Source organism: Miscanthus floridulus, chromosome 18 (assembly GCF_019320115.1).
Source record: "Miscanthus floridulus cultivar M001 chromosome 18, ASM1932011v1, whole genome shotgun sequence".
Classification (NCBI taxonomy): domain Eukaryota; kingdom Viridiplantae; phylum Streptophyta; class Magnoliopsida; order Poales; family Poaceae; genus Miscanthus; species Miscanthus floridulus.
Genome location: NC_089597.1, coordinates 133,936,539 through 134,007,932, shown reverse-complemented (window position 1 = coordinate 134,007,932; position 71,394 = coordinate 133,936,539). Strand labels below are relative to the sequence as shown.

Genomic DNA, 71,394 nt, shown 5'->3' with positions numbered 1-71,394 from the left:
TTATATAACTAAAATAATTGTTGGGAAATAGTGTCTTATCCGACAACATGGATACGTAGACCAGCGTTAGAGCTATCCCGTTAGCTTGAGAGGCGTACGTCGTATTTTACGAGTCATGATTGCAGTTGATTAATTACATCTTTGCATTGCATCGCATGCATATCATATAGGTACGATGATGGATTAACGGATCGATCGAAGGATGATTGGGAGTCCGAAGATGGTGTAATAGTATTCTCTCCAGGAGATGATGCAATGGGCTTGCTATTCAGTTGATGGTGGATGATCTGAAGATGCAGATACTAACTTTTTAATATATCTTACCCAGGCAAGCCCTGGTGCATAACCCCTACTTTTCTGCAGTTTAAATTATATTTGTGCATTAAGTTTTAAGGAGTTGAATGAAACCCACTCGCATATATATCTTTATCCTATGAGTCTTACTAGTATGACAGGATCGGGTAGATTGCTATGCTACAGGACTCCGGTGGAAGTCGAGTGATTGCCTGTCACTCGCGAGATATAGGGAATATATTATTGGATTATCATCACTTGGAAAATATAAATGGTGGAAAGGAAATTGGTGACCGGGCAGGGATGTGGTTTGGGTATTGGTGGGTGTAAGAGGTTGTGTCGCCGTGGACGAGGGGCATAGCTTGGTTACACTGCATTTCCCTGTCTGGTCGGTTAAGGACCGATCGTTGCATATGACTCTAGGCAGGTCACAGACTTATTATCCCGAGCACATACTTGTGTATGGGCGCTTGGAAGACTTGTTGTTCTCTTGTCGCGGATCCGGCTCTTTTCTGGATCGACTGTTAGGGTTTTAATTTGGTGGAGGAGGTCATTGCACCGCACTGAGTCCGGGACTCAGGGGCGGGGGCTTGAAGTCCCAGTTTGGACAGGGACCTGGACACCTAGGATAGGAGAGTGATGGGTTGGTCCTGCTTGTGCCCGGGGTACAAGCGGGGCGTGTGTTTTTGGGGTACCCAGCTGGGGGCATTGATTTACGAATCGCCGGGCTATCCGGTATGGCTTGTCTACGGTTTAGCATCGTAGTAAGAACTGAAAGCTGAAAGATGGAAGATGGACAAAGGTAATCTGATTGCTTACCACCTGCTTGAAAGTAGCACAGGTGCTTACAAAGAATGGTTAGTTCATGAAACAATGCGGCTATTAATAAAAATCGAATATAAGGACGCACGTTTAGTAATGCTTCCTGCAAATGCAATCAACCCACAAACCAAATAGCCTTGCATATCCTTGGAGTCTTTTCTTTTCTCCTGTCGGGTAAGTCTTGCTGAGTACAATTGAGTACTCAGGGTTTTATTCCCCCTGTTGCAGGTGACAGGTGGATGCTAGAGCTGACTCTTCTGTGTGGATACCTCCTGGTGGGCTCAGCGAGGATTCCATTACGCTGTGATCGTTGTCTTTATTTATAACTCTCACTAAAGGCTTTTATAAGCAAAAGTTTCATAATATGTTGTCGTAGTTTATATTTCAATACTTTCTCATGTCATGTTTAGATATTTATTTCCGCTGTAACTCTATTCACATGTTTATATTCCATTGTTTAATTGATTGATTCATAACTCTGATAATATGATTACATTCTGCTGTTGTATTAATAGATATTATACTCTGATGTTGTATTAAAAGTGATGTAAGAAATGGTTACGAATGATGTAAGCTTTATTCTCTCATTTGTGATCCTGATAGCAAAAATGTGGATTTTTGGGTTCTCCCCTGGGGCGTGCCTGACGGAATCGAGTAATTTAGTGTTCTCCCTCGAGTGCTTAGTGTTTAATGGAAGACAAGCACTCCTGTGAGGCATTAAATTAGGCGGTTCTGCCATAGGTGGTATCAGAGCGCAAATGAGGAAATAAGGCTTCGAAAACCTTTTCTAAACTAAAATTTGACAACCCATTGTTGCAAAAAGTTAGGACGTTTATATGCGAAGTTATATAAGTAGCCCTATTACTATGGTTATGTATCCAGGATAGATGGCACTTTGCTGACTTAGATAGGATTAATCAAGTTTTCTGCAGGTACACTGACTCGAGCATAGTTCGATAGTATCGACTAGTTACAGGGAGAGAACGATGTGCCATAAATCTGAGAACGGTTGCCCTACATGTTGGCAACAGTGGAAGGACGTATAGGACGTGCATTCATGCATATCCTGTTTATGCATTTTAGTGCCGTATTGCTATTAGATACGCCATCCATAGATGTCACGCGTGTCGTATTGTGCACGACTGCCTCGTTCCTGTTCCCGAAGTAGGTCTGCACTTTGGCTTCGTGCTTTGCGTTCGCCCGTGGTTCACGCCAGTCATGACCCGAGTCTCCCCTTACCCCTTTCTGCGCTCTTGTTGGACCCTTGCCCTGCAGTCGTACTAGTTAGTAATGGCATCGCACGTCGCTCGCCTCGAACGCGTGGAATTTGGTCGATCCGCCATAGTGATCTCGCGTGGGAACCCTGGTGAACCGCGCCAGGACTACTGAACTCTCCGCCTTTATAAGTAGAGCCTGGCTTAGCCATTGGTACCACCACTCGGCGCACTTTAGCTTGCTTAGCTTTTCCTTTGAGCTAGCTTTTCACTTAGCCTTCCTTGCAACCACCGCCAGAGATGGCAGGAGCCTGGGTTAGTACCTACTACCTGAACGTTGAGGGTTTTCCTAGAATCCTACATACCACCCTGCAAAAGCTCGGAGTCAATGATCGCCCCAAGTATGAGGGCCGTGAGTATGAGGAGCATGGCACTGAGCGGTGTGAGGTTACCGTCTACATCGGGAAGAGTGAGGAGTTCCCCGACCTCACTGAAGCCTGGAGTGTGACCGCAACCGGGTTTCGCTTCGTCGACACCTACCAGGTTGTGGCCCGCAAAGCCTTGCGGTACCTCTGCCAGATCTATGAGGAGCCCATTGCCCGTACCCCCATGCGGTTCTTTCCTCCTTTGGACAAGAATCGACGGGCATGGAGGGCCCGCATGGAGGCTTTGTAAGGACGAGATGCGCATGAAGACAGTCCCACTATGGGCACTTGACCACGTACCTGCTCGCTCTGGATGAGCAGTACGACCGTCAAGCCTTGGAACTAGGGGCATGCCTTCGGCGCACCGAGGAAGCTGAGGTCTTCAACCAGATGCTCCAGGTGCAGCTCGCCGAAGCGCATGCCAGCGCTGCAGCTGCTGAGAGCCAAGAGGCTGCCATGGAGGAAGCTCTAAAGGAGGCCAAAGATCAGCATGTTCATCAGTTGCGGGTGGCCTATCTTGTCACCAGGACCGAGCGGAGGACGTTGGCTGCTGAAAGGCAGGATGCCCCGATCTTGGAAGGGATCCCTATCCACCCGCCCGAGAGAAGAAGAACCGGTGTTGCAGCACCGCCAGCACCTCCACCCTCGGAAGTGTCAGAAGTCGAGCCCTTGATTCCTCTCACTCAGCCTTCGCCACGTGAAGATGTAGATTAGTTGTCTTGGGATGTTGTACCCATAATAGTAGTGTTTTTCGTCACTATCCTCTGGTATTGTATTCTTGCCGTGTTGTTTGTCCGTAGTTGTTGAGATCGTCCGCCAGTAGGGAAGGTGAATGCTGTATCGTGCATAGGAGCCTGAATGCCTGTGCGATGTACCCGTATAAGACCATTGGAACATGTATTTTATTTATTTCACTGTGTTTATTGCGTTCATCTACCCTTAGTTCGTTAGACGTGCTTAAAGTTTTCTAGGGTGATATTAAGCGGGAAGTTGACATTTAGATGCCAGTAGATCAGCCATGGTTGGATGTTTGGACACTGTATCGACTAATTGTGGATGTCCTAGCAGAACACTTGAATCTCTTTAAAAACAAATCCACCGTTGGATTTGAATTCCTTGTCCCTTGTTGTGAAGGGAAACCTTTGTTGTTTGAATTTTTCCCTTGCAATACTCCCCTTATTCTATGGTCTATGACCCCACCGCTTTCATGGCGTGTAAGTTGGTAGTAGTTGCCTGGTTAATAGCTTATGGTGCCGCGACGAAACCGAGGGCTCCTGGTGGAATAGCTGCCACATGGTGACGCTGCTTGGCACGCATTGGTATCGAGCTTTTTGACCAAGTACCTTTACCAAGTTACACCGCCGTACCGTTTTGTTTTAAAATTTTCTCCTTGGAAATGTTTAGGTGTTCAAACGGGAATTCCACAACGGGTTGATGCAGAGGTGTTCTCTCTAGTAACCAAGAGGAGATGGTTTTGGAGGAAGAAAGTATGACATGGCCCCAGTCTACTTGAAAGACGGATGTGGTCGAGTAAAGGAAAGAAAAAGAAGAGTAGTAAGGAAGGTTAACAGTGGATAGCCGGGAGTAATAGAAAAGTCAGAGTGGACATCATGTCCCAACCCTATTTTTAGTTGACCGTGTTTCGCATGCTGGGTCATTTCGCTACGTGCCCTACGAACGTTGTCTGTATCGGGTCTTTAGCTCCCCGTTTTCGCGTGGCCATGGCATCATGCAATGCTCGCCGTCTTTGTGCACTGTGCGTTGCTCTTTTTCCCCAGTATCCGGTCGGCTCTCGAATCTCACGCCTCGTCCTTCGTATCGGACCCCCCCTTTCTCTCTCCTTTCTTTCTTCTTTTGGGGACATGACCGCCCGCATGCCTGCCTCGTCGAGCGGACCCCTCCCCCTCTCCTCTCCTTTATTTCCCCCTCCACCGCTCGTGCAGGAAGCACACCATGTTTCTGACCTTATCTCCACAGCATGCACCGTCTATGTATCCCATCTCCGCCGCATCCACCTCTGGTGTGTTGCTTCCCACCTCTGTTCGCCTATATAAGATACCCTTGGTCCTTGCTCTTCTTCTTCATCCCCATTCCTCTCGCTTTCACAACAGAGCTACGAAGTTCGTCTGTCTGAGGTGATGGTGTGATCTGAGAAGAAGAAAGGATCTGGTTCGTCGAAGAAGATCAAGTTCCCTTGGTTAGTTGGCCTTAGGATTCACGATGTTCTACTTCTCAGTCGACTGTTTTTGGATCTGTTGGTGCTACACCATGATTTGGATAATCATTATCTTGTTGTTTCTCCATTGTCCTTGTCTATCTTGACTTCTAGATTAGATCTCGGTTGTATCAAGTTGCTCCTAACCATCTATCCCTAGATCCCCGTGTGGTTTAATATTCGAAGTCGTGTAATCTTTCGTGTAATCCCTGATCCACGGAATGTAATCGTGTTTCCCCTTTTTTGGTTCCAGTTTCAAATCTCGGGACGAGATTCTTTTTAAGGAGGGTTGGTTGTAACACCCCGGTGTTACGAGCTCATTTAGCACAGCGATTAGGCCTAAAAGAATTTATTAACCAAGCTCTCATGTTTTAAAATTTTAAACTCACATGAGATGATAAACCAATTTTATGCGATTCATTTGTGGTTGAAGGAATCAAATAAATATCGTAAGTTAGTCACTTAGTTCGTGAACATGTTAAGCGAAATCCAAATGAGGAAAATAGAATAGGTAGTTTTAATCGTTTAACATGAAGAACAATTTATATGAACAGAAATAAAATACAATGGGTATATAGTACTTAAATAAAATTTGAAGTGTAAGTCGAGTAGATGGAAATGCAACTTTTGTTTCGGTAAACAAATGTTCTTAGTATATTTGATAGCTCAAGATTTGAATTTGGGCTGGTTCTGGTCACAGTTCATGACCAGGCGCACTGCTTGACGAACCCATTTTGGCGTGTCCCTATCTTTCTTGGTAAATTGTCTAAGTTTGCGTTTGATACTCCTCGTGATAGCCCTTAGTACCCATTTGAGCCCTGTCGTATTGGGTTGGCCTCAACCGAGCTGGGTTTGCGTATTCGCTCACTTCAAAAGGCGTGCAAGTACTACGTTTGGCCGTTTGGCTCCGTGTTCACGGTCACCACACGTGCTGGCGCTGCTGGCGCCAGCCGCAGGCCATGGCCGCGCTGTGCTGTGGGCCATCTCATGTGTCGGTCGGGGCCGCGCAGTGCCTTAGCCTCGCATCGTCCTGGCCTCCGCGTTGTCCTAACCTCCGCTGTTGCATGCGCGCCGCTGACCGCTGGTGCCAGGCTCGGCCATGGCCGGTCATGGCCCCTCCTTGCGGGCCAGCGCGCGCACGTCCCACCGGTCGGGCTGACGTCGTTGCGTGCCTCTCATCTCGCCTTGTCCTCTTGTGAACCTGGCCACGCCGTGCCGCTGTGCTGCATGCAGGGCCGAGGCAAGTTTATAGTTATCGCTACGTGGCCATCGTGGCGCTCGCTCCACCACTCGATTCACTACCACGTAGCGGCTTTGGATGCTTGACACTGCTGATGTGCTTGGTCTTTGACCTGATCACAGGGGTGATGGGACACCGCCCTGCCTCGCCCTGTCCCCGATGCAGATGTCGGTGAGCCCCGCTCGGGCCTGGCCACGCCAAGCCGAGCACTTTCCGCCAAGTGCCCTCCTGTGTCCGGTCAGCAGTGAGCATGTGCTCGGGTTGCCACACGATCGGTACCGCCCTGCCTTTATCCGTGCGGCTCGCTCGTGTGCACTTCCCCGTCTGCGCCGTGCGCAGCGCTGCCACCCCTTTCCTCCCTCGTACTCGCCAGGCCGAGCTTCGTAACGCAATTCCCTACTCTAGGTGATAGTTTAGGAAGTCGCCTTGCTAGGCAGGCTCTAGCGAGGTCATGCGATGCCTTGGCATGGACGAATTTGGTGTGATACTTGCCGCCGGCCATTTACGCCGCCGCATCGGTGAATCGGGGAGGTAAGGCCGTAGAATGGGTGGCGGTTCAATTACTCGTGCTCCTAAGCTCGCCTCGACCTTATTCTGCTGGCGCTCGCATCATTCTGGTCAGGGACCTCATCGGTGATGCGGTGGCACACCGATGCCGCGCTCGGAGCACCGCCGTATCGTGTGGGCGCACGTGGCCGGGATCCTCCGGACCTTCCCCATCTCAACCGGCTGCGCGGCTTGTTTCGAGGTAAGCTCTTGTTGCTCCCTCACCTCCCCGTTGCTCTCGTCACCGCGCTAGCTCGTCGGAACAGCCGTGCCATCACCGCAAACCACCGCCTGCTGCTGTAGAGGACCCTAGGGCGCCTCCCCGTGCTCCATCACTTCCAATCGTCATCGGCAGGGTCGTAGACGGTGGTCGACCCCGTAGTTGGGCCAGCGTGGGTCCCTGGTGTCCGACGCCGCAGCCGTGTGCCGGCTGGAGCCGCGCCGTCGCACGCAGGGCGGCAGGGACTGCTCCGTTGAGAAGGTGATTTGCTTCAGGGACCTTTTTGCAAAGCTTGGGTCTATGGGAATAGGGCGGGTTGCGGTTGCGCACTTATCTGAGTAACTGAGTCCTTTTCTGCAAAAAGGCCGCCGCTGCCCTGTTCTGGCTGCACGGGCCGGCGTTGCTGGGCCATCTGCGTCCGCGCGCCTGGGCCGGCCTGCTCGGCGCCCCACCTGGGCCGCGCCTTCCGCTGGACCGCTGCGCAGCGCCTGGGCCATCGCCTGCCCACCGCTGGGTCTGGCAGAGCGGGCCGCTGGGCCGGCTGATGGCCGTTGGCCTTTTTAATTCTAAAACAATTAGCTAAATCAGTTCGGGAATAAATTTGTAAAATTAATATAAAACTGTGTAGTTGTCCAAAAATGATGAAACTAGTTTTGTTAGTCTCCTAAAATCATGCTATATCTGTTAGCATATTTTGTTCACAAAGTTTGGCAATATTTTTGGGAGCTATATAATTATTTTAAAATGCTTAATATTGTTAAAAGATGAACTTGTAGGAATTTTCCGGATAAATCGGTAATAGTGTTGACTTTAAAATTTTGACAGTAAACTACTAATATTATTATCTACTCACTGTAATTTTCGTAGCTCCAGAATAATTAGTCTGCTAGATGTATAATGATGTCATATTTCGAATAATGATTAAATCGATTGGATAAAATGAAGAAACCACTTGGGTTTATATAACTAAAATAATTGTTGGGAAATAGTGTCTTATCCGACAACATGGATACGTAGACCAGCGTTAGAGCTACCCCGTTAGCTTGAGAGGCGTACGTCGTATTTTACGAGTCATGATTGCAGTTGATTAATTACATCTTTGCATTGCATCGCATGCATATCATATAGGTACGATGATGGATTAACGGATAGATCGAAGGATGATTGGGAGTCCGAAGATGGTGTAATAGTATTCTCTCCAGGAGATGATGCAATGGGCTTGCTATTCAGTTGCTGGTGGATGATCTGAAGATGCAGATACTAACTTTTTAATATATCTTACCCAGGCAAGCCTCGGTGCATAACCCCTACTTTTCTGCAGTTTAAATTATATTTGTGCATTAAGTTTTAAGGAGTTGAATGAAACCCACTCGCATATATATCTTTATCCTATGAGTCTTACTAGTATGACAGGATCGGGTAGATTACTATGCTACAGGACTCCGATGGAAGTCAAGTGATTGCCTATCACTCGCGAGATATAGGGAATATATTATTGGATTATCATCACTTGGAAAATATAAATGGTGGAAAGGAAATTGGTGACCGGGCAGGGATGTGGTTTGGGTATTGGTGGGTGTAAGAGGTTGTGTCGCCGTGGTCGAGGGGCATAGCTTGGTTACACTGCATTTCCCTGTCTGGTCGGTTAATGACCGATCATTGCATATGACTCTAGGCAGGTCACAGACTTATTATCCCGAGCACATACTTGTGTATGGGCGCTTGGAAGACTTGTTGCTCTCGGATCCGGCTCTTTCCGGACCGACTGTTAGGGTTTTATTTTGGTGGAGGAGGTTCTTGCACCGCACTGAGTCCAGGACTCAGGGGCGGGGGCTTGGAGTCCCAGTTTGGATGGGGACCTAGACACCCGGGACAGGAGAGTGATGGGTTGGTCCTGCTTATGCCTGGGGTACAAGCGGGGCATGTGTTTTTGGGGTACCCAGCTGGGGGCATTGATTCGCGAATCGCCGGGCTATCCGGTACGGCTTGTCTACGGTTTAGCATCGTAGTAAGAACTGAAAGCTGAAAGATGGAAGATGGACAAAGGTAATCTGATTGCTTACCACCTGCTTGAAAGTAGCACAGGTGCTTACAAAGAAGGGTTAGTTCATGAAACAATGCGGCTATTAATAAAAATCGAATATAAGGACGCACGTTTAGTAATGCTTCCTGCAAATGCAATCAACCCACGAACCAAATAGCATTGCATATCCTTGGAGTTTTTTCTTTTCTCCTGTCGGGTAAGTCTTGCTGAGTACAATTGAGTACTCAGGATTTTATTCCTCCTGTTGTAGGTGACAGGTGGATGCTAGATCTGACTCTTGTGTGTGGATACCTCCTGGTGGGCTCAGCGAGAATTCCTTTACGCTGCGATCGTAGTCTTTATTTATAACTCTCACTAAAGGCTTTTATAAGCAAAAGTTTCATAATATGTTGTCGTAGTTTATATTTCAATACTTTCTCATGTCATGTTTAGATATTTATTTTTGCTGTAACTCTATTCACATGTTTATATTCCGTTGTTTAATTGAATGATTCATAACTCTGATAATATGATTACATTCCACTGTTGTATTAATAGATATTATACTCTGATGTTGTACTAAAAGTGATGTAAGAAATTGTTACGAATGATGTAAGCTTTATTCTCTCATTTGTGATCCTGATGGCAAAAATATGGATTTTTGGGTTCTCCCCTGGGGTGTGCCCGACGGAATCGAGTAATTTAGTGTTCTCCCTCAAGTGCTTAGTGTCTAATGGAAGATAAGCACTCCTATGAGGCATTAAATTAGGCGGTTCTGCCACATAATGGTAGGGAATCCAAGAACCACATGTAATGAAGTGTGATTTTGCGAAGTTTACGACGACAATGCTAAATTTGTGAAGCCCATCGATAGTGGTGGCCATTCCAATTTTCTCATATTCCTCCTCTCTCGTCTGCACTCTTCCTTCTCGCGGGAGATCTTCTTGCGACGACGGCGGTGATGCGGCCACGACATCGACAGATTCAGGCCACATAGGCCCTGATCCGATCATCCTACCCAGATCTGCATGCATCCTGCCGGGCGGAGTCATCAGTATCGGTGATGGGCGCAACATTGTCTTCTCCCAGTCGGGCCTTCGTGCTCATGCCGGCCACGCCGCACCATGTCGCCACCGTGAGCTGCGCGCATGACGGCGCCATGGCGCTCTCCTTGTGCACCGGCTACCAGGGCCTGTGCCGCCGTGCACTATCGCCAACGCCCAACGGTGTGCGAGTGGTCAGGTCGAGGCCTGCTGGGCGATGCTATGCGGGCACATGGTCGATCGGGCCAAGGCTCTAGGAGCGCGGCCGGCTTGATGCGTCACGTGCATGGGCAGAGCTACGTACAATGATTCCTGGGTATTCCCAGGGATACTAACTCTTTTGGTAGACCTTTCAGTGTTTATGTATATACACAGTTATACATATAGAATGCTTATTTGTTTAGCGATAGTATCCCCACTATAATTGAAAACTTGTCTCTATCAAAATCAAAGGGTTCATAATAGATCTACGTCAAATCCAAAGGCCCAGAAACGATAATTGATGGAGGCTTCTCACACCCACGTTTTCTACGGATGGCCTGTGCGCTCGAAACAGGTGGTGTCATGATGACATCACAATGACATATTTTCCGGAATCAATCAAAATAAATGGTGACATATATACCGTTATACGTTTCCTGTATATAAAAATATAAGAAAACAAATAACATATATGAGGGCGTGTGCATGCACAGGCTATCTGGAGTTTCTATTTTTATAGACAACAAAAAAAACTAGCAATGTGACCTTGCAAATCAATCATGCCTAAAAACTAGCCCATGTTCGAACGCATGCATTGAAATGCAAATCAGTCATCTTGACGTGATGCTTGATTTGCGCCAAAAAATGCATGCAAGATATATCTATCAATTCCTTTTCTTATTCTTTCTTTCTATAAATATCTATTTCTTGCCATTTCTTTTTTGCTTTCTTGTTTTGAACACCGTTAGCGCGCCCAAATCACGTCCTCGCCCGCCTGTGATAAAAGGAGTTCGTCGAAGACGGCCACCGGGAAGAGACACATCGACGCCTACGGAGGTCATCTGCATCAACGTGACGAACACGCGCCGCAGCAGCCCTACTCCCAGCGGACGAGGTCTTCGTTGCACACTACGACGAGCATCTGCCACGCCTGGTATGCTCGCTCTTGCCTTGCCTCCATGCTCTGCAAAACGGAGATCCGGAACCCTGATTTAAGCTATTTTGGCATTATAGAAAAGGGTACCTTACACCAATGGCGAGTGGCGACCAGCCGCCAACAACGTCAATGGAGCCAGAGCGATGTGAACTGGATCCCAATGACGGTTCGTACTTGTACTTTGGTTGCTCCCTATCAATCTTTAGTTGAATGAAGTGTCAACAACGTGCAACTCGCCACAATTGGGCAGTGGGAATAGAGACCTCGACATCTCTTACTCTATTGTTGGCAATGATGCTGTAACATTTTTTTTATTATTGGTTGTTACTTTTATCAATCAATTATAAGACACGTTTGATTATTCATAAAAATTTGATCTCCAATATTATTATGTTATTTATGCTATGCTCTCATGTGAACGCAGAAGAAATGAAAAAGGATGTAGAGAGTGAGGCATCAATGGAACCTATTGGGAATTCTCGGATAGATGCCGAGGACGGAGACAGTGTATGTATATATCTATATGGGTCAGTACATACGTAGATACTAATATTAAAAACAGCATTTATCATTTATTATAATATCCCATAGCAGATTAATACAGATATAGAAAAATTGCCGATCAAAGACGATGGCGAAATAATACTAAATCTAGAGCCACACGATGACGGGAAGCGGAAGCGTGCTGACAAGGATGAGGTACGCAAGGAACTCTCAAGCTACTCACATATCCTCACTCATGTTTATCTATATGGGTTGCATCACCCACTAATAATATAATATTGCATATGCAGATAAATAATAGGGATGTAGAAGAAGTGCGGATCAAAGAAGAAGAGCTACCTAAAGTTGTCTACAACTACCTAAAGTTGTGGAATGGCGAAAGATTATCGTCGTCTGTCAACATAGTAAGCGTAAAAAATTTCTATGTATATTTTATATGTTATCTACCAAATCAGTAAGTTAACTTATTATATATTATCTATATCATTCGCAGAGGTCAGATTCACTGAGAACGGAATTTTTAGTTGACATTTTGAAGAGCAGCGCAAATGAATGTACATATGACATCTCTGGGGAACTGCAAGATCTACTTAAACTCATAAATTAGTAGGATAGATATGTCAGACATGACTTTATTATGCCTTGTTATGCATGCGTATTTTCCAGATAAATACATCGTTATGTACCATTGCGTGTGACTTAAACTATCAAAAAATTTTGTTGTTTGGTTATTTTCATGTGATTCCCAGAATAAAGCCGTAGCGTTAGCACGGGCACTGTACTAGTATAATATAATGTATGTATTCCAACTCGAAATCAGCCCATAGCCGCCTTCTTAGGCCGGCCTACAAGGCCCATAATGCTCGTGCGCGCTGTATGTATAGCCGTATAGGTGCGCCACTGGCCGGCGGCCATGCGTCGGACTCCTGGTGCCACGACGCCTCCATGGCTCCACCTCCAATCCCCAGTTCTATTATTTTGCTTTTGTTTTGACACCTTTATATAGGTCGAAAGTACTTTAATAATAAAACTTGATAGAATTATGCTTTATTTCATATGCAGTCAAACTTTTACAAAGCCTACATATGCATTCAAGTATAAATCATATAATCTCTTGTCCGAAATTAAATTAATTTCAAAAATTGCCTTAAGTTAAACTATTCTAAGTTTGGCTAAATTTATAGAAAATTGCACTAATATTTATTACACTAGATTAATATCACTAGATACAACATGGAATATTTTCACAATGCACATAGATGTTATGTTTTTTTCTATAAAATTGGTAAATTTAAAATAGTTTGACTTAGGGTCATTCTATAAATTAATTTATTTTGCGACGGAGGAATCACAAAGTATCCATGTGTCCTTTGGTTGATTCTGCCTAAACTCGTGCAAAATACAAGTTCAAAATGCGTCAATAAAAAAGGAGACAACATTTTAAAATTATAAGCAGTTGTGCCAAAAGGATATTTTGTTACCTGATAAGCACGAAGTAACAAACTGAGCACAAAACAAATTTGTGTGAAAATGAATTATCAGCAATATATTACTAACTACTACGACCTATATTTTGGACCAACGGTGAATGTAGAAACATATGCTAGGAGGGAATCCTCTTTCTTATTTTCTACATTTAATTCATTCTTCTAAGCTTCAGTGACTATAAACTTAGTAGCGGGGGCTTAGGAGAGTCTCCATATATACATCCGGTGGCGGTAGCGGGGCTCGAGCCCCGGCGACCTGATGCTAGACCCGTCCTTATTTTAGACTTTCCAATTATACTTTTTTTTTGAGATAGGAATATTCAACTTCAAAATCCTAGCTCCGCCACTGACCTCGAACACATGGGACGACTACTATGGAGGAGCACCCGGCCGCAAAGCAGACCTCCTTGGCTTCGCGTGCACCACTCCGGACCTTGGGTCGTAACGCACCCTCTCGCCTATGGTAGGCGCGTTGCTGCACTGTGCACCCAGGCCGCTGCCGCAGAGGCTTCTTGGCACACAGACACGTACTGTCGGCCAGCTGAACGTGTCGCGGCTGATCAGGGCACTGCGCCCCGCGGGCAATGGCCCCTTGCATGCGCGAGCCGTCCAGGGGCACGGTGGTGTCGTCCAAGTCGCACGGAGTCACGGACGAAGGCGATGGCCACCGCCGTGGACCGTGGTGGTGCTGGAGGAAGACGATGCACATGCTCACCACATGTTCGAGCGAAAGCCTGAACCTGAACCATGGGCTGCCACCCACTCCATAATCTCTATTGTTTGCTAATACTAGGAGATGTCTGATGAGATTGTTCAGATTGTCCTGGGCACCAGGATGAGAAAAAATATATTATTTTTTTTAATATTAGTTTGGCTTATTATTATTTCTGTTGTCGTGGGTACCAGCTAGAACGAAAATATTGAAATATTGTCGTGGGGATATGGTTGCTGTTTAATATAAGAGTAGCGGGATTTTTAAATTTGCGATGTTTAAAACTAAAAATTGTTGCAAATAATTTGAATACTAATTAAATGAGTGTTGATCAAAAAATTATTCAATTTTGGCACCACGGCGTGGTACTAGAGCAAAGCCGAAAAAAATAGAACTCTAACGGACTTGGCACCAAAGGGAACAAGATTAGAATTCCAACTGACTTAAGGGTAAAATGGTCATTTCATCCACATGTTTAACACCGTTAAAGACAAAACTAGACGGAATGGCTTAGAAGGCAAAAGAGTTCTGGGCAGTGGTACCTAAGTGCACTCGAACTTTTTAGTGGCTCGTTGGTAATTATAAACTTTTATAATGGCACACCTATAACCCTCCGAACCTTTTCCCTGCGACCGTCAAGAAAAAAATCCCTGTTTCTCGCTCCCTCTGCCGCGCCGCCCCTCCAGAATTTTTAACACTTTTTGTAAACTAATTTTAAATCTAACACCGTTTTTTTCTTCAAAACTAACACCTTTGGCCGCGCCTATTGCCATGGCACGGCAAAACGTATGTGCCGCGCCATGCATGGTGGCACGGCAGGAGGATGACGTGGAGACGACGGGGGCTGCTGACCGGTGACGTAGCAGGGTCTGCCGCGCCACCGATCTTGGCGCGGCAGGACCTGGATGTAGACAGAAGATCGCCTGCTGTCGGTGAGGATCGGTAGCGACACGACCATGGACCCTGGCTTCGTGTCGTAGCTGAACGGCACCTGCAGCTCCTGCCCCAACGCCTTCGCCTTCCTCGACCCCTCGCCGGTGGGCTCCGACCAGGTGCTCTAGTCCGACATGAGGTCGCGCAGCACGGTCGACTACTGCGCGTCCAACCAGGGTGCCTTCTTCGACGATTTCGTGGCGGCGATGACCAAGATCGGGAGGATCGGGGTCAAGACGCCGGCCACCGGCGGCGAGATACGCCGGGACTGCCGGTTCCTGAACTAGTTGCTAGTTAATCTCGCCGGCAGTGCTGCCGCGACGCATTGAAACGAATATAAAGCAAATAAATGAAGTCCGTGCGCAAGTTGACAAGCTGCCACATAACATTTTCATTGGTTCGACATAAGTTCGACATAACATAACCAACTAAGTCGTAAGTTTCGGATGGCAATATTCGTTCGACCTAACAAACTAAGACCCACGGATTTATTGGTAACACATTGGGAGTGTAGCCAACGTCGGTGTGGTCGCGTTGCTGGTGCGTACAGCTCGTATCCTGCAAGTATATGATATGCACGATTACTTATAATCTTTATGATCGTTAGTTCATGAAGCCTACGTATTTAAAGAAACTACCTTTGTTACTACCTGTGAGGCTCCTTGGGTACCAAGCGGGGCACCACCTAGCTGAGACATGCCGATCTCGTCCTGCGGCCAATCGTCCCACTGGTGGTGCTGTCTGCGGAAGCCCGGGGAGTCGTCGTCGTCCTCGCCATCGTCGTCATCCTCGCTTGCAGGGTCCTTCCCAGCGCTATGATGTGGTGGTGTACGCACTGCAGAAGTGGCACCTGTCACTGCTGAGAAGAGCCGACTGGTGTCCTCAAAGAGCCAGAAGAGGTGCCACCCGACCGCATCGGGACTGCCGCCCATGTGTTGCTACTGCTGGTCGTTCCATTTTATTGGGCTAAGGGGCCATATTTGCAGCATCCAACATATACCAACATAGTGTGCCATTATATACAAGTATACTATATTTGTTTTGTTCCAAAATCATGGGTATTCCATGGCATACAGGGGCATACCTCTGGCGCCACCCATGTGTCGAGGTGGTGTGGCTGCGGGCTCGAATGCCGGCTTGACGAGGTCGCGGACGGCGGGGTCAGCTCCTGGCTTGGCGTGGCGACGAGGTTCAGCGGCGCAGGCCGTCGCAGCCAGCGGCGGCGCAGGCCGCTGTAGGGTAGGTTGCTCCTGATCGCGGTCCTAGGCGCGGCGATGCTCAGTGATGCAGTCCGTTGCGGGCAGCTGGAGTGGCGTCCGCTGCAGGCCGGGCTGCTCCTGACCACTGCCCTAGGCGCAGCGAGCAGTAGCAAGCCACGACGCGTGCCGCGACGGGGATGTTCGGGCAGCGCTGTGGTCACCAGAGAAGAGCGAGAGCGAGAAGGAGACGAAGGCGGCGGGGTGCGCTGGACTCCGAGTCGGAACACGCGGTGGAGGACAAAGGATAGGGTTGAGAGTGAGGGAACATTTTAGACAATTTCACTAGCCAGTCCCACATGTCAAAGCTCCCAAACGGTGAAAATCAAACAGAATGCCAACAAAATGGTGTGGAGATCAAAGAAGTTCCGACTAGTGGCACCTATGACCGTCCAAACTTTTTAATGACTTGTGGATAATTACAAACTTTTATAATGGCACACAAGTAAAAGACTCAAAGGTTCGGGGGGGGGGGGGGGGGAGGCGAGAAGGTTCTCGAGCTACGATAGCATCGGCTGAAAGTTGCGGTGCGCACGTGAGACGTTGATCTGCGAATCGGACAACAGGGTGAAATTGGAGTGACGTGGATGGCCTGGTTGGCGAGGAAGTTGCGCAGGGAGCGGCGCGGCAGGTACGGAGGCAGGGGCAATCCGGACGAGAACTCCAGGACGGGAGAGGCAACGCGTCTGTGGCCGCACAGCCCTGAGCGGAGACGCGGCGGGACGCTGGGGAACACCGGCCAAGAAGGCCCGGCCGGGCGGTGCGCTGCGCCTACGGCCGCACGGTGCTGGGGGGCGGCACGGCGGGACGCACGGCAGAGATAGGGGTAATTATTGGTTTACAAGATCATATCAAGGAAGCACTAATGTATCTGAATACTCTTCTGACAATGGTATAACTTAAAAATGTACAGCTGACTGCATTTTAGAAAACAATGAGATGCCAGGGCCTTGTTTAGATTGTAACTTTTTTCAACCCGATGAATAGTACCACTTTCGTCTTTTTTGACAAATATTGTCCAATCGTGGACCAACTAGGCTCAAAAGATTCATCTCGTGATTTCCAACTAAACTGTATAATTAGTTATTTTTTTACCTATATTTAATACTCCATGCAAGCAGCTAAAAATTGATGTAATGAAGAGAGAGTGAAAACTTGGAATTTAGATGGTATCTAAACAAGGCCCAGCATAGCAAAGGAACTGCTTCTTACAACGCTGAGCAGCGACACGGCAGGGCGGGACGCTGGAGAAGGCCAGCCGAGCACGTCCGACCGGGCGGCGCGCTGCCTCTGTGACCGGGCGATGCTGGTGGGAGGAACGCTGGTGTAGGGAGTGATTCTTGAGGGGCTGATACCACTGTACTCCAAGTATTTTTCAAAGCTTGAAATGACTTTGTCAATAACAGCCACCCGGAGCCTTCTCCTCAGCTTTGGGTCTGGGACCTTCCAGAACTTCTGGGCATTGTAGGTTTTCTGAAACTCAGACTCAAATTTAGCTGGAGAGGAGTACCTTCCCATGCAAAGCGGCGTAGAATTATACAGGCACGACAACACCGGTGCCCAAGACACCTGCAAATATGTTTCGATGTAGTTTTCGATCTTGCGAGCGAGGCCTGCCATGTGGGATTCCATCACCAAAGTTGGGGAAAGCTGCTCCCACATGAAGTATGAGTTGTTGGTCAAGAACAGGAACCTCAAGCTCTAATCAGCAAATGATCGTGATTCCTCAGCAAGTTTTTTTCTCTAGGCATAGCACCGTCTCCATCACAAGGCTGGTCAAAGGGCTCACCTTGTCAAAACTAGGCACATAACCACGGAGCTGAGCTGCTTCCTTGACGAGTTGATGCGCTGTTGCCCAATTGGTGGACAGCAAGACGATGTAGCTCACCATGGCACGGGTGAGCTCATGGATGTCCGGTGATGATCCTTGTGGAGTTTGAACACCCCGCCACGAGCCATCGTCGTCCTCGGTGAGACGAGTCCTGGAGGTCTCCTCCATCATGTTCCATATTGCCTCATCTAGCTCGCCTTGTTTGTATGACACGAGGCTGGCCATCTCATCCGTTGGTGTCGAGAGGGAGGTCGCGGTACCGGTGGTGGTGGTGGTGGTGGTGGTGGAGGTGGTGGTGGTGGTGCCGCCGCCGCTGCTGCTGGTACTGCTACTGTAATCTACCAGATCAGTTCGTAGCCAATTCGGCTTCCAAACAGGCTGCAGCGAACCATGGCCGCCGCCGGACATGTCCATCCTCTCTGCTGCCTGTTTAGGAATCTACCTGCATGAACTTGACTGGGTCTGGGTGTGTCGTGTGTGTGTGTGCCTTGAGCCTGTGTGGAGAAGCCTGCTACACGATGACACTGACGAGACCACTGAATTCGCGTGCCGTTACAAACACGCTGCTCAGTATTGGCTGTCACGGCTTCACTTTCACCTGCGTGGCTACGTCCTCTGGAAACCTTGCGATTTAAGCGCTGTCCGGCACTTGGCAGGCAGGTTAAGGCCCGTGAGACCTGATGGGTTTTCTGTCCTATACAACAGCATGGCGATCGGCCCACGACTGCGGCTTGAGGCCTTGATCACAAGGCCGTGATGGGATGGGCCCTCGGAGTCTTTCAACTTTATACCTTAGCAGTTTGATTCGTTATGAGATCCAGACTGCTTTTAATGAAAGAGGGATTAATGTTTGATCCCAAGTCAGTATCGGTGGATGTTCTTAATTTTATTAAAATTTATCAATCCAATCAAATAATTATTATTGGCATAACTACCTTGGCAAAAAGTTACTCCTATCCCCAAATGTAGATATATCATATATCAAAATGTGAAAAAAAAAACATGGAAAAACACTAGTTGACTACACAAGTTACATAGCCCTCGGGCAATTTTAGACACATTTCACAATTTATTTACGACATGGTTCAGCATCTAACCAGTCCATAAATTCAAACGGCTAGACAGCCATTCAGCTTTTTCATACAGCAGACTAGCAGAGCCGCCAACCATAAGTTACATACCCCCTCTGCATAAGTTTCAGCTGTGCCAAACAAGGGCCTAAGATCCCAAATCTAGCACAGCTTTAGTCTTCTTCTTCACTTGCAACTAAATACCACAGTGCATTACCAAAGGCTATGAAGTTGGCACTATTTTGGCCCAGTCCTTCCATGAGGATTGCAAATTATATTACTCCTGTCCAGGAAGTGCTTGGTCCACATTCAGCAAGAAAACATGAACATACACATTTTTTTTTGTGGAAACATGAACGTACACATTAGCAGCGGTAGTAGCGAGTACAGGGGTTAATTGCCAAAATAAGAATCCTACTCTTGTCTTACTGCAGTTTTTGCTTATAGAGAGCGAGATCTGCACTATATTGAACTGAATACCTCAACTACAAATTTGACGAAGTTACAGCAGCCAAAACCGACTTATTACTTGTAGTGCTTTCAACTTTTAGTCATTAGCTCCATCCATAAGTCAAGTCGTTTGAAGATCATTTCTCATTTAAAACCACAATGAAACGATGGACATAGATGGAAGCAATACTAACTGAATGTTGGTAACTTGTGGTGCACCGGTTATTTATCCTTCAAATAACTCTTCCAACATCTCCTGCAAGCTCTCAGGACTGACGATGACTCTTGAAGCGCTGACGCCACCATCCTCCAAGAACTTTGTGAAGACTGAAATGACTTTGTCAACGATGGTTGTCCGCAACACTTTCCTTAGCTCTGGGTCTGGAACCTTCCAGAGTTTCTGCGCAAGGTAGGTCTTCTCAAACTCTGCCAAGGATGTCAAGGGCGTCAAGCCCTTGGCTGGCCGGACCGCGGCTACGTAGTTCGTAGCCGTCGGCCGTCTTCTCCGGTGAGGTTACACCCCTCTACCGTAGGCTTAGTTGAGAGCAGTGGCGGATCCAAAGGGGGGGCTGGGGGGGCTCCAGCCCCCCCTAATTTCTTGATTTCAATGCTAATTACTGTAGCAAAAACTTGATTTCACCGTTAAATCTTCGTGCAAATCAACATCTCTGTTGTTTTAGCCCCCCCTTATCCCGCATCCCACATCCGCCACTGGTTGAGAGACAGAGAGGATTAAGGATAATGATCTTCTTCCCCTCATTGTCTTTCGGAATTACATATAAATAGCCAATCAGCCAACTAATCTTGGAAACAAACTAATCTTTGCAAACTAAGGAAACCAACTCCTAAAATCAAGGCCAGCCCTTAGCCACTCGATCTGGCCTGGCTGTTGGGCGCGCCTCCGCTCGCTGCTGCCGCGCGCTCTGCGGCTCGCCTGATGTCTCGGGCCCGCCGCTGACGTGTGTACGTGCGGCCCCACATGACATCTCTCCCCCCTCGAGGTCCAGCTCGTCCTCGAGCTGAAAGGTGGGGTACTGCTGGCGGAAGTCATCAAGGTCCTCCCAGGTCGCTGAGGACGCCGGTTCGCCTCGCCAATGCACCAGGAGCTGGTGGACCCCGCGGGCCAAGCGTGTCTGCTCCACGCGTTCTGGCACCGGGACGACGGAGCCGTGGTGGATGTCCGGCAGTGGGGGCGGCGCGTCGGGTGGTGTACCGACGAACTTCTTGAGGGTGCTGATGTGGAAGACGTCATGGATCCTGGCCTGCGACGGCAGCTCGAGTCGTACCGCAACGTCGTTGATGAGCTCGACGACCTTATAGGGCCCGAGGTAGCGCGCCTTGAGCTTGCCGGCGGTAGCTTGTGGCAGGGACGAGGCAGTCCGCTGGCGAAGACGAAGTAGCGCCCAGTCGCCCACTTGGTAGTGAACAGGGCGGTGGTGTTTGTCGTATTGGCGCTTCTGAACGGCTTGGGCCTGCTGCAGGTGGTACCGCACATCAGCGAGAAAAGCCTCGCGCTCCTCCATGTCGCGCGCGACTGCTGCAACCCGTGTCTCACCCGGCTCATAGGAGCGGATCGTTGGAGGATCACGCCCGTAGACCACGCGGAACGGCGTCTCCCGCAGTGATGACTGGTAGGCCATGTTGTACACGTACTCAGCCCATGGCAACCACCGCAGCCACTGCCGGGGGCGATCACCGGTGAAGCACCGCAGGTACATGACGATGACGCGGTTGGCGGCCTCCGTCTAGCCGTCCGACTGAGGGTGAAAAGCCGTTGTCATGTGCAGCTTCGTTCCCATGAGGCGCATCAATTCGCACCAGAACGCCGACGTGAACATCGGGTCGCGGTCGGATACTATCGACTGCGGCATGCCATGGAGGCGCACGATGTCGGCGAAGAAGGCTTGCGCCACTGTCTCGGCGGTGTACGGGTGCGCCAGTGCGATGAAGTGGCAGTACTTGCTGAAGCGGTCGACGACGGAGAGGATCACCGACTTGCCGTTGACCCGGGGAAGAGCTTCGATGAAGTCGAGGCTGATATCCGCCCAGACGATGGTGGGAACGGGCAGCGGCATGAGAAGCCCCGCCGGAAGCAGATGTTCGGACTTGTACCGCTGGCAAGTGATGCAGCTCCTCACGAAATCCTGCACAAGGCGCCTCATGTGGGGAAAGTGAAAGTCCCTGCGGAGGCGGTGCATCGTACGCTGGACCCCTTCGTGCCCATCATCATGGACAGCTGCGACGATCTCCTGCAAAAGGGGTTAGGCGGGCGGAATGTAGAGGCGGTCGTCGTAGAGGATCATGCCGTCCCGCACGGTCCAGGGCGCCGCACGCGTTCCAGCCTGGATGTCGCCGTGGATGGTGACCAGCGTGGGGTCAGTTGCCTGGGCCTGTCGGAGCCGCGCGATGAAGTCGAACCGCGGAGCCGACACCACGCGGAGCTCGCCCATGGTGTCCTCTTCGGTGTTGCGGTGAGATAGAGCATCGACGACTGTGTTGGAGACGCCCGACTTGTACTCGACGGCGAAGTCGAAGCCAAGGAGCTTTCCCACCCAGTGGTGCTGCGGGATGGTGGCGAGCCGCTGGTCGAGGAGATATTTGAGGCTGTAGTGATCGGTCTTGACGACGAATCTCCGCCCCTAGAGGTACGGCCTCCAATGCCGCACGGCGAGCACCAAGCCGATGAGCTCACGCTCGTATGCCGTGAGCGACCGATGCCGTGGTGCCACTGGTCTGCTGAAGAAGGCGATCGGGTGGCCCTCCTGGATAAGCACGGCCCCGAACCCGTAGGTGGATGCATCGCACTCGACGACGAACGGCTTGGTGAAGTCCGGCAACGTCAGCACCGGCGCAGACGTCACAGCGCCCTTGAGCGCGCTGAATGCCGCTGCTGCCTCGGCGTTCCACGCGAACCCCTCCTTCTTCAGGAGCATCATGAGAGGGGCTACGATGGCGCCGTAGTTGTGGACGAACTTCCTGTAGTAGCCTGCCAAGCCGAGGAAGCCCCGCACCACCCGTGCCGATCGGGGCACCGGCCAGTCGTGGGTGGCCTGGACCTTCGACGGGTCCATGGCGACGCCTGCCGCGGATATGACGTGTCCTAGGTACGCGACGGATGGCGTGCCGAAGGAGCACTTGGAACGCTTGACGAAGAGGCGGTGGCGCACTAACTCGGAGAGGACGACACGGAGGTGTCGCAGGTGATCCGCCCAGGTTTGACTGTAGATGAGAATGTCATCAAAAAAGACAAGTACAAATCGACGCAGGTACGGCCGGAGGACGTCGTTCATGAGGGACTGGAACGTCGCCGGCGCGTTGCAGAGGCCAAATGGCATGACGAGGAACTCGTAGAGGCCGTCATGCGTGCGGAACGCCGTCTTGTGTACATCCTCAGGCCGCATCCGGACCTGGTGGTACCCGAACCGCAGGTCCAGCTTGGTGAAGAAACGCGCGCCGTGGAGCTCGTCGAGCAGCTCGTCCATGACCGAGATGGGGAAGGCATCCTTGACTATGAGCGTGTTCAATGCCCTGTAGTCGACGCAGAACCGCCACGTGTCGTCCGGCTTCTTGACGAGGAGCACCGGCGATGAGAACTCCGAGTAGCTGCGGCGGACGATGCCCTGCGCCATCATGGCGGCGCATTATCGTTCGAGCTCATCTTTGTGAGCCGTCGGGTACTGATACGGCCGGACAGCCACCGGCTACGCGCCCGGTTTGAGCGTGATGCCATGGTCGCGGACTCAGGGCGGGGGCAGGCCGGTCGGCTCGGCGAAGGCGTCATCGAACCTTGCCAAGAGCTCCTCGAACAGGGAGGTGCTGGCCGAGGTGGTGTAGGGGCCGTGCGCGCCTGGGGCTAGAACGCCTGCCCAGCACACGGTGCGCCCTTCGTGCTGGAACGAGACGGTGCCCGCTACCAAGTCCCACACCAGCTTCCCCAAGGTGGCCATCCAGTGTGTCCCCAGGACGATGCCGTACCCTGCAAGAGGCATGACAAACAAATCGACGGCGAAGCCGAGGTCGTCGATAGTGAGTGGAGCGCGGCGAAGGACGCCTGGGCATGGTACTTTCTCGCCGTTGGCGACCATGGCCGTCAGGCGTGGCCGAGGTTGGACTGGCAGCCCGGTCCGGCGCGCTGCATCCTCCCCGATGAAGCTGTGGGTGGATCCGGTGTCCAGGAGGGCGATGAGGGACGTCGCGCCCACCGAGACGTGGACCTGCATGGTCGTGCCGACGGGCAAACCAGCGACCGCGTGGAGGGAGAAGACTGGGGCCTCCGTCTCCCCGATCGTGTCTGCTGCAGCAGCACCGTCGTCCGCGGCATCGTCGATCTCCATGCCCTCGAGGAAGAAGAGGCGCCGGTAGAACCTGTTGTGGCCACGGGTGTACTTTTCATTGCAATTGAAGCACAGACCTTGATGGCGCCGTTCCGCCATTTCATCCGGTGTTAGGCGCCGCTGGTTGCCCTCGCCGCGGCCCTGCTGGGTGGCCATCGGGGGAGCAGGGAGTGTCAGCTACTGCTGCGGAGGTGCGGGTAGTGCTGGTCGGACGGCTGGGGCGGCAAGAAGGCCGCGCGAGGGCGGCCGAGGGGGAGGCGGCCCCTGCCGGTCGATCTCCATCAACTCCACCTGGCGGGCGAGACTCATGGCGGCCGCCAGCGTCTCCGGGTTGTGGATGCGGACGGCGTGGCTGAGCGGCGGTAGGAGTCCGCCGGTGAAGATCTGGACACGTTGAATCTCATCAAGACGACCCGCGCAAGGCAGGAGGGCCTGGAAATGGTTGGAGTACTCCTCCACGGTCCCTGTACGCCGGCACTGGGTGAGCTCAAATAGCGGAGCCGAGCGAAGGCGCGGCCCAAAACGCAGGTTCAGGAGCTCCTTAAACTGCCCCCATGGCGGCGTGCCCTCGTCCTCCTAGAGCTAGTCGTACCAGAGCTCCTCCGCCATGGTACGTTGTTGGCGAAAATAGGATTCGCACTTGTTGACGAAGAGCATCGGATCAGTCTTGCCGTCGTAGCGGGGAAACTCCAATTTCTGGAATTTCGGCGGGCGATCAAGATCGCGCGGCCCGTCTTGGCGACCGCCGGTGCCGCTGCCCGACGACGACGCCGACTTCTACTTCATGGCGGCCATGTCGGCCTTCAGGTCCTTTAATTCCATGGTGACGGACTTCAGCATCTGGACCACATCAGCGAGGGACGGCTGGCTCATGGTTGCTGGCTGGGGCGCGGACCTGGGGAAGGGCGGCGGCGACGGTGGCGGGCTAGGATTTTGGGCGGCTATGGAAGACTGGGTGGAGCGGGTGGGAAAGGATCGGCGAGACCGTGATACCAGGTTGTCAAGGGCATCAAGCCCTTGGCTGGCCGGACCGCGTCTACGTAGTTCGTAGCCGTCGGCCGTCTTCTTCGGTGAGGTTACACCCCTCTACCATAGGCTTAGTTGAGAGACAGAGAGGATTAAGGATAATGATCTTCTTCCCCTCATTGTCTTTCGGAATTACATATAAATAGCCAATCAGCCAACTAATCTTGGAAACAAACTAATCTTTGCAAACTAAGGAAACCAACTCCTAAAATCAAGGCCAGCCCTTAGCCACTCGATCTGGCCTGGCTATTGGGCGCGCCTCCGCTCGCTGCTGCCGCGCGCTCTGCGGCTCGCCTAATGTCTCGGGCCCGCCACTGACGTGTGTATGTGCGGCCCCACATGACAAAGGACCTACGCTGTGCTGAGTATCTCATGAAGAAAAAGCAACAGGGTGAATGACTATGCAAGGGCTTTAACACCGGCGTCCAGGATACTTGCAGATAACTGTTTATGTAGTTGTCAAGCTTGCGAGCCAGGGCATCCGTTGGGACAACCAAAAGCAGATTTTGAGAAAGCAGTTTGTGCCACAGGAAGTAGAAATTGTTGGCCAGGAATAGGAACCTGAGGCTCTGAGCCGCCGGACATGTCCATTCTCTCTGCTGCCTGTTTAGGAATCTACCTGCATGAACTTGACTGGGTCTGGGTATGTCGTGTGTGTGTGCGCGCCTTGAGCCTATGTGGAGAATCCTGCTACACGATGACACTGACGAGATCACTGAAGAGGGCTGATGCTAGGACGAATCAATGTTGACAGGTATTAACTCCTTCTCTTTAGGTACCTTATTATTGGTCCCCGACAGTAGCCCCCGAGCCCCCGGGTGATTCGAGTAGAATCGTCTGTGGGATTTTTTGGCCCCCGAACTTGCGGAGAAGTAGAATACTCCTTTGGAGGTTTCTCCAATTTGCCAGCGGGTGCGCGCGAGAGCACCTGGTGGGTGTAGCCCCCGAGCCTGTGGAGGAGTAGGACACTCCTTCGGAGGGTTTTTTCAAAAGAGAGGATTCTGAGAGGCATGGCCCTCCATTGTTGCCCACGGCGTGCCCTGAAGATGGTGATTTCTTCATCGCCGAGGTCGGACCCTTCACGGGTATGGTCGTGAGATCTGGTGGTTGTTTAGCCGGATATCTCAATTGGGATCCTGGTATCCTGTTTGCGGGGATCCAGCCAGGGTTATCCCGGCTGAGACTCAATCACGGGCCGAGACTCCCTTGAAGCTCGTGCGCCTGAGTTTTGGCCGCTCGCGGGCCCATCATTCATCGTAAGGCTGCCTTGGGACGGTCATCGAAACCGTTGATGGGCTGGCCCTTGAACTTCTGGGCCCAGGCAGGCCGGAGGAACGCTTTTTGACCCATATCTCTTCTGCTGGTAAAGAGTCCTAGTACGCCCGGGGAGGTGAAACGTCCGACGCGTTTTCAGAGGGAAAAGATAGGGATTGCGGGCGCATATCCCATGACATGACATGGTGGCGGATCGTGGCATGTGCGGAGATCCAGGCGGATGGTTGTCTTCCTCGCATCCGTCGCCCCTATAAAACCAAAGGGTTCGCCCCTAGGGTTTCGTACTTTGCCTCCTTGCCTTTGCATCTACAACTCCACCGCCAATCGCCTAAGCCTCCCGCATCCGTGTCTCTGCCATTGTTGAATTCGCATCCACTCACCCCAATCCTCCAATGGTGCCGTGGTGCCGCTCTGATATCCCCCTCTGAAGTGGCACAGTGCATCAAGGAGGCGATGGAGCCTCCGCGGGACGACGCCGGCGCTGTCCTCGAGTTTGTGTATCCAGTGCGGGGGCACCCCCCCCCAATGCGGCCGAAACTGGGGTACATCGCCTTCGTAAGTTTTCTTTCATCGTGCCTCCTTTTTAATTGAACTCCCGACCCCTTGATGCTGATATTGAAATAGGGGGACCAGCCGAAGAAACTCGTCCTCCAGGACCACCCGGCTCCGCTACCGAAGGACCTATCCGTGACTGCGGCCAACCGCACCGAGGCTGAGCGTCAGAGGAAGGTGAAGGAGGACGAGAGGAGGAAGAAACAGCAAAAGCTACGGGCATGGGAGAGAGGGGAGGATATGGACAGTGATGATGATGATGACGAGGAGGAGGAGGAGGACGATGAGGTAGCTACCGACACTGAGTGGGACGACCTAGCGAGTGAGGATACGCTGACAGGTATCCACTCGTACATGCAGGGGTCTTTCCCATTCCATGCGGGGGAAAGCACGTCCGTGGGGCCGACGGAGATGGGCCAAACCGTCAGCCTGCCCCAAAAGATAGCAGGAGCGGGCGGGTCTGCTGCCCGCTCGAGGTGCTAGCGCAGGGGGGTGGCCCCGTCGCCGCACCTCAAGAGCCATCAGGGGTGGGCACATCTGCCGCCACGCTCGCGGATGCAAGGGAGGCGGCCCCCTCTGCCCGGGAGCAGGGGGCGGGCTCAAAACAGTCCTGTCCTGACGAGGTGGAGCAGGGACCTAGGGGTTCATTCCCCAAATGTCTCCATCGCCCAATAGCGCCAACGTAAGTCACCAACTCCTCTGTTTTCTCTGTTTTTCTCTATTTTCACATGTTTTCCTCATGACTTACGCCCTTTGTTTCTTGTAGCGTCCTCAGACAGGGCCGCTCTTTGGTGCTGGTGCCCAAGAAGAGTGTCACCATTCAGGTGGGACGGCGACTGTTGCCCGGCGTCGCTCCCATTTCGAGAGAGAGCGGAGCCGGTGTCACAGCCTCATCGGCTGGTCAAGCACCGCCCGCGGTGGTGCCCGTGCCCTCATCGGGTCATGCAGACACCGGGGCTTAAGGAGTGCCCTCGAAGGTTTCCGAGCAATCGGCGATGGAGGTGATTCCGCTGCCGACGTTGGGGCAGACGGAGTTGCCACTCGTGACTGTGGCGTCGACCGTGGTGGGCGCGACACCACCGGTCGAGGCCCCACCGACGCAAGCGGAGGTGGCCACGATTGTGACAAGCCCGGCGCAGCCAGACGCAGCCGTGGTGGTGCCCGAGGAAGTGGCACGATCCGTGCCACCGTCGACCCAAGTGACGGCGCCCGACGTAGGCTAGACGGAGGGGGATACAGCCGATGGGTCCCCGGGCGTCGTGGCGGTGGTGGAGAGGACCAATGGGGAGTCACCCCTGGCCCTGATGTCGGGGGGTAGCCACTTGCCCACATGGGGTGAGTCACTGCTCCAGTGGATGGATCTACAAGACCTGACGTCGATACTCTTCTCGCTCAATGATGCTACCGAGAGCATAGAGCGGGAGAGTCTCAACGAAGAAATCTCGGCCTTGCTGGAAGCTCTAAACCAGGCCAGGGTCGTCCTACGCGACGTTGTCATTCCTACTGGCCAGGTATCCACTTAACCTTTCCTCTTGATTTCTTTTTTCTTCATGTATTTTTATGTTTAACATTGATCTTCTTTCAGTCCCTTATCGCTCGTAGCCGGGAGAAGTCCCGGTTCCTTCGCGAGCAGAAGGAGAAATAGGACCGTCTCGCCGAAGAGGCCCGGCTGTGTGGGGATATGAGTGCCCAGCTTGCTGTCGCCCAATAGAGGGTGGCCGAGCTAACTACCCTGGTTGAGGAGGTAGCCAGTCTCCGGTTGCGGGAGGCCAAAGCCTGTCGGGACGCGGAGGATGCCGAGAAGTCGTTTGAGGAACTATCAGAGAGGGCGCGGTGGGATAAGGACGAGGCCACCAGAGTCTGGAAGGAGCGGGATGAGCTACTCCAGAGGGATGCTGAGACCCGCCAGTGGATCCTCGACCTCCTGGCCGAGGTCGAGAAGGAGCGGGAGCTCAAGCTGGGAGCTAAGGAGAGGTTCGCGGACCTTCAGCAAAGGGTGAATCAGGACGCCAAGGCGGTCACCTGGCTATGCAGGGAGCGCAATGAGCTTTGTCAGACCTCGAAGAGGCTCTGCTCAGAGTGCGGCGCGTCCCACGGGGAGCGTGACTAGGCCGTCCGAGAGCGCGATGAGGCGTAGCAGAGGATTAGCTCCCTCCAGGCTGAGCTCGAAACTGCGACAACCTAGAGGTTGGAGGCCGAGAGCGTCTCCATCGGGCTGGTCACAGAACTCATCGAGATGCAGAGGATCCTTCAGGAGGAGAGCGATGAGCACGTTCTCCTGAGCGCTGCCCTCGACGTGGTCTACGACGACCTGGATGTGGTGCGGCCGCAGGGGACCAGATCGCTTGTGGCCTGTGCCGTAGGCATCATGATGTGGGTGCGCTAGCTCGAGAGGGAAGCCCTTCGCTCTGGGATTACCCAAGCCTTCATCGTCGCTCGCTTGCATTACGATGAAAGCATCGACTTGGAGACAATGAGCCTCGGTTTCGCACCTAGCTATGAAGCCTCCGAGCTGGATGAGATAGAAGCAACGGTGGCTCCTCTTGCACAAAACCTAGCGAGCAGAGTTGAAGACATAGTTCTCCCCTAGAGGGGATAGTTAGTCAAATAGGTTGGGTGAATTCTGATGAACGTCATTGTATTCTGTGGACAATTGCTGATTTTTATGTATCGCAAAGATGAATTCGTAACTTTGTTATTTTGTTTTGTTTGATTGAATTTGTTTCCTTCCCTTTTTGTATGCGAAAAGAGAAGGCTAACGTATTCTGACCCTTCCATTCGTTAAGACCATAGGGCCCAAGGTGTAAAGGGAGAACTTCGACCACACTGCTAAGCAAAGACACCATAGCCATCGAGGCGTAGGTGTTTTATAGTCCAACCAGACATGATCAATTATTCGTTTCCACAAACCTTGCCACTAGGTTAGCGTGAAGAAGAGATCTGACGCAGCGACTGTTTTAGAAAAGATATACTTATGCCTTTATCATCCTCCGAGTGAGATCCGACCCCTTGCCGTTGCTGGGGTCGGATGTCACTAGAAATCGAGGGGAGGATAGCGAAACTTAGGAGAACGCATCTCTTGTATTCACACATACCCTCCCCCTAGGATCTTGCTAGCATTCTATGACCATGCGTTAGGTCTCCTTGTAAGTCTAACCTTCCTTGAGCCCCCGCGTGTGGTGGGGAATCAGTCAAGGGTCGGCTCGTTCTTGTGACTGTCGCTCCGTCCATGGTTTCCACAACTAGAGGGGTTGTGTTAATGTTACTTGATTCGGTGGCTCGAGTGACGTGCTCGGTGAGCTCGCTAATGGGCATGTTCGAACGGAATCCTGTTCCGTCGCTTGTGATGGGGTCGGCAAAGCCCTCTGTGGCATTCCATTGCTCCTTAACCCGCCTTCCAATAGATTCCCCCTCAATGGGGATTCTATGGCTCGGCTAGAGGCTAGGATCGAATGAGAAGGTTGAGATAACCTTGTCCGCTTCCAAACAGGATGGGCATAGGCCACTCAGGCTCATCTGCATTTTCCCCCCTGGCTCTTTGCTCGACACGAGGCGACCTCATGCCCTCCATGAGCCGGCCTTCGAACCCCGGTCTTTCGATCTAGGATTGGGCGGCTTGAGCCCCCGAGCCCCGTGGGGTTCGGTAGGGGTCGACCACGATTCATGCATCACCCCATCCTCGGTCTCTGCACCCAGAGGGGCTAAGCGGACGACACTTGCCTCGATGGCTCGAGTGTCACGCTCGGAGAGCTTGCTAACGGGCATGTTCGGGTGGAATCCGGGTCTGTCATCCGCTGACTGGATCGGCAGAGCCCTCATGTGGTATTCCACTGCTTCTTAACCAGCCTCCCGGCAGATGCCCGAGCCGTTCGATAGGCTCAGGTGGCCCGTTGGCCTCTCCTCGATGGAGATTTTGTGGGCTTGGCTCGAGGTTAGAATCAAACGAGAAAGGTCGAGATGTCCCTATCCGCTTCTGAGCGGGGTTAGGCATGGCCACTGGGGCTCATCTCGATTTTTCTCCCCTAGCTCAGTTTGACGCGAGGTGGCCTCGAGCCCTTCATGGACCGGCCTTCAAACCTCAATCTATCGCCGCTCATATCGAATGAGACGACTACCACTTCATGACGCGACATGAAGCATTGAGATGCAGCAATCGCATATGCAATGCTTGGGTGTATGGGATGAACATATGAACGAATGAGTAAATGAATGTATGAATGACCACATGATGGAAAAAGGCGGGGGTCGGTGATGTTACCTCGGTGGCATGAGTGACGGGTTCTAGGAGCTCTTACCAGACATGTCCATGAAGGTTTGGGTCCGACGTTCATGACGGGGCCGGTGTAACCTACACGAGCATCCCAATTTTCCGTTTCTGTCTCTCGGTAGTGATCCAAGCCGTTCGATCGACTTAGGCGACCTGACAGTTTCTCCTTGATGGAGATTTTGTAGGTAGACCCCTCCAAACCCTTCTTGAGAAGGTGGATGCTAAAGCTTGGGGTACGGGGACAAAGAATTCGATCACGCTAGTGAACAAAAACACCATAGCCGCTAGGGCATAGGGTCTAGCGGTTTGACCAGTTTTACTCAAAGTTTACACCCGCACACCGTGCCTTCGGTTTTTAAACGTAAGGAGGGGTCCGGCAAAGAGAATGTCTAACGAGTAGACCCTCTTGCCAGCCCCCGAGCGATGTCCAACCCCCTACTGTTGCTGGGGACGGAGGCTCGGTAGCGAATTTAATATGTAAAGTAAGTAAGGGTGCTTATCTCTCGGCGGCAGCTTTGAGCCATTCGATCGACCCGTTTCTCGACAGTGGCCAAGCCGTCCGATCGACTTGTGTTTCCTGTTGAGATAAAATTTTCTGTGGAAATAGAGGACGAGAGTATCCCACACAAGAATTTGGTTAAGCAGATAAGCCAAGCGTCGAATTTGTGCAAAATGGACGAGCTCTTTGTTATAGCAAACAGCCTTTTAACTCTTCTCCCTCTTTTTGCAAATGAGGTTTAGTGCATTCCAACCCTTCCCATAGTTAAGGTCATAAAAGCTTGGAGTGCAGGTGAGCTAGCTCTGATCACGCTGGTGAGCAAAGGCGCCGTAGCCGCTTGGGCATAGGTGTCTCGCAGTCCGCCTAGTTTTACTCAGAGCTTGTTCCCGAAATCCTAGCTCTTAGGACTTTCCGTGAGAAAAGAGGGTAGGCACAGAGAATGTTTGTAGGATAAATGTACTCATACCAGCCCCTGAGTGAGGCCTGGCCCCTCACCCTTGCAGGGGTCGGATGTCACAAAAGATCGGGGATTTCGATAATAAAACTGATAAGAAAAAGTATGCGTTTATTTAGGGGTAAAAGCGACGTAGCTGCTGGTGTTCCAGGCATTGGTGAAGACATTGCCATTGATGGTCTTTAGCTTGTAGGCGCCTGGCCGGAGCACCTCCGTGACGATGTACGGTCCCTCCCACGATGGAGAGAGCTTGTGGTGGTCCTTGTTGCTCTGGACGAGGTGGAGGACCAGGTCCCCGACATTGAAGGCCCGGCCTCGTATTCGTCGGCTGTGGTTCCATCGCAACACCTACTGGTACTTGCCTAAGTGGAGGAGGGCAATGTCATGCGCTTTGTCTAGCTGGTCCATGGCATCCTCGAGAGATGCCTTGGCACCCTGTGCGTCGTACGCCTAGATCCTTAGTGCTCCATAGTCATGGTCGGTTGGGAGGACAGCCTCGAAACCATAGACCATGAAGAAGGGTGTGTAGCCGGTGGCTCGACTGGGGGTTGTCCTCAGGCTCTAGAGTACCGTGGGGAGCTCGGCAACCCACCATGCTCTGAACTTGTTCAACCGGTTGAAGATCCTGGGCTTGAGGCCCTATAGGACCATGCCGTTTGCGCGCTCATCCTGTCCGTTTGTTTGGGGGTGCACGATGGTGGCCCAATCAACTCGGATATGGTATTCATCACAAAATCAAAGGAACTTCTTTTCGGTGAACTGCGTACCGTTGTTCGTGATGATGGAGTTCGGCACTCCAAAGCGATGGATGATGTCGAGGAAGAACAGCACGGCTTGCTCGGATTTGATCACGGAGATCGGCTGAGCTTCTATCCACTTTGTAAACTTGTCTACGGTGACAAGCAAGTGGGTGTAACCTCCAGGCGCCCTCTTGAGAGGTCCAACCAAATCGAGCCCCAAGACCGTGAATGGCCACGTGATGGGGATCATCTGGAGTGCTTGGGCTAGGAGGTGAGTCTACCGAGCGTAGTACTGGCACCCTTTGCAAGTGCGCATGATCTGCTCGGCGTCGTCTACTGTAGTGGGCCAATAGAAGCCCTGTCGAAACGTGTTTCTGACCAGGGTTCTAGGCGCGGCATGGTGACCATAGATCCCACCATGGATATCGCTCAGCAAACGCTTGCCCTGTTCGATAGGGATACAGCGCTGCAGGATCCTGGTGTGGCCTCGCTTGTAGAGTTCGCCCTCTACAAGAACAAAGGACTTGGCGCGACGTGCGAGCCGTCGAGCTTCCGTCTTGTCCATCGGCGGCATGTCATAGAGGAGGTAGTCAAGGTAGAGTGCCCTCCAATCGACCAGAGGGTCGGGCTCTGTCGCTGGGTCTTCTTCGAGTTCCATGACTTTGGGGCCAGATGAAGCCGATGGTTGGTCAGCCCCCGAGCCTAACCCGAGAGGACCATCATCAGCCTGTTCTGACCCCTCGCAGCGAACCAAGGGCTTGTGTTGGTTGCTGGCGAAGACACCTGTTGGCACCGGCTCTCGGTCGGATGCCGCCTTTGTAAGCGCGTCGTCCGCCTTGTTGAGGCGCCTCAGGATGTGATTGAGCTCGAGGCCGTCGAACTTGTTTTCCAGTCGTCGGACTTCTTGGCAGTAGGCAGCCATCTTGGCGTCATGGTAGCTTGACTCCTTCATGACTTGATCGACGACCAACTGGGAGTCTCCTCGAAAGTCGAGACATCGGACGCCCAACTCGATGGCAATGCATAGGCCATTGATGAGCGCCTCATATTCGGCCATATTGTTGGAGGAGGGGAAATGGAGACGAACCATGTACCTCATGCGTACCCCGATGGGTGACACGAAGACCAGCCCTGCGCCGGCGCCCTTCTTCATCAGCGATCCGTCGAAGTACATCGTCCAGTACTCTTGATCGACGACCGCCGATGGCATTTGGATCTCAGTCCATTCCACAATGAAATCAGCTAACACCTGGGACTTGATGGCCGTTCGAGGGGCATACGCAATGCCTTGACCCATCAGCTCGAGTGCCCATTTCGCGGTTCTTCCCGTGGCATCCTAGTTTTGGATGACCTTGCTGAGGGAGAAGGACGTCACGACTGTCACCGGGTGTGACTCGAAGTAGTGGTGTAGCTTCCTCTTGGTGATGAGGACGGCGTACAGGAGGTTCTGAATTTGGGGGTAGCGGGTCTTTGAGTCAGATAGGACCTTGCTGATGAAGTACACAGGGCGCTGTACTTTGACGGCGTGCCCCTCTTCTTCCCGCTCGACTACCAGGGCGGCGCTGACCACTTGCATGGTGGCCGCTATGTAGAGCAGAAGGGATTCTCTATCGGTTGGAGGAACCAAGATCGGGGCCTTCATCAGAAGCTGCTTGACCGTGTCAAGTGCCTCCTGGGCCTTGGACGTCCATTCGAAGTGGTCGGCCTTCTTCAGAAGTCGATAAAGGGGGAGACCTCGTTCGCCAAGGCATGATATGAAGCGGTTGAGCGTGGCGAGGCACCCCATAACTCGCTGTACCTCCTTTATGTTCTAAATTGGGCCCATCCTCATGATGGCCGAGATTTTCTCCAGGTTGGCTTCGATGCCACGCTCGGAGACGATGAAACCGAGCAACATGCCCCTCGGGACCCCGAAAACGCACTTTTCGGGATTGAGTTTGATGCCGTTTGCTCAGAGTTTTGCGAAGGTTTGTTCAAGATCAGCTACGAGGTGGTCAGCCTATTTGGATTTGACCACGATGCCGTCGATGTAGGCCTCAACGGTCCGCCCAATGAGGTTTCTGAAACACTTGAGCATACATCACTGGTACATAGCCCTAGCGTTCTTCAGATCGAACGGCATTGTGACGTAGCAGAACGATCCGAAGGGGGTGATGAAAGATGTCACGAGCTGGTCGGACTCTTTCATCGTGATTTGATGGTACCCGGAGTATGCATCAAGGAAGCAGAGGGTTTCGCACCCCGAGGTAGAGTCGACTATTTGGTCTATGCGTGGCAAAGAAAATGGATCCTTTGGGCACGCTTTGTTGAGACCGGTGTAGTCAACACACATCCTCCATTTCCCACTCTTCTTTCGTACAAGAACGGGATTGGCTAACCACTCTGGGTGGTACACTTCCTTGATGAATCCGGCCGCTAAAAGCTTTGCGGTCTCCTCGCCAATGGTGCTGCGTTTCCCCTCGTCGAAGCGACGTAGGCATCGTTTCACCGGCTTGAAGCCTGGGCAGATTTTCAAGGCATGCTCGGTGACCTCCCTCGGAATGCCTGGCATGTCCGAGGGTTTCCATGCGAAGATGTTTTTGTTCGCGCGGAGGAAGTCGACGAGCGCGCTTTCCTATTTAGAGGAAAGAGTGGTGCCAATGCGCACCCCCTTGCCCTCGGAGCTGCTGGAATCTATGAGAACCTCCTTAGAGCCCTCCGCTGGCTCAAAAGACCCGGTCGACCTATTGAGGTCGGGTGCTTCTTCGGTGACCTCTTCCCTGAGGGCCGCGAGCTCTCCGGAGGCGATGATCGCTGCGGCGTGATCGCAGCACTCGACGTCGCACTCGTAGGCGCGTTGAAAGGAGGTGCCGACGGTGATGACCCCACCTGGGCCCGGCATCTTCAGTTTGAGGTAGGTATAGTTGGGGACGGCCATGAACTTCACGTAACATGGTCGTCCCAGGGTGGCGTGGTAAGTTCCGTGGAACCCTACCACTTTGAAGGTGAGGGCCTCGGTCCTATAGTTGGACGGACCCCTGAAGGTGACGGATAGATCGATCTGCCCGAGCGGTATGGCCTGCTTTCCAGGCACAATGCCATGAAAAGATGCTCCGGTCGGCCTACTGTACTGCCTAGTGTACAATACTAGACTAGGGGTATGCTGCCCCATTATGCGTTTAACCAGCTCAAGATGTTTCTTTCGTGCAACCAAACAGAGTCGAACATAGCAAAACAGAGTAACACTTTTTTTTCAGAATCCAATCTTATCATCTTGTTGCAGAGTCACATGCAAGCATATGCGTTAGTTTGGCACATTTGGCAAATACTAATACTATCTTATTGCAATGATCATTATATCACATGCAGTAATCACCTTTTTTTCAGAATCTAGTCGTCTGAAGCAACAACTTTGTTACAAAACCAAACATAAACACGGAACACTCAAAGGATACATAAACGATTGCACCTGTGGCAACTTGGGTCTCTTTCTTTGGCTCTTTGCCTACTTGTTCACCCTTCGAACAGCTCCTGCAACATGTCCCTGAGATCATGGGGAGTGATTCTTGAGGGTCTGATACCACTGTACTCCAAGTATTTTTCAAAGCTTGGAATGACTTTGTCAATAACAGCCACCCGGAGCCTTCTCCTCAGCTTAGGGTCTGGGACCTTCCAGAACTTCTGGGCATTGTAGGTTTTCTGAAACTCAGACTCAAATTTAGCTGGTGGACAGGAGTAGTACCTTCCCATGCAAAGCGGCGTAGAATTGTACAGGCACGACAACACCGGTGCCCAAGACACCTGCAAATATGTTTCGATGTAGTTTTCGATCTTGCGAGCGAGGCCTGCCATGTGGGATTCCATCACCAAAGTTGGGGAAAGCTGCTCCCACATGAAGTATGAGTTGTTGGTCAAGAACAGGAACCTCAAGCTCTGATCAGCAAATGATCGTGATTCGTCAGCAAGTTTTTTCTCTAGGCATAGCACCGTCTCCATCACAAGGCTGGTCAAAGGGCTCACCTTGTCAAATCTAGGCACATAACCACGGAGCTGAGCTGCTTCCTTGACGAGTTGATGCGCTGTTGCCCAATTGGTGGACAGCAAGACGATGTAGCTCACCATGGCACGGGTGAGCTCATGAATGTCCGATGATGATCCTTGGGGAGTTTGAACACCCCGCCACGAGCCATCGTCGTCCTCGGTGAGACGAGTTTTGGAGGTCTCCTCCATCATGTTCCATATTGCCTCATCTAGCTCGGCTTGTTTGGATGACAGGAGGCTGGCCATCTCATCCGTTGGTGTCGAGAGGGAGGTCGCGGTACCGGTGGTGGTGGTGGTGGTGGTGGTGCCGCCGCCGCTGCTGGTACTGCTACTGTAATCTACCAGATCAGTTCGTAGCCAATTCGGCTTCCAAACAGGCTGCAGCGAACCATGGCCGCCGCCGGACATGTCCATTCTCTCTGCTGCCTGTTTAGGAATCTACCTGCATGAACTCGACTGGGTCTGGGTGTGTGTGTGCCTTGAGCCTGTGTGGAGAAGCCTGCTACACGATGACACTGACGAGATCACTGAATTCGCGTGCCGTTACAAACACGCTGCTCAGTATTGGCTGTCACGGCTTCACTTTCACCTGCGTGAACTTGACTGGGTCTGGGTGTGTGTGTGCCTTGAGCCTGTGTGGAGAAGCCTGCTACACGATGACACTGACGAGATCACTGAATTCGCGTGCCGTTACAAACAAGCTGCTCAGTATTGACTGTCACGGCTTCACTTCCACCTGCGTGTCTACGTCCTCTGGAAACCTTGCGATTTAAGCGCTGTCCGGCACTTGGCAGGCAGGTTAAGGCCCGTGAGACCTGATGGGTTTTCTGTCCTATGCAACAGCATGGCGATCGGCCCACGGCTGCGGTTTGAGGCCTTGATCACAAGGCCGTGATGGGATGGGCCCTCGGAGTCTTTCAACTTTGTACCTTAGCAGTTTCACACGGTTGATTGGTTATGAGATCCAGACTGCTATTAATGAAAGAGGGATTAATATTTGATTCCAAGTCAGTATCGGTAGATGTTCTTAATTTACTTAAAATTTATCAATCCAATCAAATAATTATTATTGGCATAACTACCTTGGCAAAAAGTTACTCTTATCCCCAAATGTAGATATATCATATATCAAAATGCCAAAAAAAACATGGAAAAACACTAGTTGACTACACAAGTTACATAGCCCTCGGGCCATTTTAGACACATTTCACAATTTATTTACGACATGGTTCAGCATCTAACCAGTCCATAAATTCAAACGGCTAGACAGCCATTCAGCTTTTTCATACAGCAGACTAGCAGAGCCGCCAGCCATAAGGTACATACCCCCTCTGCATAAGTTTCAGCTGTGCCAAACAAGGGCCTAAGATCCCAAATCTAGCACAGCTTTAGTCTTCTTCTTCACTTGCAACTAAATACCACAGTGCATTACCAAAGGCTATGAAGTTGGCACTGTTTTGGCCCAGTCCTTCCGTGAGGATTGCAAATTATATTACTCCAGTCCAGGAAGTGCTTGGTCCACATTCAGCAAGAAAACATGAACATACACATTTTTTTTGAGGAAACATGAACATACACATTAGCAGCGGTAGTAGCGAGTACAGGGGCTAATTGCCAAAATAAGAATCCTACTCTTGTCTTACTGCAGTTTTTGCATATAGAGAGCGAGATCTGCACTATATTGAACTGAATACCTCAACTACAAATTTGACGAAGTCTCACAGCAGCCAAAACCGACTTATTACTTGTAGTGCTTTCTACTTTTAGTCGTTAGCTCCATCCATAAGTCAAGTCGTTTGAAGATCATTTCTCATTTAAAACCACAATGAAACGATGGACATAGATGGAAGCAATACTAACTGAATGTTGGTAACTTGTGGTGCACCGGTTATTTATCCTTCAAATAACTCTTCCAACATCTCCTGCAAGCTCTCAGGACTGACGATGACTCTTGAAGCGCTGACGCCACCATCCTCCAAGAACTTTGTGAAGACTGAAATGACTTTGTCAACAATGGTTGTCCGCAACACTTTCCTTAGCTCTGGGTCTGGAACCTTCCAGAGTTTCTGCGCAAGGTAGGTCTTCTCAAACTCTGCCAAGAACCTACGCTGTGCTGAGTATCTCATGAAGAAAAAGCAACAGGGTGAATGGCTATGCAAGGGCTTCAACACCGGCGTCCAGGATACTTGCAGATAACTGTTTATGTAACTGTCGAGCTTGCGAGCCAGGGCATCCGTTGGGACATCCAAAAGCAGATTTTGAGAAAGCAGTTTGTGCCACAGGAAGTAGAAATTGTTGGCTAGGAATAGGAACCTGAGGCTCTGATCCGCGAATGACTGCGACACTCTGGTGAGGCTTTCTTCTAGGGAACGGATGATCACGATGTTCAGGTAAGTGGAAGAACCGGTACTATTCTCACCGAGAGACAGACATGCTTCATGTGCAATAGGAGTATCCACTGAAGATCGGTTGTAGCTTAAACTAGTAGATAGCACAAGGATGTAGCTTACTGCGAACTGAGTGGCAACATGAATGTCAGGTGATGGATGCAGTCCTGACGCTGTATGGTCATGGCCATGGCCGTCCGTCGTCAAGGACATGAAGTGTGTCCTGATGCAGTCTCTCGTGTTCCTCATGGCCTCGTCCACCTTGTCCAGCTTCGCCAACAGCAGCCTTATCATCTCCGCGCTTATCCTCGCAGCTTCTGCGTCGGTTGATGACGAACAGGAGGAACTGAGATACGAGTGCCAGAGCTGGACCTGTTCCGAGACCCCAGAGAGAGCGTCACGGACATCTATCAGTGTCCTGAACTTGTGAGCTGATGCCACTGCACCCTTCTTGCCAGAAACGACACCACCATGGCCATGGTCGTCGCTGCTAATGCTACTGCTAGCAGGGCTAATGACGTCGTCGAGTGCAACGACGGCGTCGACGAAAGGGAGCATGAGCAAGAAGGTTGCAGCGACAAATCCTACCAATTCTGAAGTAGGTGGCCAGAGCAGAGCTTCTTCCTTCTGCTGCAGCTCCTGGCTACTACACCATTCAGTAAAGCTAGCGACGGACCTGCTGATGGCGTGGAGAGCGAGGACCCAGCTGCGTGCGGTGTGCTGGAGTCGCCGCGATACGAAGGTCCTCCCCGCGGACGCGGCGTCCAGCTGGGCGAGGCGGAGGACCCAGCTCACCTGCAGCTCCGACAGCCACCTGCCCAGTGCGCTGCTGCTGCTGGACGTAGCCGCCGCTCCACATCCACCATGAGATCCATGGATGATGAGATCCCTGATGTGCTCCCGCATCGCCGCCTTCTCTTCCTCCGTGACGCCCCCGGCAGTGGTGGTGAATGGGAACGGAAGGGACGCGGCGGTGCTGGTGGCGTAGGTGGTGGCAGTGTTGGACAGGGTGGTACCTGAAGCGATGCTGCTGGCTCCACAGTTGACGTCGTAACTGTGATCAAGCAGAGCAGGTTGCGGTGGTGGATGCACAGGATCGTCGTCGTCGTCGCCGCCGCCTCGGTTGGTGGATGCGACCGTCCACCTCCATGCTCCTCGCCACACAGCCGCCATGCTGCCGGCACGGTGAGCTTGCTAGCTGGTTGCAAACTCAAACCCATGCGCACCGGGCCCGCCCGGCCGGAGCCCATATATAGCTGCAAGCCTGTAACTGCAAGCATTAGACTAGCCACAATGTTGCCGGTGCTAGAAAATTTCTCTCTCTTCCACCTCATACAGATGTCAAGATTCTAAATATAGCCACAGCGTGGGCACCGGTGCTTGGGTTGACTATGGACCCCGCCAAAAAAAATCCCAGTCCTTCTCCCCATCCGTCTCTTCCCCTAGAGAAAAAAAAAATCCCGTGCTTGGGTTGACCAGCGGGGCATGGGCGGCGCGGCCCCTTCCTCGGCCCGCGGCAGCGGCGGCAGCGGGGCGTGGGCGGCGCGAGCTGGGCGGCACGGCCCCTTCCTCGGCCCGCAACGGCGGCGGCAGCGCGGCCTGGGCGGCGTGGTCCATTCCTTGGCCCGCGGCGGCTGCGGCGGCGCGGCCCCGTTCCGTGACCCACGGCAGCGCCCCCTCCATTCCAGCGGACGGCGTGCTCCTCTCACCTCCCTCGTAATTTGGGATTGAATTTTTTATGTTTCAGGCACCGTGGAACGAACATGCCCTGATGCCAAGATTTTTTGAAACTGGACACCGGCCACAGCGTTAAGCACCGGTGCTTGAACGCTCTCTCTCGCACCGGCAAAAGCCTATATTGTGGCCAGTCTTAGAGGGTCATTACTCTGAAACATCACCAACGCGTTACCTTTTTTGACTTTGACCTGGCGGGGCCCGCGGCTGTGGGCGTCTTTGGAACAGCGACGCGTTGATGATGACTGGAGTGTGTTGAGTGTTGACTGACACTGCTGGCAGTTTGGCACCGACAAGACCTGAGCACCTCACGGCCTCGCCTGAACGAAATTGCATCGATAATGCTTAGGAGCGGGCAGGGACGCCGCTTTCTGGGCCTGCCTAGCCCATCAGGTCTATCTCTCTTTCAAAATATCTGCTACGCCCGGGCTTGCCCACCGTATGCGGCTGTGCGTACTCTCGTGTTTCCCACCGTGCACCGCGCGGCTCTCCCATCCAGCACCGCGCTGCGCTGTGCTCCATCCCTCGCCGCACCCGTTCTAGCTTGCTGTACATCGCGTCCCCGCTCAGCTTGCTGTACGCCGCGCGCCCCACTGCTGCGCGCCGTGTCCCGTCCCTCACCCCGGGGTCTAGGTGCTGCTGGGTTGCTGCTGAGGTGCCGCCGCAGCCAGCGTTCCCCACCAAAAGATCGTGGTCACTGTCGACGCCATGGCCGCCGTCACGCACAACCTCAATAAGGAGATATTGCGATGAAAACGCATGTTGCAAGTGTATGTTTCAAGTATTTCAGACATTTTAGAGGCTTGTTGTAACTGTTTCATATGGATGTTGCAAAAGTAAATCGGAAATGTTGCACATGTTGCAAGTGTTTCAGAGGTGTTGTTCAAAATGTTTTATCTGTTCCAGACGTATGTTGCCAGCATTCCAATTTAGATGTTTCATATTTCACACATATGTTGCAACAATATTTTCCAAATGCTTCAGCTGTTTCAGTCTTATGTAGTAAGTGTTTTCATGTTGCAAGTTACAAATATTTTTATCTGATGTTACATGTTTCACACACATATTATAAGTGTATATCCTAAATGTCTCATCCTTTTTATACGGATGTTGCATTCAAGTGTTTCATGGTGCATGTGTTTTATGTTGTTAGAAGAGTAAAGGAGCGCGGGAAGTGATGGTGGCACGACACAAGCGCTGAATAATGATAGGGCACGACGAGCTAGGGGCCCGTGGACGGGGCGCATGTCGCGCCAGTGTCCTGCGGACGGGGCGCACTGAGGGCAGCCGGTCAGGGCACGACCGGGGCGGAGCGTGTGCAGGATGGGGCGAAGGGCGGGCTGGCGCATGCGAGGCGATTCGTTTGGAGTAGCATGTAGGCATGTAGCAATTGACAATTTGTTAAATTCTAGACTGCATGCATGCCTGAAGTACTGTGCGTGAGGCGAGGCCGCTTCCACTTCCACACGCGCATACAAAAATACAATACGAGTAGTCAAGCATGCATGCATGTGATTTTGCATCGGCCTGCATGCTACAGATTAGTGTGGAACACGGTGTAAAACGTGCGCAGTTTTTGCTCCGGAAATCTGATAACTCCAATGGCACGCTCTCCAAGTCTCCCCATGCACCAAGCAAAGCAGGATACACTGCTGTTACTATATATCTCTTCCTTTCCTCTTCACTCCCTCAAAATCAAGAAAGACTAGCTCTCGAGCACAACTGTGAGTAGCTCAAACAGAAGGAAGGCCAATATTTATAACAGAAGGAAGGCCAATATTTATAGGCTGGAAACAAGCCACGTAGCCTAGGAGCCACCGTCAACAACATATGCCTACGAAAAGGTCCGGATAAACAAGATCTTCATAAGGGCAGGACCAATACAACGTCGACAAGACCACTCGGTCCCGCCTGGGTCGTGAACCCCGACGAACGGCACAGTGACACAGGCGAGGCTCGGCAGTCACGTACCACATCGTCAGGACGTCCCGGGAGAAGTAAAGAACAACGACCACAAGCCCACGCTCCGGATGAACACACATATCAGCGCTTTCCCGATCACTTCGTGATCGCAAAAACACTCGGGGGCTAATGTCGGGGTCATGACCCCGGGGTGTCTCAGGGCACCGATTAGTTAGCGGGCTCCATGGTCCGCAACACAGCAGCTATCAAAGGCCCAAACAACCGAGGCCCAGCAAAAGCGGAGCGGAGCAGGCCATGCGCTAAGGCCAGGGGCGACCACGATCTCTTCCTCCAACATTGGCCGTGTGATGCTCAAATACATGACCTCTTCACCGTCACGACCCCTAGGAGAGACAGGGAGAGGTCAAGCCCCGCGCGACGTGCCTGTTCTGACGAAGGAAAGCATGCCGCGCTGACCCCGCAAAGACCGATGTGACAACGGTCACCTCGGTCCGGTCAGACGCCATCTCTGTGCCACGCCGCACCAACGAGACAACACCGCACAAGCGGTGGCAGCAGGTACGAAACCCACCGTCCAAATACGGACCGACTGGACGTGCATACGATCCCACCCACTATGGGATGGGATCCATGACAAGTGTCACGACCTAGAGACCTCCCCAGCAGGCGAAGCGCCTCGACCCCAACGATCGGGGTTGTGGCCCTCAGCCCCACGATGTGACCAGGCGAACAACGACCCAGGGCGGCTACCTACTGCGGGTATGATGCCCCGGGGAACCTGAAGACAACGACGAAGACCATGATGGATGCCGTGTTGCACAACATAGCTGATGAACTGTCACCATGGCTACAATGCTGCCACGACTAGCACAGTAGCACCACGTCAGACCCTGCCGCGACGTGGCCATAAGACCATGATGATAGCCACGCCCGGGCGAGTATTAGAAGACGGCGTAGCTTGCAAACCAAGTTAGCTAGGACCTTCCTCACGCTCTCAACCCTTCAGTCGGGGGAACCTCCTCTTTGTAATAAGCCCTGGCCCCGAACTCTATATAAGGGCAGCCAAGGCTCCAAATGTGGGGGGTCTCATTCTTCATCCTCTACCATTCCATCCATTCACCATAGCAGTAGGGCTCCTGGAGCTTCTCTTTAGGCTGCCCCTCGTTTAGCATCGGTTCTACCACCTCTTTCACCATTCTTACACCCCCCATTGTAAGAACTTCAGAGCATTCAAGCGAGAAACACGCACTCGATCTTCTCTAAGACTTGACGTAGGGCTTCGGCCTGAATCAGTATAAGTCCTCGTGTCTATTGGATGCTATCATCGTCTTCCTAGAGCAGCACGACAATCGTATAAATTTACTAGTCCAGTTTACGAAACACCAACAGTTGATGCCCCTGGTAGGAGACAATCGCACACTCTCGTTTGATTGAAGAAGGAAGCGTGGCTCCTCGCACCACCAGTGGACTCGCTGGTGGAATGGCCCGCGGCGGTCACATCCACCATGAAAACTATGGGTTCATCGACACCAAAGGGCCAGCGCCCCCGTCCGCCATCAGCCACAGTCCAGACCTCCACCTTTGAAATCTGAGTTTCGTGGTCCACGGCGAACACACTCCTAGAACTACCCTCAGGGGCTACATCTCGGAGTTCACCTACCCAGAGGGGCCAGTACCCTCACTAGTCGCAAGCTGTGGCCAAGTTTCCCGTATGAGAAACCAAAGGACCATGGCTCACGACGAACTCGCTCGAGGAATGGCCTCGACCAACCACATCCTTCTAGGGAACAACGTGGTTAACCACACCAAAGGGCCGACGCCCGCGTTCGCCCCTAGCCACGGCCAAGACCTCCACCTCAGGAATCTGGGTCCCGCGGCCTATGGCGGGCGCACTCTTGGAACTACCCACGGGGGCTACATCCTAGAGTTCACCTACAGAGGGAGCCTAGGGCCCTCTCTCATCATTGGCCACGGCTAGGCCTTCCACCCAGAAAGCCAGATGGTCACGGCTCATGGCGACCTCGCCCGAGGAATGGCCCGCGGTGGCCACATCCCCGCCGGGAACCACGAGATCACCCGAACCGATAGGGTAATGCCCGTCACTAGCTCTTACCCGATCCAGACCTGCCGCATGGCAGAACTGGACCTCACGGTAGAAACATGCCCCGGACAACGCCTCCGACATCGGAGCACAATGACTCAGGGCGCGCACGAACAACGAGCCTACCAGCCTCCACGTGGCATCGGTGTTGGTAACCTAGTCACTAGATGGCACCGCACCGCGCAGGATCAAACTCGGAACCAGGATCTAACCCTGCACAATGAGCAAGCTACGCGACACACTTTAGAGGATTTCCAGCCTATGCTCGGAGGCCCGTGCATCCAAGGAAACGGGCAACCCGAGCGTACCTCGCGCTACGACGAGCGGATAGAACCATGTTGCGCTCAAAGCCAACTCCTACAGCGACAGGTCACGACGGTCCCTCACCAGAAGCGGTAGCTTTAGCTAGAAGTAGAGGCGCAGCGACTGCGACGTTGTCGCACCAAGAAGACTCAAGCGCCAGAACACGCGAGCTCTCACTGCCAAGAACCACTGCATGTCAGGAACAAAGAAGCCACCCATGGGGGCACACAGGCTCCTCGAGGGCATCGAGTCAGCAAGGATCGGCCCAAGGCAGCCCGAGAGGCCGACCCACGCCAGCTACGACCGCCCCAAGTGACGAAGAAGTGTCTCCACCAGTTCATGGACCAAGGACTATGACAACTCTGTTGCAAGCAAGCGCTCGGGGGCTCGCGGTGCCACAAGCAGGAACCTCGCCACGGGTGAAAGGTCCTTGTTTGGTTTTGGTAATTGAGTAACAACTTAGGTGGACTAATTGTGTTTATGTGAGATACACAGGTGATTAGTCCACAGGTACATGTGTGTGAGCAACATATGCCATGAAGGTGAAAATGGCTTTGAGATGTTGCAAAGCTCACACATGTGATGTTGAAGGAGCTTAATGCACATGAGACATGACATTGAGTCATGTGATCAAGGTGGAGAAGATCAAGACAAGACTTAGCTTGATGGACCGGTTGCAAGCGTGAAGGGCAAGTCAAAGGCTTTGGAGTGATGGACCGCGTGGCGGTGAAGCTTGAGCAAGACTTGGCGCCGATGGACGAAGGCAATGGTGAAAAGCAAGTGAAGTCAAGATCGATGAACCAATGTGATCACGTGATGATATGAAGTGGATCATATCATGGATGATCATGTTGGTGCATGTGTTGCATCGACATTGAAGGAGATGGAATGGAAATACGCAAGGCAAAGGTATAACCTAGGGCATTTCATTTCACCGGTCATAGGTGTGTAGAGAAGTTTATGACCGGGTTTAGGATAGATGACCGTACTATCAAGAGGAGCAAACTTGTTTGCATATCGGTCATCTAGTGCCACTTGAGAGATCTAACTTTGCATCGTCGCTAGGATTGAGTGGCGTGATAAGTTGAGTGGCTAACCCTTTGGGAAATGTTTGTGAAAAGCTAACACACATGCACATGGTGATGTACACTTGGTGGTGTTGGCACATTTACAAAGGAGGTGGTGTTTGTAGGGTTGAGATGGGTTTGGGTCCCTCTCTCCCTCTCGCCGAGCTTGCGAGGCGGGATTCGGCGCTTTCGGGAAAATGAATTACCTATTTTCTATTGCGCTGGATGCAAATTCTTGTGGTTGGCACATTAGATCAAGGGTGAAGAAGATAGAGGAGAAAGGATTTCGGTCTCACTGTTTAACAGTGACCGGACGCTGAGTCCGAAACGACCGGACGCTGAAGTGGTGCGTCCGATCAGGCTGTCGGTCAGGCTCAGTGCTTAGGGTTAAGCACCGGACGCTGGGCTGTGTCCGGTCGAGTTGACCGGACGCGTCCGGTCATGCTCGGGAGCTTACTGGAAACGACCGGACGCTGAGGGTCCAGCGTCCGGTCAGTTGAAGTGCTGTGTCCGGTCGGCAGATGACCGTTGGGATCGGAAGATGACCGTTGAACACAGGGGACACGTGGCGAGTATCGCGTGACCGGACGCTGAGGTCCAGCGTCCGTCGATCGGACCGGAGCGTCCGGTCGGCCCGAGTTTTGCCCAGTGAAGGGGTAACGGCTCTATTTGCCCATGGGGTTATAAATAGAGGCCATGGCCGGCCTTGGGCCGGTAGCTGAGCACACTAGAGCCTTGGTGGCTTATATGGTAGTGCTTGGGAGCCCTCCATCTCACACATACATGATAGTGATCATCCGATAGTGTGAGAGAGCGATTCTAGTACGATTGCATCGTGAGGTTGCATCGAGTGGCACTAGGTGGTCGTGTTGCAAGCCGGTGGTGCTTGTTACTCTTGGAGGTTGCCACCTCCTAGATGGCTTGGTGGTGGTCTCCGTCGAAGCCCACAAGAAGCTTGTGCGGTGCTCCAGAGAAGAGCTTGTGAGGGGTACTTGTGCTCGCCCCGCGGGAGCCGCGAAGAGCAACTCTAGTAAAGCGTGTCATTGAGCTACCCTCACTAAGGGGTGGGTTCTTGCGGCGCCCGACGTGCGGGCTTAGCGGGTGATGCTAATTAGCCGCCGAACCACCAAGTGAGCGGTCGACACAACGGGGACTAGCGTGTTGGCAAACACGTGAACCTCGGGAGAAAAATCATCGTGTCAATCTTGTTCTTCCCGTTGGTTTGCATCCCCATTACACAAGCTTGCAATTACTTTTATATATATTAAGCTTGTGTAGTTGCTCTTGTAATTAGATAGCTTGTGTAGCTTGCTAATTACCTTCTAGCTTGTGTAGCATAGAAGTAGCTCCCTTGCGTGGCTAATTTGGTTTTAGTAACCTTGTTAGTCACATTGCTTAGTTTGTGTAGCTAAGTATTTGCGCTCTCTAATTAGGCATTAGTTGCCTTGTTATTGAGCATTGCTAGTGAGCTTAGTTAGCTTTGTGCTTTTGCTTACTAGCATGTGTAGGAGCTCCCTCATTGCATAAAGTACTAGTGGCATAGGTTTGTGTGACCTTGCACCTAGAATTGATTAGGAGAGCTCTAGCTAGCCCGGCACCTTTGTTGCATAATTGTTATCTTTGCAAGGTGCTAGTGAACATACATTGAGGGGTATAGTCTTGGCTAGACCGATAGTTTTAATTCCGCAATTATATCGGTTAGCCGACGCGATTAATTTTAGAAAAGACTATTCACCCCCCCTCTAGTCCGCCATCTCGACCCTTCAACGGGCCAGTGCTCGGGGACTCAAAGTGCCCCGAGCTACGATGATCAGCTCATCAGCCCTTCCGGTACATTGGTTGGTCGCATCTATTTTGACCTTAGCCTCACCGCCTAAGCACGTCCACATACACATATAAGCTCACCAATAGTTGCAGAAGCTTAAGGTCGACCCGCTGAGCAAACCAGATAATATGATGCCCACAGGGTATGTAGTAGCATGCCACTCCTGAGTGACTCAATCCGGTTCATGCTCATAGCCAGACACGGCTCACTCGTGGGGGCTACACTCAAAGACATACAAGCACACAATCCATGGCACAAACACTATTTGCCATCATCCTGGTGACCGAGCCGCCCGCTCATTCTCTTTTTGCATCAAGCCAGATCTATGACCTACCCTCGACGTCGTGCAACTCCCATGGACCGCGTACCCTTTAAGCCCTGTGGACTAGTGCCCGAGCTAAAATACGCACCCACGAGCGAGGGATCAAAGGGAACGAAGCACATTCCAACCCGAACAAAAAGACAAACAATGAGGTAATCAAACGGTAAAAGAACACGCCGATCACATGTCCATCAAGCAAAGTCAAGCATGACCATTACAAACCAACTATCCATAAAGCCCTAGATGTCCATGATAAAATCCTATACCCTAGAAGAATGGAGTTGGCGATGAACGCTCGCAGCCAACACTCTGCTCTCAAGGGCCTCCGCGCCTAGAGTAGCAGCACTTTCAATAGCGAGGATGTCGTCCTCTGATCTCCCCGAAGCGCACCCTCGACCGATGATTTCAAAACAGACACCACCGTAGTGTGACCCGACTGACACCAAGGTGGCATGAGCGCCACGGTGAACACCCTCAGAAATCAGGGAATCCACATGGAGACAAGCCTCATCAAGACGAAGAGATAGTTGGGCACTCCCTTGGCCGACGCCAAGCACAACATCACAAAGAGCTCATCCAGAGGTGGTCAACGTGGCTAGTTGGTTGTCCACCTCTAGCATCCTCTAGTTTGCAGTCACCTTCTCCTGATCTAAGAGCGCCCTCATGCGCAGTCCTAAAAAAGGATCACCAATTCACAGCCTGACGCAACGATAGACCAAAGATACAGCGTAGATCAGGGGGGACTTACTGCCACAAGTGGAGCACAGCTTCTGACACTCAGCTTTGAGGCACCGGCGCCCTTTCTCAGTCGCTTCCTAAGCAGTGCATCCGAGGGGAGCTCCATCTCCTGGACGGCCGTCAGGTCCTTAAGGCCGGCCACCTAAGATGTTAGAGGCTCGAGCTAGGACTGAGCCTATGCCTCTCGGTGGACCAACTCCTCCCTCAGCTCCTGGGAGGCCCCTAGCTCCTCATGCAAACACTGCACCTCGGCCTCCACCATGGCCAGACGACCATGGGCAGCGACACTTCCCACCTGCGCCTGATAGGCCAGGTGCAAGAACCAAGATTTCTCTACCGAAATCTTCATCAGCCCTTATGGAAAAAGAAGAGCGGTCAGACGATCGTGGCAAGAGCGAGACAATCACGATGAGGTGGATGGCTGAAAACTCACTAGTGCCTGAGCCTCCACGTCGTCGATCATTTGACGTCGGGCCTCTTCGCCCAACCTGGCGATCGTGGTGGCCACGACGCCCATCTCAACCAAGGTTGCCCGAACTCTTTCATGGCTTCATGAGGCGACTTCCTTCGCGGCCCGCTCGGTCGCATCATCCACCATGAATAGTGCCTCACCCGAGCTCGTCGGATGGGGCACGAAAAGAGATCCCTACCTAGGAAAGGCTCATCCTCGAGGGGTGAGAGCACGGCCACAACGGAGGGCCACAGGACCGTAGGTTCCGATAGAGGCCCCCCTGCGTCACAAAGGTTAACCACGCTTAAGCGGCAAAACAGTGGCGACGGACACTACGAGGGAAGTTCAAAAGAGCGGTGTACCTAGTGGAGCACTCCACAAGAGGCAGGATGATCAGCCCTCTGCACGTAGCCCAGCAGAATGGATCATGATAGTAGGCGCCTCCGCCGACGCTGTCGGGCCAAAAGCTAACAAGGCATCCCCAATGGCGTCGACAACACCAACCTCTCCCACGCCATGATCCTAGTGGCCCCAGCATCCCTGGGCCCAAACAATCCCACATGAAAAGCTGGTGATGGAGGAGGCCCGACCATCGTATTGGCAAGGAGGCGTTGGAGGAGGTCAGGGTCCTCCCCCTCAGGAATCTCTAGGGAAGGACGATACTCTGCTACATCCACGGCGAGAGCCTCAGACCCCGATGGGGAGGGGGCGATGGGAGCCACATGTGAAGTGCCCATCCCTCATCGGCGGTGGTGCAGGGATGCTTCGGGCTTGGCCCCCTCAGTGGTGATGAAGCCGCCTGCTTTCGGGCGGAACTCTCCCCGGCCGCGGCGCCCGCCGGGCCATCAACACTGCTGTCGGACCCGAGCAAGGCGTCTGGGACACTCTAAAGGGCCGCCAGGTCCTCATCATCTACCTCGGAATCCTCCTCATCCTCACCGACATCCGATGATGAAGCCCTACATTTCTGGCGCTCCATTTGCTTCCTTGCCCTCTCCCGCCTGAGGTGATTCCGCTTATCGGCGACCGCCTTTTCTTGGACGATGCGCTCGGTGCCTCCGGGATAGGGGAGGCAGAAGCGGGAGATGAACAAGGGCACAGGCTACAAAAATAGCATTTAATCAGCCAACAACTTTCGAACGGCGAAAAGAAAGTGAACTAGGGCGGCTTACCAGATTAGGCCGATAGGTCACCAAAAATGCCTCCACATCATATTCGGTGGCGACAACGACCCTAGAGGAGACAAATCCCTTGACCCGCTTTGCAACCTCAGAGGCATCGAGCACCTTCGAGGACTCACAGGTCGGCTCTTCGACCCTAGAATAGGCGCACAACAGGGTCGCCCAACGCTTCAGGGGCAGGACTTGCCGCTCGATCATAGTCTACAGGACCACGACGCCATCCAACCCAGCCGATACTTGGCTCGTAAGAATCTCCAGGATCTTCACCACCTTTGACAACCACTTCTTGCCATACCCCCAACCCCATGAGTCCAACCTCACCGGAGCAACGCCAGGGAAAGGGGGGAGGGGCGACGACATCATCGTGAATGTAGAACCAGTTATTGTGCTAGCCAAAGTTCGAAGTCTTCAGTAGTAGACATGGATAGCTACGAGAGACTCCCTGATGTGTCTGAAGATTCATCCCACCCATAGGAGCAAGCACGCTGCCATCCGAGCCATGCGCCTTGTGGGTCTTCACCTCAAAAACCATCCAAAATAGGTCTTTGTTGGCGGCGATCCCCAAGAAGGCCTCACACACGACGACGAAACCCACCAGCTGCAACACCACATTGGGAGGAAGATGATGTAGCTGGACTCTGTGCTCACAAAGGAAACCATGGAGAAAGTCAGATGCCGAGATCCCGAACCTGCACTTGTGGAAGTCGGTGAACGACACCACTTCCCTAGGTTGTGGATGAGGCGCTGCCTCGCCGTCGGGGGCCCTCCATCCAGCAACTTCCTTTGGCGAAAGAAGACCCTTTGCCACGAGGCTCCGTAGCTTTGCCTCAGTTACTAATGAAGGAATCCACTCCCCCATCTCACATTGTAGGAGGAAGAAGGAGCAGAGACGGTGGAGCAAACCAGCGGCAGCGGCGACGCAGGCGATCTAGAGGTAAACCACATGAACTTGACCCTTTCCCTTCTATCTCTCCTTCAAAGATTACATGAACGGTGGCAGAAGACGAGAACTGGGTAAGGGGTCGGCTCGGAGAGAGGGGACTATTTATGTGGCAGCCATTAGGGAAGCAAACCATGCCTAGGAGAAATCCACCCTAATATGGGCTCCACAAACCCACTCCTAGGCCGGTCCTTAGAAGGGCTCAAGGCCACAAAAGGGATAGGGATAGGAAGGAGATGGGCCCCCATGGCTCTAATCGGTGGTGCGGAGCCACACGACCATCCCTCCCAATGTTCGTGTCATTCGCTTCAAAGTCTCTTGGGTTGACCCCATCTAGGGGAGGCATCTTGCCCTCTGGCCACTGCGGAGGTGGTTGAGGACCGGCGAGATTGACGACCGATGATTTACAGGACATCTCGCGTAAGCACAACCGAACTCCACGTCGATTGGGGAGGATGTCGAGTCCCGCTCGAATTACCCATTGACCTCGACGAGGCACACCGCTCTGACCACATGGTTATGGTGGACATGCCTCTCCTCGCGTGGGACAAAACTAAAAACTTGCCCGTAACAAGGCACCACGACCCCCTCGGGTCATAAAGAGCACCAGAGAACAAAGAGGCGGACACCGGCGCCCTAAATCCTCGATTCTCAGCGGATAGCAACGCATCCCACGAGAGCCACAACCCTGGCGGCACCAAAATGAGGCGACGACCCCTGGTCAGGGGAGACACCTCTAAAATTTCAGTGCAAAGCTCATCAAATACAAAAACAAGAGAGTCCCGGGTCAAAGACTGGGAAATTATAAATCACCCTAGCCGAGCACCGTGACACTTCTCAAACAAACCCTTCTCTAATCTCTCACGGCACAAGAGCGGCCATCGCCACAAGGCCTGGCAACCCTAGGCACAATAGTAGCGACCTAAGCTCTAGGAGCTATGGCGCTGAATAGGGGCTTTGGGGATGCTCCCCTCCATCGTGGAACACGGTGGAGAGAAGCACTCGCAAAACTCTATCCAGCACCATAACTCCTAGAGCGCAAGACACGAGGGTGAGAGACAGCTTCGTTGCTGCCATCTCACAAGGATAGGGACAACACGGTGGAACCGCCTAGAGCAAGGACCACCTCGCACATCTGAGCCAGAAGGCTCCAGAGGCCAAGGGGGTGGCAAAACTATGGTTCTAGTGACCAAGCCACCTAGTCCTGCTAGGGTCGCAAGATCCCTCCTAGCACCAAACGATAGGTAGAAAGACGATGGCATTCGGACAACATAAGAAACACTCAACAAAACTCACGGTGCCTCTATCTCTATTCCTTTCCTCTTGACTCCCTTAAAATCAAGAAAGGCTAGCTCTCGAGCACAACTGTGAGTAGCTCAAGCAGAAGGAAGGCTAATATTTATAGGCCCAAAAACAAGCCACGTAGCCTAAGAGCCACCGCCAACAACAGATGCCTATGAAAAGGTCAGGATAAACAAGACCTTCATAAGGGCAGGACCAATACAGTATCGACAAGACCGCTCGACCCCGCCTGGGTCGCGAACCCCAACGAATGGCACACTGACACAGGCAAGGTTTGGCAGTCACGTACCACATCATCAGGACGTCTCGGGAGAAGTAAACAACAATGACCATAAGCCCACGCTCCGGATGAACATACATATCAGCACTTTCCCGATCACTTCATGATCGCAAAAACGCTCGAGGGCTACTGTCGGGGTCATGACCTCGAGGTGTCTCAGGGCCCCGATTAGTTAGCGGGCTGCATGGTCTGCAACACAGCAGCTATCAAAGGCCCAAACAACCGAGGCCAAGCAAAAGCGGAGCAGAGCAGGCCAGGCGCTAAGGCCATGGGCGATCATGATCCCTTCCTCCAACATTGGCCGCGTGATGCTGAAATACATGACCTCTTCACCGTCACGACCCCTAGGAGAGACAGGGAGTGGTCGAGCCCCGCGCGACATGCCCGTTCTAATGAAGGAAAGCACGCCGCGCTGACCCCGCAAAGACCGATGTGGCGGCGGTCACCTCGGTCCGATCAGACACCATCTCGGTGCCACGTCGCACCAACGAGACAACACCGCACAAGCGGTGGCAGCGGGTACGAAACCCATCGTTCGAATACGGACCGTTAGGACACGCGTACGATCCCACCCACTATGGGATGGGATCCATGACAATGGTCACGACCTAGAGACCTCCCTGGCATGCGGAGCGCCCCGACTCAACGATCGGGGTCGTGGCCCTCAGCCCCACAAAGCGACCAGGCGAACAACGACCCAGGGCGACTACCTACTATGGGCACGACGCCCCAGGGAACATGAAGACAACGGCGAAGACCATGACGGATGCCGCATTGCACAGGACAGTTGACGAACTGTCACCATGGCTACAATGCTGCCACGATCAGCACAATTGCACCACGTCAGACCCTGCCGCAATGTGGCCACAAGACCATGACGATAGCCACGCCTAGGCGAGCATTAGAAGACGGCGTAGCTTGCAAGCCAAGTTAGCTAGGACCTCTCTCAGGCTCTCGATCCTTCGGTCGGGGGAACCTCCTCTTTGTAACAAGCCCTGGCCCCGAACTCTATATAAGGGCAACCAGGGCTCCCATATGTGAGGGGTCTCATTCTTCATCGTCTATCATTCCATCCATTCACCATAGCAGTTGGGCTCCTAGAGCTTCTCTTCGGGCTGCCCCTTGTTTAAAGTAGGTTCTACCACCTATTTCACCATTCTTACACTCCCCATTGTAAGAACTTCAGAGCATTCAAGCGAGGAACACGCACTCGATCTTCTCTAAGATTGGACATAGGGCTCCAGCCGAAACTAGTATAAATCCTTGTATCTATTAGATGCTACCATCGTCTTCCTATAACAGTATGACAATCGTATAAATTTACTAGTCCAGTTTACAAAACACCAACACACTTATCCCAAAAGGCAAGCAGGATAACTAAAGAAATAGAGAAGTAAAAGAAGACAAGGGGCTTGATCTTTTTGACAACCAAATTTCGAAAAATACTACAGCCTGTTCGGTTGGCTGGTTAATATCGTTGCTGATTCGTGAAGAAGTACTGCTGGCTGGTTTGTGTGAGAGAAAAATACTATTCCGGCTGAAAATTTACGATCGTTTACGACAAGCCACAACCAAACGAACAGGCTGCTAATCGCTATGAATATGTACTCAAGACATGGTCATTTCACAACGCTGTCCCTACACTATACTGATATTGTACAGTACATGTCAGCAAGAAGAAATAGAGCAGACTATTTGGAAATCTAAAATGTTTATCTTCTCTAATGCACACAGGGGAAACTCAGATTACATTATGAGGTTTCCTGGCTTCAAACACCTGAAAATTCAGAACCTACACAGGATAGAGATTCAAGGTGGGTATGAAGAGGGAATATATCTATGGGTAGTTGGGTACACGCAATGACATAAAGAATACCTATGGCGCCCTCACGTTCATCTAGAGGCTTCTATGGTGAATTCGAAACGAATCTTACCTCTGAAATCAGGTAGTGCACATACTATTCTAGTTTTAGCTTGGTCACCTGAGGGCGCATGGCTGCTGCCGTTGTACGGGAGCTTGGAATGCAGTCGGTAGCAGTGCTGGCGGTGCCCACAATGTCATGGAGACACCAGCTGGAGACGGCGCCGGGATGGGGATGACTGGCGGCTGCGCCCGCCTTGCTCGTTCGCAAATCTTCCGCTACCTCAGTTATATGGCCACTTTCATGCAGGATCAGAAACCTGAAGATGGCTATTTGCTCGATAGGTAAAATAGCTGTTGAGGCAAATCATCGAGCACATCATGTGCGTCATCCATAAATGAAGCATTCATGATTCATGAGCAGTACAAGATGGAATTGGTCTGGAGAAAACCACCATGGTTTTTGCGTCTGGTTTTTGCTGGATGGCAAGCGAGCCTCAGCTTGAAGAACTTCAACCTGATGCAGTCATCCTCGCCCGTCGATGCGGCCTCGCTGCCGCACGCTCTCCAGCGCGGTAAGCGGAGAAGGTTAATTTTAGAAAATTTTAGAAAAAAAAAATCATCATATTTGGAGCTAGTACGAGAAAGAAAAATTAGTTACAAGTTTCAGCCACAGATTAAAAAGAGAAATCACACTTGTTCATCATTGATCATCATAAATAGTTGTAATTTTTCTTCTTAATCTCTAGATAAAATTTGTAACCAGTCTTTCTCTCTCGTACTAACTCAAAATGTGATGATTTTTTTTTCTAAAATTTTCTAAAATCATGCCCTATCAAGTTACTGTGTTGATTTGGTCATTCTTTTCGTTTGACAAAGTTTGAGCAATTAAAATTTTCAAATTTAAAAAAATGATAAGTTCTAACAAAATTTTGAAACACCAAATGATTTCAGCTGAAAAAGTGATGAATACTAAAGATGTATAACTCATCAAGATCTACAACTTTTATTTTGGTTATTTTTTCATCTGACAAAATGATAGTAAACATTGTACACAAATCAACATGTCGCTCGTATAATTCATGAAACTATGAATGATGTGTGAATTTGTGAACAATGTTTACTAACACTTTTTCAAATAAAAAAAGTGACCAAAATAAAAGTTATAGATAGTAATGAGTTCAACAACTTTTATGTTCATGACTTTTATAGTTGAAATCATTTAAGATTTTAAGATCTTGTTAAAAGTTGTTATTTATTAAATTTAAATTTTGAACTGTTCAAATTTTATTAAATGAAAAAATAATCAAAATAAAAGTTATAGATAGTGATGTGTTCAACAACTTTTATATTCATCACATTTACAGCTGAAATTATTTAGTGGTTGAAAATCAGGTTTGAAGTTGTTATTTTCTGAAATTCAAAAATTAAATTATCCAAAATTAGTGACAAAGATCGATGACTAAACTAAAATGATAGAGCATGATTTTAGAAAATTTTAAGAAAAAAACCCATCACATTTGGAGTTAGTATGAGGAAGAAAAACTAGTTACAAGTTTCAGCAACAGATTGAAAAGAGAAATCACACTTGTTCATCATTGATCATCATAAACAGTTGTGATTTTTATTTTTAATATCTGGATAAAATTTGTAACTAGTTTTTCTCCCTCATACTAAGTCTAAATGTGATGATTTTTTTCTAAAATTTTTTAAAATCATGCCCTATCAAGTTACTGTGCTAATTTAGTCATTCTTTACGTTTTACAAAGTTTTAGCAATTTAAATTTTTAAATTTAAAAAAATGACAAGTTCTAACAAGATTTTGAAACACTAAATGATTTCAACTAAAAAAGTGATGAATATCAAAGATGTATAACTTATTAAGATCTACAACTTTTATTTTGGTTATTTCTTCATCTGATAAAGTGATAGTAAACATTATTCATAAATCAACATGTCTCTCATATAGTTCATGACACTATGAGTGATACGTGAATTTGTGAACAATGTTTACTAACACTTTGTTAAATAAAAGAAGTGACTAAAATAAAAGTTGTAGATAGTGATGAGTTCAACAACTTTTATTTTCACGACTTTTGTAGTTGAAATCATTTAAGGTTTCAAAATCTTGTTAGAAGTTGTCATTTATTAAAATTTAAAAATTAAACTGTTCAAATTTTATTAAATAAAAAGATGACCAAAATAAAAGTTGTAGATAGTGATATGTTCAATAACTTTTATATCATCACCTTTATAGCTAAAATCATTTAGTGGTTAAAAATCATGTTCAAAGTTGCCATTTTTTGTAATTCAAAATTTGAATTATCCAAAATTAGTGACAAAGATAGATGACCAGACTAAAATGATAGAGCATGATTTTAGAAAATTTTAAGAAAAACAACCATCACATTTAGAGTTAGTATGAGAGAGAAAAACTAGTTATAAGTTTCAGCCACAGATTAAAAAGAGAAATCACACTTGTTCATCATTGATCATCATAAACAGTTATGATTTTTCTTTTTAATCTCTGTGTAAAATTTGTAACTATTCTTTCTCCCTCATACTAACTCCAAATGTGATGATTTTTTTCCTAAAATTTTCTAAAATCATGCCCTATTAAGTTACTGTATTGATTTGGTCATTCATTTCATTTTATAAAGTTTGAGCAATTCAAATTTTTAAATTTAAAAAAATAACAAGTTCTAAAAGATTTTGAAACACCAAATGATTTCAGCTGAAAAAGTGATGAATACCAAAGATATATAACTTATCAAAATCTATAACTTTTATTTTGATTATTTCTTCATCTATCAAAGTGATAGTAAACATTGTTCACAAATTAACATGTCTCTCATATAGTTCATGAAACTATGAGTGATATGTGAATTTGTGAATAATATTTACTAACACTTTATCAAATAAAAGAAGTGACCAAAATAAAAGTTATAGATAGTGATGAGTTCAACAACTTTTATGTTCACGACTTTTGTATTTGAAATCATTTAAGGTTTCAAAATCTTGTTAGAAGTTATTATTTATTGAAATTTAAAAACTAAACTATTTAAATTTTATCAAATGAAAAGATGACCAAAATAAAAGTTGTAGATAGTGATGTATTCAACAACTTTTATATTCATCATCTTTACAGCTGAAATCATTTAGTGGTTGAAAATCAGATTTGAAGTTGTCATTTTCTGAAATTCAAAATTTAAATTATCTAAAATTAGTGACAAAGGAAGATGACCAGACTAAAATAATAGAGCATGATTTTAGAAAATTTTAGGAAAAACAACCAACACATTTGAAGTTAGTATGAGGGAGAAAAACTAGTTATAAGTTTTAGCCATAGATTGAAAAGAGAAATCACACTTGTTCATCATTGATCATCATGAACAATTGTGATTTTTCTTTTTAATACATGGGTAAAATTTGTAACTAGTCTTTCTTTCTCATACTAACTTCAAATATGATGATTTTTTTTCTAAAATTTTCTAAAATCATGTCCTATCAAGTTACTATATTCATTTGGTCATTCTTTTCGTTTGATAAAGTTTGAGCAATTCAAATTTTCAAATTTAAAAAAAATGATAAGTTCTAACAAGATTTTAAAACACCAAATGATTTCAGCTGAAAAAGTGATGAATACCAAAGATGTATAACTCGTCAAGATCTATAACTTTTATTTTGATTATTTCTTCATCTGATAAAGTGATAGTAAACATTGTTCACAAATAAACATGTCTGTTATATAGTTAGTGACCAAAATAAAAGTTGTAGACAGTGATGAGTTCAACAACTTTTATATTCTTGACTTTTGTATTTGAAATTATTTAAGGTTTCAAAATCTTGTTAGAAGTTGTCATATATTGAAATTTAAAAATTAAACTGTTCAAATTTTATCAAATAAAAAGATGACAAAAATTAAAGTTGTAGATAGTGATGTGTTCAACAACTTTTATATTCATTACCTTTATAACTGAAATCATTTAGAGGTTGAAAATCAGGTTTAAAGTTGTTATTTTCTAAAATTCAAATTTTAAATTATTCAAAAATAGCGACAAAGATAGATGACTAGACTAAAATGATAAAGCATGATTTTAAAAAAATTTACGAAAAAAACCTTCACATTTGGAGTTAGTATGAGGAAGAAAAACTAGTTACAAGTTTCAACCACAGATTGAAAACAGAAATCATACTTGTTCATCATTAATTATCGTAAAAAGTTTTGATTTTTCTTTTTAATCTCTTGATAAAATTTGTAACTAGTCATTCTCTCTCATACTAACTCTAAATGTGATGAATTTTTTTTTAAAATTTTCTAAAATCATGCCCTATCAAGTTGCTGTGTTGATTTGGTCTTTCTTTTTGTTTGACAAAGTTTGAGCAATTCAAATTTTTAAATTTAAAAAAAATAACAAGTTCTAATAAGATTTTGAAATATCAAATGATTTCAGCTGAAAAAGTGATGAATACCTAAGATGTATAACTCATCAAGATCTACAACTTTTATTTTGGTTATTTCTTCATCTGATAAAGTGATAATAAACATTGTTCACAAATCAACATGTCTCTCATATCGTTCATTAAACTATGTGTGATATGTGAATTTATGAATAATGTTTACTAACACTTTGTCAAATAAAGAAGTGACCAAAATAAAAGTTATAGATAGTGATGAGTTCAACAACTTTTATATTCATGACTTTTGTAGTTGAAATCATTTAATATTTCAAAATCTTGTTAGAAGTTGCCATTGATTGAAATTTAAAATCTAAACCGCTCAAATTTTGTCAAATGAAAAGATGACCAAAATAAAAGTTATAGATTGTGATGTGTTCAACAACTTTTATATTTATTACCTTTACAGCTGAAATCATTTAGTGGTTGAAAATAACGTTTGAAGTCATAATTTCCTAAAATTCAAAATTTCAATTATCCAAATTTTGTGGCAAAGATAGATGACCAGACTAAAATGATAGAACATGATTTTAGAAAATTTTAAAAAAAACCATCATATTTGGAGTTAGTATGGAGGAGAAAAACTAGTTACAAGTTTCAGCCACAGATTGAAAACAGAAATCACACTTGTTCATCATTAATCAGCATAAACAGCTGTGATTTTTCCTTTTAATCTCTGGGTAAAATTTATAACTAGTATTTCTCGCTCATACTAACTTCAAATGTGATGAATTTTCTTCCTAAAATTTTCTAAAATCATGTCTTATCAAGTTGCTGTGTTGATTTGATCATTCTTTTTGTTTGACAAAGTTTGAGCAATTTAAATTTAAAAAAACAACAAGTTCTAATAAGATTTTAAAACACTAAATGATTTTAGCTAAAAAGTGATGAATACCAAAGATGTATAACTCATCAAGATCTACAACTTTTATTTTGGTCATTTCTTTACCTGACAAAGTGATAGTAAACATTGTTCACAAATCAACATGTCTCTCGTATAGTTCATTAAACTGAGTGATATGTGAATTTATGAACAACGTTTACTAACACTTTATCAAATGAAAAAGTGACCAAAAGAAAAATTATAGATAGTGATGAGTTCAACAACTTTTATGTTCACGACTTTTGTAGTTGAAATCATTTAAGGTTTCAAAATCTTGTTAGAAGTTGTCATTTATTGAAATTTAAAATTTGAACGGTTCAAATTTTATCAAATGAAAAGATGATCAAAATAAAAATTGTAGATATTGATGTGTTCAACAACCTTTATATTCATTACCTTTACAACTGAAATCATTTAGTGGTTGAAAAATCAGGTTTAAAGTTGTTATTTTCTGAAATTCAAAATTTGAATTATCCAAAAATAATGACAAAGATAGATGATCGGACTAAAATAATAGAGCATGATTTTAGAAAATTTTAGGAAAAAAACCTTCACATTTGGAGTTAGTAAAAACTAGTTACAAGTTTTAGCCACATATTGAAAACAGAAATCATACTTGTTCATCATTAATCATCATAAATAGTTTTGATTTTTCTTTTTAATCTCTGAATAAAATTTATAACTAGTCTTTCTCTCTCATACTAACTCCAAATGTAATGAATTGTTTTCTTAAAATTTTGTAAAATCATGCCCTATCAAGGTGCTGTGTTGATTTGGTCTTTCTTTTTGTTTGACAAAGTTTGTGCAATTAAAATTTTCAAATTTAAAAAATTAACAAGTTCTAAAAGATTTTTAAACACCAAATGATTTTAGCTAAAAAAGTGATAAATACCAAATATGTATAACTTATCAAGATCTATAACTTTTATTTTGATTATTTCTTCATCTAACAAAGTGATAGTAAACATTGTTCACAAATCAACACGTCTCTCATATAGGTCATGAAACTATGAGTGATATGTGAATTTGTGAACAATGTTTACTAATACTTTGTCAAATAAAAGAAGTGACCAAAATAAAAATTGTAGATAGTGATGAGTTCAACAACTTTTATGTTCACGACTTTTGTATTTGAAATCATTTAAGGTTTCAAAATCTTGTTAGAAGTTACTATTTATTAAAATTTAAAAACTAAACTGTTCAAATTTTATCAAATGAAAAGATGACCAAAATAAAAGTTGTAGATAGTGATCTATTCAACAACTTTTATATTTATAACCTTTACAGCTGAAATTATTTAGTGGTTGAAATTCAGGTGTGAAGTTGTTATTTTCTGAAATTTAAAATTTAAATTATCCAAAATTAGTGACAAAGGAAGATGACCAGACTAAAATAATAGAGCATAATTTTAGAAAATTTTAGGAAAAACAACCAACATATTTGAAGTTAGTATGAAGGAGAAAAACTAGTTTTAAGTTTTAGCCACAGATTGAAAAAAGAAATCACACTTGTTTAATTGTGAATTTTCTTTTTAATACGTGGGTAAAATTTGTAACTAGTCTTTCTTTCTCATACTAACTTCAAATGTAATGATTTTTTTCCTAAAATTTTCTAAAATCATGTCCTATCAAGTTACTGTGTTGATTTGATCATTCTTTTTGTTTGACAAAGTTTGAGCAATTTAAATTTTCAAATTAAAAAAAATGATAAGTTCTAACAAAATTTTGAAACACCAAATGATTTCAGCTGAAAAAGTGATGAATACCAAAGATGTATAACTCATCAATATCTATAAATTTTATTTTGATTATTTCTTTATCTGATAAAGTGATAGTAAATATTGTTCATAAATAACCATGTCTGTCATTTAGTTAATGAAACTTTGAGTGATATGTGAATTTATGAATAATGTTTACTAACACTTTATTAAATAAAAGAAGTGATCAAAATAAAAGTTATAGATAGTGAAAAGTTTAACAATTTTTATGTTCACGACTTTTGTATTTGAAATTATTTAAGGTTTCAAAATCTTGTTAGAAGTTGTCATTTATTAAAATTTAAAAATTAAACTGTTCAAATTTTATCAAATAAAAAGATGACAAAAATAAAAATTATAGATAGTGATGTGTTCAACAACTTTTATATTCATTACCTTTACAACTAAAATTATTTAGTGGTTGAAAATTAGGTTTAAAGTTGTTATTTTTTGAAATTTAAAATTTGAATTATCCAAAAATAGTGACAAAGATAGATGACCAGACTAAAATGATAGAGCATGATTTTAGAAAATTTTAGAAAAAAAACCTTTATATTTGGAGTTAGTATGAGGGGGAAAAACTAGTTACAAGTTTCAGCAACAGATTGAAAACAAAAATCACACTTGTTCATCATTAATCATCGTAAATAGTTTTGATTTTTCTTTATTCTCTGGATAAAATTTGTAACTAATCTTTCTCTCTCATACTAACTCCAAATGTGATGAATTTTTTCTTAAAATTTTCTAAAATCATGCCCTATCAAGTTGCTGTGTTGATTTGGTCTTTCTTTTTATTTGATAAAGTTTAAGCAATTCAAATTTTTAAATTTCAAAAAATAACAAGTTCTAACAAGATTTTGAAACACCAAATGATTTTAGCTGAAAAAGTGATGAATACCAAAGATGTATAGCTCATCAAGATATACAACTTTTATTTTGATTATTTCTTCATCTGACAAAGTGATAGTAAACATTGTTTAAAAATCAACATGTCTCTCATATAGTTCATTGAACTATGAGTGATATGTGAATTTATGAATAATATTTACTAACACTTTGTCAAAGAAAGAAGTGATCAAAATAAAAGTTGTAGATAGTGATGAGTTCAACAACTTTTATGTTCACGACTTTTGTAGTTGAAATCATTTAAGGTTTCAAAATCTTGTTAGAAGTTGTCATTTATTAAAATTCAAAATTTAAACTATTCAAATTTTATCAAATGCAAAGATGACCAAAATAAAAGTTGTAGATAGTGATGTATTCAACAACTTTTATATTCATCATCTTTACGGTTGAAATCAATTAGTGGTTGAAAATCAGGTTTGAAGTTGTTATTGTCTGAAATTTAAAATTTAAATTATCTAAAATTAGTGACAAAGATAGATGACTAGACTAAAATGATAGAGCATGATTTTAGAAAATTTTATGAAAAAAACTCATCATATTTGGAGTTAGTATGAGGGAGAAAACTAGTTATAAATTTTAGCTACAGATTGAAAAGAGAAATCACACTTGTTCATCATTGATCATCATAAACAGTTGTGATTTTTCTTTTTAATCTCTGGGTAAAATTTGTAATTAGTCTTTTTCCCTCATCCTAACTCAAAATATGATGTTTTTTTTCTAAAATTTTCTAAAATCATGCCCTATCAAGTTACTATGTTGATTTGGTCATTCTTTTTGTTCGACAAAGTTTGAGCAATTTAAATTTTCAAATTTAAAAAAATAAAAAGTTATAACAAGATTTTGAAACACCAAATTATTTCAGCTGAAAAAGTGATGAATACAAAAAATGTATAACTCATCAAGATTTACAACTTTTATTTTAGTTATTTCTTCATCTGACAAAGTGATAGTAAATATTGTTCACAAATAAACATGTCTCTCATATAGTTCATGAAACTATGAGTAATATGTGAATTTGTGAATAATGTTTACTAACACTTTATCAAATAAAAGAAGTGACTAAAATAAAAATTATAGATAGTGATGAGTTCAACAACTTTTATGTTCATGACTTTTGTAGTTGAAATCATTTAAGGTTTCAAAATCTCGTTTGAAGTTATCATTTATTAAAATTCAAAATTAGAACTGTTCAAATTTTATCAAATGAAAAGATGACCAAAATAAAAGTTGTAGATAGTGATGTGTTCAACAACTTTTATGTTCATGGCTTTCTTATTTGAAATCATTTAAGTTTTCAAAATCTTGTTAGAAGTTGTCGTTTATTGAAATTTAAAATTTGAACTTTTCAAATTTTGTCAAATGAAAAGATGACCAAAATATAAGTTGTATATCTTGATGAGTTCTACAAGTTTGATGTTTACAATATTTTCATTTTAGATTATTTTTTGTCTTAAAATTCAATTCAAAGTTCATAAATTCAAATTTTAAAATTTTTAAATATACTTTTTTATTTTACAAAATAAAATGTATCATTATATGTATAATGTCTATATATAAGCAAGTAATTTTTTATGTGTATGAAAAAATATAGCAAATTATTTTTATTACATTTATATATTTATATATACATTTACACATTTATATGTACATTTACACATTTACATTTATCCAATCCAACCGCACGCACGCGTCCATCTACGCAAGGATCGGAAGAAAGAAAGCGCACCGCTCACTCGCTCAGATGGGTCCCACCTCCCCTCCTCCTCATCCTTTCATTCCCCATCCATTTCTTCCTTTCTCCTCTCTCTCCCTCCGATCTCGACGACCGAAGGCTCACCGAACACCGACCCGTGCCCCATCTCGACGACCGGAGGCCCTCGCCGCCGGCGACACCCTCCCTTTCTCCAGCCGCCTGCCCCCGCCCTCCACTTGGGGGCCGATGGAGGTGGCCTTCGACGCCTACTTCCGCGGCGCGGATTTGGACCGCGGTGACCGGATCAGCGGCCAGGAGGCAGTTATGTGGCTCCGTCGAATGGTCTCACGGCCGTGCCCTTAGGGCGGAGTCCGCGCACGCACGGGCTAAGACGAAGCGGCGGCGCGGCTCCCTTTCTATTCCGGCAGCGAGCTCGGGCAGGACCACTAGGGCCAAGGCGAGATCGTCGTTGACTTAAGGGTTGGTGTTCTTATGCTTTGGATTGGGGATTGCTCGGGATTTGGGGGAATTATTGTTGCTAGGGTTCGGATTTGGGATAAACAGGGGCTTAGGGTTCTATTTGATTCGATTTCCCCTTGTGAGTTCTTACCCTGAAACGGATTCAGGGTCCTATGGGAGCTTAGATGCCTACTGCTAGTCCTGCCTTGATCCATACTGTGCTCTATAGGTTTAGCAAATTGCATCATATCCATGCTGTCACTTTTGTTAGGTAATCTGCTGCCTGAACTTGATCAGGTAGAAGGTAGTCATCATATCCACGCACACGCGTTGCCCGGGGCTACGACCAATGACCAAGCTGGGGCACAAGTGCGTCAGACGCCTTGCCTCCACACAAGCATAGCTCAGCATGAGCAGGTATGGTACCCCCTCCCTCTCCTTTTTCTTTTGCTAAAAATCTGATAACTCCATGCGTGCATAGTAGAATGAACGATTGATTTGATGGGGAATGCTTTGGATCAGCACAGATCTAGAATTGTAATGTGTAAAATTTGACTAGGGTTTCGTAAAATTTTACTAGGAATGACTTGGATCAGCACAGATCTTTTCAGAAGGTTGTACTTCATTAGTCAAACTTTGATTTTAAATGAGCAATACATTATAGTCAGTAGTCACTACATTTGCATAATTCAATTGCAGTTCCCACCACCATATGGCGCCCAACCTGTCATGTATAATAGTCAACCTGGAGCATCACCACAGGGTTACATGCATCCTGCTGGGTTACATGCATCTTGCTAATAGTACATTTTGTGCTTCTCTAAATTATTCTCTATTTTTAGAAGCTAAAAAATATGTGTCTGATAACTTATCTTTTCAGTTCCTGCTGGTAACCCGATGGTTTTTGAAATAAAACTAGCGCATAAAACTTGACTGAACATGTGTATCAAGTGTTGGTAATTGGTTTACTTGATAGTTTTGTATTGTCTGTCACTATGTGTGTTGATTGAAGCTCAAAGTTGAGTTCTCATTTCTGCTGCAGGAGCTGAGCCAGATGAAGGATGAGGCCACCATTGATCTTCTACAAGCCAGAGCTCGTTAGGCAAGGATCTTATTTCTTCCTCTTCTCTGCAAGCCCGAGCTTGTAAGCCTGAGCTCTGCAGTATGGCCTGTTGTTCCAACGCTGGATGCCTCTCTCTTTTGCTAGTTAAAAAATTAAGCTTGTTTTTTCATGAGATGGTCTGGAGAAAAATTTAAGCTTTCGTCATAACAGCTCTAGGTTGTTAGCTTGTGACAGCCCCTGACTTTTATTTTAGAGCATATATGAAGCTTCACTATGAAATATTAGTGGCTCTGTGAAAAAGTCTCCTGCTGGCTGTGGATCTGCATCTCAAATTTTATATTTGCTCTAGAATCTCATATGAAGTGATAGTTGGTGCTGCTATCTTTAATAAATGGACTGCATCACTGTGTGCGTGGTAGCTTTGTTTCTTTAAAATTTTAGCAAGAACAAGATTACAGATGCATGCAAATATCTATGGCAACGGAAAGAGGCATCAGCCACTAATAAGATCATTAAAATTTTGGAAACTTGAACAAGATCATTAGAATTTGGCAATGTTCAGAATCTAGCTGTTCAGAAACTATCTATATATGTATGTGCTATTCACAAACAATGCATTTAATAATAGTAAATGACTAACTGCGGTTGTGCTTGTAAAACATGCCATTTTGTTTCAAAGTCATTATCAACTTTTCACTATTTTTTTTTGAAAACTTTTCAAAGTCATTATCAACTTTTCTATCTGGGTAAGTCCCACCACAAACAGAGTAGGAAGCAGTAGTAAAGTATGTGCATGCATTGCTGAATCTGAATGCTTGATTATCATATATGGGATTTGTGTACTAAAGGAAGTTACTGGGATTTGTACCTGCCTGTAGGGATTTTGCTATGTGTGACTGTGGTTGCTATCATCTACATAGTACAAGTAACTCATCTTCACTGATAGTTTGATACCCATTTGACTTGATAGTTTTAGTTTCTGTATGTTTCTGAGTGCATTCATTCCTTGTGACTGGCTGCTGTCATTTCCTTATCTTTGAGGGACCTTGCTCTATACGACACATGTGCTACTTTTCTACCAATTTAATACATATAATTTGAGTCCTATTCTGAAAAAAAGTGTGAACTCAAGTTCCGTTCTGCTGGCTGCAGGGGCTAAGCATATTTACAAGTTGTCATCTAACTTATTCCCCTCTCTCTGACGGATCTGCATGTGTCTTGGACAGGTTCTCTCATTGTGCATTACACTTTTACTTAGTAAATCAGTTTCTTCTATTGATGCATACCTTCAGCATTTGTTGATCTTGTCATTCCCCTAAGGATATAACTTGGTATGTTTGATGATTTTGATCTCTAGGTACTGTTGATCTTTATTTTGGACACTAAAACAGCTGAACTAACTCAGGTAAGCAAAGCACAGGGTTGTGTAAACAAAGCCATATGCTACTGCTGTCAAAGATGATAGTTCCAAATATCATTATTGTGTGTGAACTGATCTTCCATTTTCATCCCTAGTGCCCAGCCACTATTTGCTCCAAAAGCACTTAATGCTTACTTGCTTTTTATATCTTTTGTACTGAAGTACCTCTTATTTTGCAGTTAGTCCAGAGCAGTCGCAATGAGTACCTTAAACTAAAAACAAGGGTGGATAATTTACAGAGGACTCAGAGGCAAGTTGAGTCTACTCTTGAATTCTATCTTCATGAATTTACAGAGTTTTCAGAATTCTCATAAGTCATAACCCTCTGAATTAGCACCGTAGTCTGAATTGCATAGGCATGAATGACTTAGTATGTTATATCTTTCCAATGCTGAACAAAGAAATTTCTCATTTTGCAGACACAGCATATGCTTGATCAGCTCACTAATCTTCAGAGGAGGGTATGCTCTTAACATGATAAAATTTATGAAGATTTATATCTGTAGATATTTTTTTTGGATAATTTCTGCTTAGATATAGGTACTGTTTGAACTACTTAATGATATCGCTAAACCATGTCCAGGAGCAAATGCTGTGTGAAGCAAATAAGTTTGTATACATACTTGTAACATTCACTTAGGTAGAAATCCTCATTAGCTTATATGTTTGTATACATACTTGCAACGTTCACTTAGGTAGAAATCCTCAGGACCAACACCTTGTGCTCTTGTGCTTGTGGTCAGATTTGAATTATATATGTTCTGGTCAGATTTGAAAATTATATATATATGTTCTTGTCGAATTTGAATTGTAAATTTGAATTTTTTTTGGCGAAAAAATATACTGTAGGGGTGGTTCTAGACTGAACCGCCCCTACAAATCGATTTTGTAGAGGCGGACCAACCGCCTCTACAAATCAATTTGTAGGGACGGTCTAGGAACCGCCCCTACAAATCGGCGATTTGTAGCCACGCTTTGATAGGGGCTGCTGGCCAAACCGCCCCTACAAATGCCCATGAGCCGCCCCTACAAAGCTGTTCTGTAGTAGTGTTGGCTGCTCCAAACGTTACTTGGGCTAATGAGATTCTGATATCTGGTTATGGAGTGTTACATTTTATAGTTTCCATTGCATATGCTTCAGTTTTTTTAAAGATAGCTATGCATAACTGCTACAGGTTTTATAAAGTTCTGTGCAGATAGTAACATAATTATTAAGGGCTTATATATCTTCACTCACTAAGAGATGTTCTAAAACATGTGCTAAAACATTGGTATGGCGGTCCCATTGCATGTACCTATGTTTTGAGATGTTTTCTTTTTGGACTGATATTGCAAAGGAATGGATTTAAAATGCAACTATTCTGACAAAGGTTATACAACCTGAATACATGTCTTCATAAGTCAAGAGAATTCAAAGTAACTATATAGGGTAATGTTCATGATGCATCTCTCTATAATTCATTTTTGGGATAGTGATGTTCGATAATTCTTTATCCATTTGTTGTTTTAGTTTTCCTCCTGATGGACCAAGGTCCATTTGAGAAGTAACACATTTTCATCTTCCCTAAACACTTGAAGCATCGGTGTCTGCGGTCAACAACAATTGAGCAACAACATCCGATGGTCTCAGCCGAGGACTAACAATCTTTACCACACTACAGATGAACCTAATAAGAGGGATTTGTATGCCTGCTTGTGTGTGTCATATAAAGAGCATGTGTGCCATATAAAGAGCTGCAATTAGCACATCATGAACTAAAACCTCAAGACACCGGAAAAAAAAAGCTAAAGACGACCGCGTGCATGACCGTGTGCACAACTTACGTACGCGGCGGGGACGATGGACAAAAGAAAGCTAAAGACGACCAATACGTAGCACAATTACCGCCAAGTCAGGTTTTGTCGGTGTGAACACGTCCATGCACTAAAGTCAACACTGCGTTGCCTTTTTGAAAACGGGAGCAAAAGCAGAATCACAGCCACACAGCATCCAGGTGAGGTCAAGTCAAGAACGTAGCGAAATGGCGTTGGCAATAATGCACACTGTCATAAGGTTATAGAGCTAAGGTAGCAGCTGCATCAGCTTGAAGCCTTGAACCTGAAGCGAAAAGGCCCATAGCCGGCGACCTAGCTCGCAGGCATGGCGGCTACCTGGTGGGGAGCATGGAGGTCGAGGTTCTCATCCACCGAGAGCGGCGGTGGCGATTCCGTTCACCAGAGGCCGCCGCAGCTCTACTTGGCCGATTACATCAACAACAACTATGGCATCAGTAGCACCACCACTGCTTCATCAGCTACCTGCACAACCACAGCCAGCAGCGGCAGCGCCTCAGCTCCAGCTGCTCGTGTCCTCCACTCGTTCATGCCCGCTCCCAACACCTCCACGTTGGTCGTGGAAGAAGACGCGGACGAGGAGGTCGGCGGCGAAACGGTCACGGAGCAAGACAAGGCCAAGACACGCGAGCACATGAGGGACCTCATCCATGGATCGGATCCCTTGGACAGGTGGCTCTGGGAGCTGCAGGTCAGCTGGGTTCTCCACCTTGCTCAGCTGGATGCGTCCGCTGGGAGGGCCTTCGTCTCGCGGCGACTCCAGCACACTGCACGCAGCTGGGTCTTAGCTCTGCACGGCATCAGCAGATCCATCCTTAGCTTCACTGGATGGTGTCCTAGCCCTAGCCAGGAGGAGGAAGAAGAAGCTCTACAGCAGCTACAAACCTGCTGGCCACCTACGTCAGAGCTGGTAGGATTTTTTGCAGCAACCTTCTCGCATATGCTCCCTTTTGTTGATGTCGTTGTTGCATTGGAAATCATTGATCCTAGTGCCAGCGACGACGACCATCAGATTGTTTCTGGCAGTAGGCGTGGTAGGGGTGGAGTGGCATCAGCTCACAAATTCCAGGCACTAGCAGACGCCCGTGACGCTCTCGCCGGTGCCATGGAACATGTCCAGCTCTTGGACTCGTGGCTCTGTTCCTCAATCCAGCTGCACGCTGAAGCTACAAAGACAAGCGGGGAGATGAGTAGCCTCTTGCTAGCAAAACTGGACAGGCTGGATGGGGCCATACGGCACACAAGAGACTATGTCAAGACTCAGTTCATGTCCTTGACGGGTGATCGTCACCATGACTCTAGAGCATCAGGACTGGCGGAGGACCTATCACCTGGCATTCACAAGGCCACTAAGTCTGCGCTAAGCTGCATCATTGTGTTGTGGACTAGCTACAAACGATCTGCAGTGGATCCTCCTCCTACCATTCATGAAGCACCAGCATCCGTTCGTGTTCATGGTAAGGACGCCCCCGCAGCAACAGGCAATGAAAATACCAGTTCTTCTACCAGCTTGATCGTGATATTCCGTTCTCTAGAAGAAAAGCTCACCAGAGTGTCAGAGTCATTTCCAGACCAGAGCCTCAGGTTCCTATTCTTGATCAACAACTTCTACTTTGTCTGGCATCAGCTTCGTACAAATCAGCGGCTTGTGGATGTCCCCATGTATGCCTTGGCTCACAAGATCGATGGTTACATAAACAGTTATATTCAAGCATCTTGGACACCTGTGTTGAAGCCCTTACATGATCGTACACCTTGTTGCTTAACAAGATACTCAGCACAACATAATTTCGAGACAAAGTTTGAGAAGACCTACATCAAGCAAAAGCTCTGGAAGGTTCCAGACCCAGAGCTGAGGGAAGAGCTGCGGGCAGCCATCATCAAGAAAGTCATTCCAGCTTTCACAAAATTCATGGAG

General features: G+C 48.0%; 5 protein-coding genes across 7 annotated transcripts in view; 1 reads left to right on the top strand and 4 right to left on the bottom strand.

Annotated features, from left to right (window-relative positions):
• Positions 1-15,077: 15,077 nt before the first annotated feature.
• Positions 15,078-18,367, bottom strand: LOC136522735 (uncharacterized). Its single transcript, XM_066516545.1, has 4 exons — positions 17,862-18,367; positions 15,901-17,722; positions 15,467-15,651; positions 15,078-15,374 (listed from the first exon to the last, which is right to left on the bottom strand). The coding sequence occupies exons 1-2, from the start codon at positions 18,315-18,317 to the stop codon at positions 17,246-17,248; spliced, it is 933 nt and encodes a 310-aa protein (XP_066372642.1). The 5' UTR covers positions 18,318-18,367; the 3' UTR covers positions 15,078-15,374; positions 15,467-15,651; positions 15,901-17,245.
• Positions 18,368-35,184: 16,817 nt separating this feature from the next.
• Positions 35,185-35,721, bottom strand: LOC136524743 (uncharacterized). The gene has a single exon (XM_066518000.1). The coding sequence runs from the start codon at positions 35,719-35,721 to the stop codon at positions 35,185-35,187; it is 537 nt and encodes a 178-aa protein (XP_066374097.1).
• Positions 35,722-35,903: 182 nt separating this feature from the next.
• On the bottom strand, positions 35,904-37,113 carry LOC136522638 (exocyst complex component EXO70A1-like). Of its 3 annotated transcripts, none has more exons than XM_066516452.1 (2): positions 36,570-37,113; positions 35,904-36,431 (listed from the first exon to the last, which is right to left on the bottom strand). In XM_066516452.1, exons 1-2 carry the CDS (start codon positions 37,002-37,004, stop codon positions 36,063-36,065), a joined length of 804 nt encoding a protein of 267 aa, XP_066372549.1. In that variant the 5' UTR covers positions 37,005-37,113; the 3' UTR covers positions 35,904-36,062. The 3 variants fall into 3 exon arrangements, with proteins under 3 accessions (XP_066372549.1, XP_066372548.1, XP_066372547.1); XM_066516451.1 differs by having other exon boundaries at positions 35,904-36,482; positions 36,570-37,112; XM_066516450.1 differs by having other exon boundaries at positions 35,904-37,113.
• Positions 37,114-38,482: 1,369 nt separating this feature from the next.
• On the bottom strand, positions 38,483-40,150 carry LOC136519868 (uncharacterized). The gene has a single exon (XM_066513261.1). It carries the CDS (start codon positions 40,148-40,150, stop codon positions 38,483-38,485), a length of 1,668 nt encoding a protein of 555 aa, XP_066369358.1.
• Positions 40,151-69,783: 29,633 nt separating this feature from the next.
• LOC136524742 (uncharacterized) overlaps positions 69,784-71,394 on the top strand; it is a 1,686-nt gene continuing 75 nt past the window's right edge. The window contains exon 1 of the mRNA XM_066517999.1: positions 69,784-71,394. This exon is cut by the window's right edge and continues 75 nt beyond it. Within this exon, the coding sequence (XP_066374096.1) occupies positions 69,784-71,394 (1,611 nt within the window).

Coding starts and splice junctions, on each gene's coding strand:
- LOC136522735 (XM_066516545.1), bottom strand. CDS start 18,317: ATGGACATGTCCGGCGGCGGCCATGGTTCGCTGCAGCCTGTTTGGAAG. Junction 17,723..17,861: donor ATGTGCCTAGTTTTGACAAG/GTGAGCCCTTTG, acceptor ATGTGGGAGCAG/CTTTCCCCAACTTTGGTGAT.
- LOC136519868 (XM_066513261.1), bottom strand. CDS start 40,150: ATGGCGGCTGTGTGGCGAGGAGCATGGAGGTGGACGGTCGCATCCACC.
- LOC136522638 (XM_066516450.1), bottom strand. CDS start 37,004: ATGGACATGTCCGGCGGCGGCCATGGTTCGCTGCAGCCTGTTTGGAAG.
- LOC136524743 (XM_066518000.1), bottom strand. CDS start 35,721: ATGGGGCAGCATACCCCTAGTCTAGTATTGTACACTAGGCAGTACAGT.